At 33.8% G+C, this 72089-nt stretch overlaps 3 protein-coding genes and 1 non-coding gene across 5 annotated transcripts; 2 read left to right on the top strand and 2 right to left on the bottom strand.

Annotated features, from left to right (window-relative positions):
- Nucleotides 1–18474: 18474 nt before the first annotated feature.
- Nucleotides 18475–20314, bottom strand: LOC137829882 (uncharacterized). The gene is made up of 6 exons (XM_068636868.2): nucleotides 20233–20314; nucleotides 19969–20109; nucleotides 19600–19734; nucleotides 19222–19356; nucleotides 18847–18981; nucleotides 18475–18605 (listed from the first exon to the last, which is right to left on the bottom strand). The coding sequence occupies exons 1-6, from the start codon at nucleotides 20288–20290 to the stop codon at nucleotides 18475–18477; spliced, it is 735 nt and encodes a 244-aa protein (XP_068492969.1). The 5' UTR covers nucleotides 20291–20314.
- Nucleotides 20315–49155: 28841 nt separating this feature from the next.
- On the bottom strand, nucleotides 49156–49228 carry TRNAA-AGC (transfer RNA alanine (anticodon AGC)). The gene has a single exon. It is a non-coding gene; the product is annotated as a tRNA-Ala (tRNA).
- Nucleotides 49229–53316: 4088 nt separating this feature from the next.
- Nucleotides 53317–59364, top strand: LOC137827716 (kinesin-like protein KIN-14N). Of its 2 annotated transcripts, XM_068633997.2 has the most exons (17): nucleotides 53317–53670; nucleotides 53810–54064; nucleotides 54242–54386; nucleotides 54470–54579; nucleotides 54689–54808; nucleotides 54933–55115; nucleotides 55614–55823; nucleotides 55908–55982; nucleotides 56405–56551; nucleotides 56627–56765; nucleotides 56871–56980; nucleotides 57281–57442; nucleotides 57565–57764; nucleotides 58117–58198; nucleotides 58300–58404; nucleotides 58486–58590; nucleotides 58916–59364. In XM_068633997.2, the coding sequence occupies exons 1-17, from the start codon at nucleotides 53380–53382 to the stop codon at nucleotides 59093–59095; spliced, it is 2619 nt and encodes an 872-aa protein (XP_068490098.2). In that variant the 5' UTR covers nucleotides 53317–53379; the 3' UTR covers nucleotides 59096–59364. The 2 variants fall into 2 exon arrangements, with proteins under 2 accessions (XP_068490098.2, XP_090153689.1); XM_090297563.1 differs by having other exon boundaries at nucleotides 53418–53670; nucleotides 56627–56980.
- Nucleotides 59365–63793: 4429 nt separating this feature from the next.
- LOC137810912 (thioredoxin-like protein CXXS1) lies at nucleotides 63794–65701 on the top strand. Its single transcript, XM_068612410.2, has 3 exons — nucleotides 63794–64017; nucleotides 64190–64312; nucleotides 65271–65701. Exons 1-3 carry the CDS (start codon nucleotides 63916–63918, stop codon nucleotides 65436–65438), a joined length of 393 nt encoding a protein of 130 aa, XP_068468511.1. The 5' UTR covers nucleotides 63794–63915; the 3' UTR covers nucleotides 65439–65701.
- Nucleotides 65702–72089: the final 6388 nt, after the last annotated feature.

The raw sequence follows: 72089 nt of genomic DNA, 5'->3' as shown, positions 1-72089 counted from the left end.
CACTACCTATAAGAACAATGTCATCAACATATACTACAAGATAGATACATCCAACACTCGAGTGACGATAAAAAACTGAATGATCTCCTTGACTGCGAGTCATACCAAATTGTTGAACAACATTGCTAAATTTTCCAAACCAAGCCCTAGGAGACTGCTTGAGGCCATATAAGGATTTGCGAAGACGACATACCAATCCAGAAGACTCCCCCTGAGCAACAAAACCGGGAGGTTGCTCCATATAAATTTCTTCCTGCAAATCCCCATTAAGAAAAGCATTTTTAACATCCAGTTGATAAAGAGGCCATTGTTGAAGAGCAACCATAGCTATGAATAAGCGAACAGAGGCCATCTTTGCTACTGGAGAAAAAGTATCACCATAGTCTAAACCAAAAATTTGGGTATAGCCCTTAGCCACAAGACGAGCTTTGAGACGATCAATAGTACCATCAGGACCAACTTTGATAGCAAAAATCCACCTGCAACCAACAACAGATTTCTTAGATGGTAAAGGAACAAGTTCCCAAGTTCCATTATTCTGAAGCGCATTCATTTCATCTAGCATGGCCTGACGCCAACCAGGATGAGCTAAGGCATCACCTACAGATTTTGGAATGGATACAGAAGAAATAGACAAAAGGCAGGTATAAAAAGGTTGAGATAGTCTATGGTAACTCAAAGCAGTATAATGTGGAGAGGGATTACGAGTAGAACGTATACCATTACAGATAGAAATAGGAAGATCAGGTTCAACAGTCGAAGGTTCAACTGTAAGAGCCGGAGGGGGATGAGGTGTTGGCACTGGAATAGAGTCTGCTGATGGACGATGAGACGTTTGACGATGACTATACACCTGAAGAGTTGGTGGCGGTGGTGAATCATTAGGTGCACTAGGCACAACAAGAGGAATATTAACTTGATTAGATTAAGAAATTGAAGGAGAAGGACAAGACTTAAAGTAAAGGGAAGATTCACTGAAGGTGACATCTGCTTAAATAAAATAACGGTTTAAAGACGGTGAGAAACATTTATATCCTTTTTGTGATCTAGTGAACCCTAAAAATACACATTTGTGTGACTTAGGAGATAATTTATCAAGACCAGGACTAAAATTATGAACAAAACATGTGGACCCAAAAACTTTGGGAGGTAAATAGTGGAGAGGGTCATGTGGAAATAAAATAGAATGAGGAATTTTTTTATCTAAAACTGAAGATGGCATGCGATTAATGAGATAACATGCACTAAGAATAGCATCACCCCAAAAACGCTGAGGAACATCACCATGGATTAAAATAGTACGAGTTGTTTCAACAAGATGTCTATTCTTGCACTCAACTACCCCATTTTGTTGAGGTGTATAAGCACATGAAGTTTGATGAAGAATACCATGAGAAGCCATAAATTTTTTAAAAGAATGAGAAAGATACTCACGTCCATTATCACTACGCAAAATTCAGATGGAAATTCCAAATTGATTTTTAATTTCATTGTAAAATATTTGAAATATAGAAAACAACTCAGAACGATTTTTCATTAAAAATACCCAAGTACATCTTGAATAATCATTAATAAAAGTAACAGAATACTGAAATCCTAAATTAGACTTAATACGACTTGGTCCCCAAATGTCAGAGTGAACTAAGGCAAAAGGAGATGAAGCACGTTGTGAGACACTACTAGGAAAAGAACTATGAATGTGCTTCCCTAACTAACACGACTCACACGATAAAGTAGACACATTAGACAAACTTGGAACAAGCTGTTGCATCTTCGGAAGACTGGGATGACCCAACCGAGCATGAATGAGAGATGGAGAATCCATAATTGCGCCAACATGTGCAGAGATCTGTAGTTGATAAAGTCCATGAGACTCACATCCAGTGCCAATCATCCGTCCCGAACTCCGGTCCTGTAAAGCAACAGAATCTTTAGTAAAAGAAATAACACAATCAAGGGAATGGGTGAGATGACTAATGGATAATAAGTTAAATGGAGACCCAGGGACATAAAGAACATTATCAATAGATAAAGAAGAAAGAAGATTAATAATACTAACACCATGTGATGGTAACCGAAGGTAAATAACCCGTAGTAGATAGGGAAGAGAAAAAAGATTTATTACCAGTAATGTGATCAGTGGCACCTGAATCTAGAACCCAAGGGCCATAGGAAGTGGAGTGAGTGAGGCCAACAAAAGATGTACCTGAATGTGCAACAGAAGCCGTGGAACTAGGGTTCTGACGATCCTCATACCATTTAAGAAATTCATTGAAAATAGCAAGTTGGCCTGGGGTATCAATTGAAGTATGGTCCATGGTAGAAGGTTGCACAGGGACAATTTGAGCAACCGCAATAGACCTAGGAGGACGACCATGTAAGGCATAACATCTGTCAATTTTGTGGCCAAGTTTGCCACAATGGTCACACTTGTGATGCCCTTTGCCCGGCTTGTGAGGGCAAGTACGATCATTATGCTGAGAGACTAAAGCAGACAAGTCATCAACATGAGACGTTATATCAGTGGTGTGTTTACCTCGCATGCGCAAAAGGGTAGAACAAGTGGAATTAAAATTGGGCACAATAGGAGATCCCAAAATTTGATCACGAACGAGAGAATAATCATCAGGAAGGCCATGTAAACCCAATAACATGAAGAACTTGGATCTTTGTTCTAGTTCTTGAGAAGGAGTATAGGCAGGAGGTAATAACTCATTAAAATCATGAAGAAGAGCATGAAGTTTACCTAGATATTTTGCCATTGTACCATCAAGACGTTTGGGAGCAACAATTGTGAGAAGATTTTGACACACACCATAAAGACATTGAGTATCATTGGTGTATAATAATTTTGCTTATTCCCAAACTTCTGAACATGTCTCATAGGTACGAAAAATTTGTTTTAAAGATGAGTGAATGGTCGATTTGGTAACAATGCATAATTGAGCATCAATTTTCAACCAACGAAAAACCTCATTTTCAACAAGAGTAGTATGAGTAAGATGATCAACATAACCTTGACTCTTAAGTCATAATTTAATATCTGATTCCCAAGTGTCATAATTGGTTCCATCCAATTTGTCAATGAAAAGATGAACATTGACGTAATTAGTATAAATAGATGAATCCGGCATAATGACTGCGGAAGAAGCCACAATGGTAGCGGTAGCAGAAGAAGCCATATTGGCGGTGGAAACGGAAGAAGCCATAGAAGATAAGGATAAATCCAGTCACCGGTTAAACGGCGGCAGCAACAAAGATGAAGGCTCTAGCAGCGATTCCGATAGCGTCTCCAGCGGAGGCTTTGACGAGATTCCGGTGATGGGTCCGGCAAGATTCCGACGAGATTTCGACGTCGACTCCGGCAAGGATTTAGCGGCTGGTCCAACAAGGTAGTGGTAGCTCCGGCGAGATAATGGGGCGGTGGCTGGAAAATTCCAGTGAATAGTGGGTTCACCAATAAAAATTGAACCCTAAATCCTAAACCCTAAACCCTAACCTTATGCTTTAGATACCATATTAAAGGAAAAGAAAGAATAAGGTAAATCCCTTGTGTATATTGAACACATAGGGTTATGTTTATATAGGAAAAGAAACGTATGGGCTAAGCCCATTACATAAATATGAGATATCTAACAATATTTATAATATCTCATAATATTTAGTTATATCTAATAATATCTAACTAATATGTTGTAAATAATTTGGTCCAAATAGTATAATAAGCTAGAGTAGGTCCATATAGCATAAATAGGAGATGTAGTTATCAAATTGGGCCTATGAGAAGTCCTTTAGGGTAGGACGCTAAACCTACCTTCTAGAATGTAAGTGATTGTGCATTGACCAAGGTCAATACCCTAGCCGCACCATATGTCTCCTTTTCCCATCAAACCCTCCTTCTTGTTCTCCAAGGCTCCTCCACTAATAAATAAGAGGTCTTCCCTTTGTATTTCACATGATAAAATTAATAGAAGAAAAGTTACCCTGCACAAATTGTGTGAGGTGTTACTAAGGCTTGCTTCCTCTTAGCATTTAGGTATTTTCTTGTAAGTAATTGATGTTAGAAATAATGGCTTAAACAAGAGGGGGAGTGAATTGTTGATAAAAGTTTTTCGCAAATGATAACTAAGAATGAAGTTCTTTAATGATTTACAGAAAGAAGAATCAGAGAAGACAAAAGAAATAAGCTATTAAAACTGTTATCAATAAAACAATCGATTAAAATTACGATATAACGGGTTGTTTATATTACAGAGATAAAAGCAAGTATAAGCAGTTTATAAAGCATAAATATCAATGGTTGAAATATGAAATAACCGGTTGATTATGATAGCAAATCAAATATCAAACAAATTATAATAGAGAGAGAGATAGAGAGATTCACACAATCAGATTATACTAGTTCACTCAACCATGAGCTACATCCAGTCCTCAGAACAACCTCTGAGTATTCCACTACTAATCAAAACCATATTACAACACACACCACAAAGAGATGACTTTGAATCCCACAAAGCCTATTCACCCTCTTTGCAACAACACACACCTCAAGCCAGAATCACACTGACTTTACAGGATTTTACCAACACTTACAAAGGTTTATCAAAGTACAATTACAGGAAACTAAGCAAGAATAGAAAACACTTGGAATTACAAAACCAGAAGCCCTATGATCAGTTCTTGCACCAGAGCAAAGCTTTAACAACAATCTTGCTAAACTTTGAAAAACATCTTTCAAAAACAAATCTTTAAACTCTTTCTTGATTCCACAACAATGTGTTAAACTTGTATTCCAAAACATTTGAAAGAAGGCTATATTTATAGCTTTTGAAATCTAGTTGTTTAAGGCAACATAACTGAGTCAAATCAGTTTTGTTCTCATTTAAAACAGTTGAAACAGGTTTTCAAAAAACTGTTAGCAAAGAACTCATTTAACCGGTTGAAACCACGATTTAACCGGTTGAATGGGTCTGGTAGTTACATAACCAATTCAAACCTCATTGCCAGCTAAGTGACAAACAACCGATTGTCTCGACAAATCAACCGGTTGTTTTCCCTTTGCATGGAAAAACACTTTGTTTCTTAAAAGTGATTTAATCAAGCTTTGTGTAGGCTTCAAGGACTGCTCTTAACAAAGATTCTAAACAACCTAATTTAAACCCAAACCCAGAAAGAAGCACAGCTTCAGGCTTCATGTGGATTTGATACATCAAAGCTCCCATCTTAAACAATCTCCCCCTATTTGATGGAGACAAATCCTTTGCATGCTTTTAGGAATGTTCTTTGTATAGAATATGTTGAATCCTGCATTCATTGAGCAGACACAGGGTAATCTAATCCAAAACAGATAAGCATCAGAAACTAGTTCTAACTAGGTGATTCCCAGAAGGAACATCAGCCAAATCTGATGAGAAACCAGCACACATACACAAGTGCATAATAGATAAACAATCGGTTATTTCGTAGGAATAACTGGTTGAAATTATGTAAACCATAAATAACAGTTTAACATACTTCAAATTTAAAGCAGTTTATAATAGCAATGTTCAAACCAGAATAAGTGCAAAAACATTACAGAATATTCAAACCAACTTCTCCCCCTATTTGTCTCATCAAATAGACAAATGGTAGGATTAAAAAACAACATAAGGATAAAAAATTTGAAAGCAATGAACTAGAATGAAGGACTATCCTCCCTTTCAAATTGTAGTTCCAAAATCTGTCTCTAGACTTCTTCAATTTGCTCATCCAGTGTTGAAAAGCGTGTATCCATGTTGCTAAACCTTGATTCACACATGTCATAGGGGTTCCTTTGATTGTCAACAAAGGTATCCATACGATTAATCATTAACCTTTCAAAAGGTTACATTGTAGTCATCCTTTCTCCCATGTGATCATTGGTGCCATTGTGATCATCCTCTTGAGTCGCAGATGCTGGTTCATCATGCATTGCTGCCTCCTCAGGCTCATCACCTTCATTTGTTCCACTTGGGCCAGCTTGGTCACCATCCTTGCTTACCCATCTTCCACCAATTTTAGTAAATCCCATCTTACTTAGGGATCCACTATTGATCTCACTGGAGGGCTTGATTACCTCAGCTAGCTCTCCGTCTATATTCATTTAAAAATAATGAAGAAACTTAGAGATCAAAATAGCATAGGGATAATGAAAATCACACAACCTCATGGATTTTTGCATGTCTTCTTTGATTGTGTGAATCCAGTTGATCTTCACTTTGTTCATGATACAGTAGATCAACTGGAGATCTTCTTCAGAGATACTTGAATGATTGCTCCCCCTAGGTGTGAGGTGTTAGAATTATAGGGCTAAACAAAGAGGGTGGGTGAATTGTTTATAAAAGCTTTTCACAAATATTTGATTAAGAATGAATCTTTATCAATCAATCACAGATAAACAACTAAGGAAGACAATTAATCAATGATTCAGAAAACTGTTTCAGAATTTTAATAAATTAAAAATATGTTTAAACTAGTTGTTTATAGCAGCAGTAGAAAATGAATTTACACAAACAGTTATGAGAGTTAAGAGATAGAGAAATTCACACAACAGAAGTTATACTGGTTCACTCACACTTTGAGCTACATCCAGTCTCAGACAACCTCTAAGTTCCACTAGTAATCAAAAACCATATTACAACAACTACACACAAAGAGGTGACTTTGAAACACCACAAAGTCTACTCACCCTCTTTACAAACACCTCCAGACAGACACACTCTGTCTGTACAAGATTTCACACACTATTCAGATAACACAGTACAATTACAATTCTCTAAACTAGAATAGAAAACACCTGGTTTACAGTGCAGAAATTCCTAGGATCAGATCTTATTACCACGACAAAGCTTGAGAGCAATCTTGCAATTTCTTGGAAAGTTTCTTAAATAATGAATCTCAATCTCCTTTTCAAATTCTGTAAAAATTCACATTTTCGTTTTGAAAGAAAGGCTATATTTATAGCACTTGAAATCTAGTTGTTTAAGGCAACAAAATTGAGACAAAACAGATTTGAATTAGTTAAAACAAGTGTTCCAAAAGTTGTTATGAAAACATTCATTTAACCGGTTGAAACCACAATTTAACCAATTGAATGAGTTAGGTAGTTACCTAACAGGTTCAAAAAGCAGTTTTAAAAACCTTAAGCAAGTTAAGCGACAAACAACCGGTTATCTCGACATTTCAATCAGTTGTTTTCTCTTTTGCTTGACAAACTCTTTGTTTCTTTTAAAACTGATTGATCAAGCTTATTCAATTATTTAGGATCTTATTTACAAAGATACTAAACAACTTAATCTAAACCCAAACAAGTCTTCAAGCTCCATTGTGGATTTGGATCAATAAAGCACCCATGCTCAACAATCTTCCCCTATTTGATGGAGACAAATCCTTGGATAGCACTTTAGGAATGTTCTTTGTTTATGATCTTCACAACCTGCATACATGACAAAACACACAATGGAGCAGTTTACAACATTCAAACTTAAATCAGTTAAGTAGTTCAGAAATGAAAGCAGTATTTAAGAACATTACAAACTTCCAAATTTCTCCCCTATTTGTCTCATTAAATAGACAAATGGTAGGATTTAAAAACATTATAAAGAAAATGGAAAGCAAATAAGCTAGAATGAAGAACTATCCTCCCTTTCAAATTTTAGCTCCAAGATCTGTCTCTGGACTTCCTCAATTTGCTCATCCAGTGTGGAAAAGCGTGTGTCCATGTTCTTGAACCTTGACTCACACATATCGTAGAGGTTCCTTTGATTGTTAGCAAAGGTGTCCATACGATTGTTCATTAGCCTCTCAAAAGGTGACATGGTAGTCACTCTTTCACCCATATTGATGTCATTGTGATCATCCTCTTGAGTTTCAGCAGTAGGTTCATCTTGCATTGCTACCTTCTCAGATTCATCACCTTCATTTGTTCCACTTGGGCTAGCTTTGTCACCATCCTTGCTAACCCATCTTCCACCAATCTTAGTAAACCCCATCTTACTAAGGGATCCACTGTTGATTTCACTAGAGGGCTTGATTACCTTAGCTAGCTCTCCTTCTATGTTCACTTCGAAATAATGAAGAAACTAAGAAATCAAAATGGCATAGGGATAATGAAAGTCACATAACCTCATGGCTTTTTGCATGTGTTCTTTGATCGTGTGAATCCAGTTGATCTTCACTTTGTTCATGATACAGTGGATCAAAAGGAGATCTTCTTCAGAGTGGGTTGAATGATCCCCTAGGTGTGAGAATCCATGAAACAATGAAAGCCACAAGCCTTTCATCAAGCTTTAGTCCACCAACTGAAAAAATCCTCACTTTGGAGTGGGGATTCTTGAGACATCCTTTGTATAACTGTATTTTGTTGAACTCTTCAACAACTCCAAGATTTCCTCTATTGATCCTCAGTCTAGAGGATTTTAGTCCAGTCACAGCAAACCATACATCACTTATGATGACCATATATATACCTTTAACATGTGAAGTAAGTGAGTCGCCACTAATTTGAAGGTTAGTGTAAAATACCTTCACCAAATCTGGATATATGTTCCCAGTAGCTCTAGGAATCTTTTTAGTCTTTTCTCCTTGATAATGCTTCTCACAGAATCCAACTTTTGCAATTTCATCCAAGTGAAAGAGACCACTTTTGGTGTGTTCAGATTCTTTCTACTTGTTTCAAGTAGATACTTGTTGATGAGAGTAGCATCACCCGAAAACCATCCTTCAAGTTTTCCAGTGCTCTTAACACCCCTTGATTTCATTCTTTTTGCTAAGGGAGGAGTCCCAGCCATTGCTCAAATCAGAACAAATTTCTGCAAAGATAAACTTTAGGAAGAAATAGGATTGTAATAACAGATTTAATAACCGGTTATTTGAGTGTGAAGCAGCAGCTAAATGCACTTGGTTTTATATCTGCGAAAACCTGGTTAAAGATGGTTGTTTTCAACATAAAAAGTGAATCAAATCTGAACCATAAAGCTGACATAGTCAGTCAAATCAGAAAGGTACAGATTCACATGTGATTTTGACTAAGCATTAAAGGCAGTTTTGATTTTCAAGATTTGAAGGAATCTGATCCATTAATAGCAGATGCAACAAAGTTAAACTATATTCAAACATGCAATTAATACAATTTTGACCATACACGCCACTGGGTTGAACAGACTCACAATCCATAATTCAAAAATTAAGAACAGTTTTGCCCAGTGTTTGTCAGAGAGAAAACAATCGGTTATTTCGAGGAAACAATCGATTGATTTTATGTTCTGATGAAAACAAATAGTTTTTCAATTTCTCATGTTATATACAATCATTATTGCTTACATTGTTCACAAGATATCAATTGTATAAGTGACATATGGAATACAGAGTAATTACAATCAGACATAGAGTATAATGAATTGAATTTAAGATTGATTGTTTAAGCAAAGAAGAGAGATAAGAACTTATTCTGATAAGAACACATGTGCAGATTTGACAAATAGTTCTAAAATCCAAAAGGGCACAGAGACTATCTTTACTCTTGTTGTTTTTCCTTTTAGCAGACATTCTTCAAGCCCAAAAGTAATTCTTGGCTGCTAAGGATACCTACAAGAAAAGATTAAGAAGGAAGATTTGGTCCCCTTATGAATTTGGGTCCAATGATGTTAGTAGCAACCTAGGAACCTTCAAAATCTTAGGAACCCATTTTAAAATACCTTTGGGAAAAAAACTTTCCTAATTTTACAGAATCTAACAAAGTGGCTCTTTTTCATGCAGTAGACACAACAAACAACCGGTTGTTTCAACTTTTTAACCGATTGATTTTTCGTGAGGTTTGAAAAAGATTCTGAAAAGCTATAGATTTTGCTTTGTGGGTTAAAACCCAAACGTGATTTACCAAAAACACATTGTTGAGATGCTAAAACATTCTCAAAAATTGATTTTCCTTTTGAAATATTATCAACAGTTTTCACAAGGTATAAAACTTTCTCTTTAAGGGTTTTACAATTTTTACAACAACTTGAATCACAATTGCAAGAGGAGTTTTTATAAATCAATTCAAGATTTTCAAAATCAGCATTTGTATGACTCAAATCATTTTCCAGAACTGTGATTTTCTCTTTCAACTTGTTGTTTTCACTTTTCAATTGGTTACTTAAAAGAGCTAATCTTTTAGCTTCTTCATGAGTTTCTTGAAAAGCATTAAGAAGTTGAAAATAATTTTCACAATTGCTGGAAGAAGATGTGCTTACTTGGTTTGATCCAGATTCTTCCTTTGTCATGAGACAAACCTCCCTTCTCGATTCTGAAGAGAAAGATTCAGTAGAAGACTCCTCCTTGTCTATCTCAGCACTCCATGGATTCTTGTGATACTTCTCAAGGGTATTTCACATTTCTTTTGCATAACTACATTCTGAAACCTTGAGCAATTCATTAGAATCAAGTGCAGATACAATGATGTCATAGCTACAAAATCAAGATGTTCTCATTCAGAAGAAACATTTTCAGATATAGGCATGAGATGCCTATTTGTAATAACATTCCAGATTTTTCTATCTATAGAATCAACAAAGAATTTCATTCTTATGCACCATAGTTCATAGTTCATACCACAAAAAAAAGGTGGTTTATTTAAACAGGCACATTCCCCAAAAGAAAACTTTTCACCCATTTAAAAGGATTTAGGATCAAAACTTCAATAACTTTCAAGAACCTTGCTCTTGATACCTATTGTTAGAAATGATGGCTTAAACAAGAGGGGGTGAATTGTTGATAAATTATTTTCGCAAATGATAACTAAGAATGAAGTTCTTTAATGATTTATAGAAAGAAGAATCACATAAGCCAAAAGAAATAAGTTATTAAAACTGTTATCAGTAAAACAATCGATTAAAATTACTATATAACTGTACCGCCCTGGTGGTCGGATGTGATGACGTGGCACCCTGCTACAGTGTAGGCGTGTTGACAAGGCGCCAGGTTGGCAAGAAGGGAAGGAAGTCGGGGGGCACGCGTAGTCGCCAGTTGCTAAGCTGGCGTGTTCCGACTTCCAGTTTACCAGAATAGGCGATCGCCAGGTTAAGGATCAAGTCGCCAGATGAAGACCCAGGCGACCAAGCAGTCGGAGATCGCCAGAACAAGCACATCGCCGAAGATGAAGGAGAAGCAGATTATGAAGGCGGCCGGCGAGACCACAGGGAAGGTGTATGAAGGCCCTAACTCGCCAGTTCCAGTAGGGATCGCACTCCTAAGTTAGCTATGCACTGGGCAGTACCATGCATAGGTAACTTAGCCAAAATGAGAGTAGAAGCAGCGCCAAGTCAGGGAGCCTCCAGATGATGGCACGTGTACAGTTGGATGCGAGCCACGTGTCCAAGTCTGTAACTGCCAGGAGAGAGAAAACCACCAGGTATATAAGAGTTCTTAACAGATTTTCTGAGGTACGCACGTTCAGTTCATACACTTTACGCTTGCGAGTGACAGAGCTGTTTGTGAGAGAGAGTTTGCACGGCTCTAGTTCTTAGTATTTGGTGATACCGTCACTGACTTGAGCGTCGGAGTGCGATCGGCCGCAGCGGCGCCGTGTCGTTTCTTTGCAGGTTCTCGAAGTACATCCAGGGAGGAACGAAGGTGATAAGCGGTGCGCACGTCGATCCTTTGACGAGGCATTCTCCAGCGCTCCGGTCAACAGGCAGGATCAATAACCAATTGTTTATATTACAGAGATAAAAGTAAGTATAAGCAGTTTATAAAGCAGAAATACCAACCGGTTGAAATATTAAATAACTGGTTGATTATGACAGCAAATCAAATATCAAACAAATTATAATAGACAGAGATAGAGAGATTCACACAATTAGATTATACTGGTTCACTCAACCCTGAGTTACATCTAATCCTCAGAACAACCTCTAAGTATTCCACTAGTAATCAAAACCAGATTACAACACACACCACAAAGAGGTGACTTTGAATCCCACAAAGCCTACTCACCCTCTTTGCAACAACACACACCTCAAGCCAGAACCACACTGACTTTACAATATTTTACCAACACTTACAAAGGTTTATCAAAGTACAATTACAAGAAACTAAGTAAGAATAGAAAACACCTGGAATTACAAAACCAGAAGCCCTATGTCATTTCTTGCACCAAAGCGAAGCTTTAACAGCAATCTTGCTAAACTTTGAAAAAAATCTTTCAAAATTAAATCATTAAACTCTTTCTTGATTCCACAACAATGTGTTAAACTTGTATTCTAAAACATTTGAAAGAAGGCTATATTTATAGCTTTTGAAATCTAGTTGTTTAAGGCAACATAACTGAGTCAAATCAGTTTTGTTCTCATTTAAAACAGTTGAAACAAGTTTTCAAAAAACTGTTAGCAAAGCACTCATTTAACCGGTTGAATCCACGATTTAACCGGTTGAATGGGTCAGGTAGTTACATAACCAATTCAAAAAGTAGTTTCAAAACCTCATTGTCAGCTAAGTGACAAACAACCGATTGTCTCGACAAATCAACAGGTTGTTTTCCCTTTGCATGGAAAAACACTTTGTTTCTTAAAACTGATTTAATCAAGCTTTGTGTAGGCTTCAAGGACTGATCATAACAAAGATTCTAAACAACCTAATCTAAACCCAAACCCAAAAAGTAGCACAGCTTCAAGCTTCGTGTGGATTTGATGCATCGAAGCTCACATCTTCTACAATTGAGAGCTCTCAAGTGGCGGCTAACAATGCTTATCTTGGAGGCCAATCACACTCCAAGTGGCGTGTTCCAATTCTCAAATCCATCACATAAGTTTTCTCCTTCCTTCATCTCTTCTTCCATTTGTCATTTCGCTTTTAGTCTTGTGTTATGTTCTTGTTTTGTTTCATTCTTCCATTCGACAATTCTTATTTGGCTTTCCTTTTCATGTTCTTTAATTCCGCACCTATTGGCATCATATTCACCTTGTAATTGTCTTTTCCTTTTGCTCTTGAGAAGTGAAACTTCACACTTACTTAACCACTTGGTTAAGTTCGTGTTCAATGGGGATCTTCTTAGAGTTCTCACCATATACTTCCTTAAAATCTCCATCTATGTAATGTGTCGCACCATAAAATGAACAATCCTAAAATCAACTCACATCATATTTCCTTCAATCTTGTTGAAGATAAGCTTTTATGTCTCCAAATCCATGAAGATTGGTTAAAGACTTTGTTGTTGCTTATGTGTGTGGGTTCTGGGTAGTTTGAATTTGTAATCCACTCTTAGTTAGGATCCAAAGTTGGTTTAAATCAAATTCCTTAGAAAAAGAGTGTTTTCCAAAGAAGTGGAAAAACAACCTGTTGTTTTATCGTTTCAATCGGTTGTTTGCAGCAGGTTTTAACAAAGCTTAAAATTGGTTGACCTTACTGTCAAACAATTTCAATTGTTTATGTCAACATTTCAACCGATTGTTTTTTAAAAATCCTTAACAAAATTTATTAAATTTGGTAAATCTATTTTAATTTATTCAAAACTGATTTGCTTCATGCATTAAATGTTTTTAATATCCTTTTGGAGTTTAAATAATCTATTTTACGCTCCTAGTAGTTAAGATATTAAATTAAATCCTTCAAATCAGTTTTCTCCAAGATTTGCTTAAAGCTTTGAATTTTTTTAAGAGTGGAAGAGGATTTCTTTGTAACTTTTGAATTCAATATGTATCAGGTGTCATCATTCATTTTCTCTCTTGAATATTGTAATTCTGTGTAAACATGTTTTGTGCAGATCCAAAGGGAGTCCTGTGATCTATGGTGTGTTGTTGGCCAAAGGAGGTGTGTGTTCTTGAAGAATTCAAGATCACCTATTTGTTGTGTGGTTTGTAATCAAGGTTATTGCTTAGTGGAATACTAGTGGTTTCTGGGGACTGGATGTAGCTCTTGGATAAGAGTGGACCAGTATAAATTTGTTGTGTGATTCTTTTTATCCTTAATCTCATTCAAATTTGTTTTGGTTTATTTTTATTAATTGCTGATAAAAATGACCGGTTGAATCGCATAAACAACCGGTTGATTTTTTGAAAACACAATAAAACAAATTTCTTTCTTGGCTAACTGGGTTTCTTTCTCTTTGATTCTTCATTGGCTTTCTCTATACATTCAATATTTGCGAAAATCTTTTATAAACAATTCACCCCCCATCTTGTTTAAGGCTTTAAATTCTAACAATCGGCTTCAAGAGCTAGGTTTTTGAAAGTCATTCAAGTTTTGATACAAAAATATTTTTTCATGGTTGATAAACTACCTTTTGGGGAGGGTGCATCTATTGATAGACCATCTCTATTCTGTGGTGTAAATTACCAGTGGTGGAAAGTAAGGATGAAGATATTTTGTTGAATCAATTGATAAGGGAATTTGGGATGCAATTAAAATTGGTCCTTTTGTTCCTATGCTTGAAAATGATAAAGTGATTTCTGAAAAACCTTGATCCAAATGGACTGAGCATGAAAGAAAAATGGCTCAATATAATTGTATTGCAAAGAATATTATTACATCTTCCTTAAGTTCTGCTAAGTTTTTCAGGGTGTCACAATGTGAATCAGCAAAGGAAAAGTGGGATACTCTAGAAGTCACTCATGAAGGAACAAATGACGTGAAAAGATCAAGGAAGCATGCTCTCAGACAAGAATATAAGATGTTTAGGATGCAGAAAGGGGAGACAATTGTTGAAGTACAAAAGAGGTTTACCCATATTATCAACCACCTCATGAGTCTTAGGAAGATGTTTGAAAAAGTGGAACTCAAGATCAAAATCCTCAAGTGCCTAGACAGATCTTGGCAGCCCAAGGTCACAGCTATATCTGAGTCTAAGGATTTAACATCTTTGAAAAATAACTGATTGAAAAGTCGAAACAACCAGTTGTTTCATGCTTCTACTGTATGAAAGAGGGCCACTCTGTCAAATTCTGCAAAGTTAGGAAGTTTTTTCTTCCCAAAGGTATTCTAAAATGGGTTCCTAAGAATTCTAAGGATTCTAAATATCCAATTAATGCCAATGGACCCAAATTTGTAAGGAGACCAAATCTTGCTACTTGATATTGTTTATGTGCAGGCATTCCTATAGACCAAGAATCACTGAATTAAAGGATCAAGTCACAAAGGGAATTATCAAAGTTGGATTTTGGAGTACAACTCTTAATTGCACACTGCTCTTGAGAGTCTTGTGGAATTTATTCTTGACTCATGTACAATGGTTCTTTAATTGGAAACATTCTCAAAAGCTATGAACTTATTTCTTTAATTTTTTTCATTTAGTTCATTTTTATTTTTATTTTTTGTTAAATAAACTCTCCTTTTAATCTTTATAAAAAAACATTTATGTGTAGCATACTGAATTTTCATCTCTGTCAAAGCTTTTGATTTTTGAAAAATCCAAATTTTTGTCACAAAAAAACAATCGATTGTTTTAACGAAACAACCGATTGTTTCATCCTTGGCAACATTTCATTAAAGCTATTTTAAATCTCTGTGCATTGTTTCTGTTATTGATTCCTTCTCAAAGTTATTATGAGTCCAAATTTCTTATATTATGGCCTTGAATTTCATCATAAATAGGAATATATTACATATCTTCTTGAAAATTTAAGAAATTCAATGACTAGTCAAATATGCATGTGATGGTTTAGTGCATTCTGTTTGAGGGTTGACATGTGCCAGTATTCTCTTTGCAGAAATTCTTTTTGCTTTGAAAAACAATCCCTTAAAGCCAATTTTGTTGACTGCTTTTACAACTTATATAAATGTTCCTGTTTAATTTGTTTTCCTTCACAAAATCAACCCATTATTCTCCCTGCTCTCATTCTGAAATTGTTGTCCTCTTTTACTTCTTAGAAATTTCCTCCTTGCTTCATGGATTCAACACCTCCTTCATCCGAAATAATTAAGACCCATGGAGTCAAAAGGGGTGGGTGCCTAGAAAGTCGATTTTCTGGAGAAGGAGCAAAAACGCATGTGAAAGGAGTTGATTTGGAGATTACACATGAAGTTTGGACTGCCTTTACTGGACTGAAGTATGTTGGGTGAGGATAAAAAAAGGGAACATTGGAGTGGTTGAGGAATTCAACAAAATGCAATTCTATAGAAGTTGTATGAAGAATCCACAATCCAAAGTGAGAAACTTTTCAGTGGGTGTCTTGAAACTAAATGAAAGGCTTATTGCTTTCATTGTTACATGGATGTTGACACCAAGAGAAAGCAATCATTCTGTGCTGACAGAGGAAGATCTTGTTTTCATTTATTGCATCATGAACAAGATCAAGATAAACTGGATCCACATCATCAAATAACATATGCTAAAATCAATAAGGTTAAGTGATTACCATGCATATGCTGTCCTTATTTCTAAATTTTTGCATTACCTTTAAGTTGATCTCGAGGAGGAGCAATCTGAAGTGGTCAAGACAACACACAACGTCAACAATGGCTCCCTTAGCAAGATGGGTTTCACCAAAATTGGTGGAAAGTGGGTTGGCAAAGATGGTGATCAAGTTGGTTCTTCAAGCGGAGCTCATGTTGCAAATGAGAATGAAGAACAAGCTGATAATGTTGCTGATGATGATGATATTGGTGTTGTTGGTGCCTATGATATTGGTGTAAGTGATGGAGGAAACATGGGACAACGCATAACAACCATGTCGCCATTTGAAAGATTCATGGTGAGCAGAATGGACAACTTTGCAAATGAACAAAGGAGTCATCATTAGTTCTATCTGGCAAGATTTCAGAATCTGGATGAACAGATTGAGGTTGTTCAAAATCAACTCTTTAAGCTTCAATTGGGAAAGAGCATTGAAGATCTTTAATGCTTTCTTTCTTATTCTGTTTCATCTTGCTAAACAATTTTTTATGTTGCTTTTATACCTTCTTCTACTTTATTTGTGAAGACAAATAGGGGGAGAATTATATGGTTTGTATGCTGCTACATATCTGTTTTAATCCCGATTTAAACTAGTTTAGTATGCTGCTGTAAAAACTTTGATTATGCACCTCATTCACACTAATTTTGCTGGTTTTTTCAAAGAAAATCACATGTGAAAACTAGTTCATTGGTGCAAGTGAAAGCTGCATATGATTGCTCTCTGTTACATGCACATTTATTGTTATGCAGTTGCTTTCAAATTCAAACAGAACAACACAAGCAAACCAGGGATTTGCCTTCATCAAATAGGGAGAGATTGTTTAAGATAGGCTTTGATGTCTCCAAATCCATTAAGATTGGTTGAATCCTTTGTTGTTGCTTATATGTATGGGTTCTGGGTAGTTTGAATTTGTAATCCACTCTTAGCTAGGATACAAAGTTGGTTTAAATCAAATTCCTTTGAAAAAGAGTATTTTCCAAAGAAGTGGAAAAACAACTTGTTTTATCGTTTCAATCGGTTGTTTTACACTTAGTGTTTTGAAAAAAGGTTTTAACAAAGCTTGAAATTGGTTGACCTTGTTGTCAAACCAATTCAATCGGTTATTTCGACATTTCAGCCGATTGTATTTTGAAAATCGTTAACAAAATTTGTTAACTTTGGTAAATCTGTTTTAATTTATTCAAAATTGATTTGGCTCATGCATTAAATGTTTTTAACAGTCTTTAGGAGTTTAAATAATTTGTTTTATGTCCTAGCAGTTAAGATATCATATTAAATCTTTGAAATTAGTTTTCACCAAGATTTGCTTCAAGTTTTGAATATTTGTAAGAGTGGAATAGGATTGCTTTGTAACTTTTGAATTCAATTTGTATCAGGTGTGATCATTCTTTTTCTCTCTTTAATATTGTAATTTTGTGTAAACGTGTTCTGTGCAGATCTAGAGGGTGTTCAGTGATTTGTGGTGTGTTGTTTGTCGAAGGAGGTGTGTGTTCTTGAAGAGTTCAAGATCAACTCTTTGGTGTGTAGTTTGTAATCAAGGTTATTGATTGCTTAGTGGAAAACCAGTGGTTTCTTGGGACTGGATGTAGCTCTTGGATAAGAGTGAACCAGTATAAATCTGTTGTGTGATTTTTTCTATCCTTAATCTCATTCAAATCTGTTTTGGTTTGTTTTTATTAATTGCTGATAAAAACAACCGGTTGAATCACATGAAAAACTAAATTCAAAAAACAATTAAAACTATTGTAATTATTGGAATGTTTGAAAACATTATCTAAGATAATCAATTATTTGCAAACACTCAACAACACTAATATTTTATTAGGATAATCCATCATTCCTAAGTATTATTATGTTTAGAAATTTAGAATACTACAATATAAATTTATGTTAGCTATAAATCACTAACAAAACTGAAATTCGAAAAGGTAATTTATCAAAGACAGAAAAAGAAAAAGTACCTTCCAAATGCATTTTTATTGATAAATTTGTGAGAGTTAGTGACACAAGCATTTGCTTTTACCATCGACTAGATCACAATATTGTTTATCACATGGTGGAGCACAAATAAATGGACAATCAAACGCAGTTATAGCTTCCCTAGTATGGTTGTTCTGCACTTACAAACTTCATCAACACAAATGGCTGAATCTTTACATAAACTTAACTTTCCCTTGCAATCATCATTCTTCTGACATTTATCCTCATCTAATGCAAACCCTACAAAACACACATCCCAATATTACAATATAAATTCGTGTTAGATATAGAACAGTAACAAAACCTAAATTAAAAAATATGATTTATCAAATGAAAAAAAAAAGTAACTTCCAAATGCATTTATATTGATAAGTTGGTGAGAGTTAAAGACACAAGCATTTGCATAGACCATCGGTTGGATCACAATATTGTTTATCACATGGTGGACCACAAACAAATGGACAATCATACACATTTATACCTTTTGTTGGCTTCCCTAGTATGGTCGTCCTGCACTTGCAAACTTCATCAACACAAATGACTGAATCTTTACATAAACTTAACTTTCCCTTGCAATCATCATTCTCCTGACATTTATCCTCATCTAATGCAAACCCTACAAAACACATATCCTAGTATTAGAATATAAATTTGTATTACCTATAAATCACTATCTAAACCTAAATTAAAATATGTGATTTATCAAATGAAAAAGGAAAAAGTAATTTCCAAATGCATTTTTATTGAGAAATTAGTGAGTTAATGACACAAGAATTTTTATAGACCATCAGTTGGATCACAATACTCTTTATCACACGGTGGAGCCCAAACAAAGGACAATCATACCCACTTATACCTTTTGTTAGCTTCCCTGGTATGGTTGTTCTGCACTTACAAACTTCATCAACACAAATTGTTGAATCTTTACATAAACTTAACTTTCCCATGCAATCATCATTCTGCTGACATTTATCCTCATCTAATACAAACCCTACAAAATACATATCCGAATATTTGAATATAAATTCGTATTAGCTATAAATCACTAACTAAACCTAAATTAAAAAATGTGATTTAGCACATGAAAAATAGAAAAAATAATTACCAAATGCATTTTTATTGAAATATTGGTGAGAGATAATGACACAAGCATTTTTGTATACCATCAGTTGGATCACAATACTTTTTGTGACATGGTGGAGCATAAAATATCGAAAATTTTGCGTACTTATACCTTTTGTTAGCTTCCCTTGTATGGTCGTCCTGCACTTACAAATTTCATCAACACAAATGGCTGAATCTTTACATAAACTTAACTTTCCCTTGCAATCATCATTCTCCGTACATTTATCCTCGTCTAATGCAAACCCTACAAAACACTCATCCCAATATTACAATATAAATTCATGCTAGCTATAAATCATTAACAATACCTAAATTCAAAAAGGTGATTTATCAAATAAAAAAAAAAGTAACATCCAAATGCATTTTTATTGATAAATTTGAGAGAAATAATAATACAAGCATTTGCATAAACCATCAGTTGGATCATAATATTGTTTATCACATGGTGGAGCACAAACAAATCGACAATCATACGTACTTATAGCTTTTGTTGGCTTTCCTAATATGGTCGTCCTGCACTTACAAACTTCATCAACACAAATAGCTGAATCTTTACATAAACTTAACTTTCCCTTGCAATCATCATTCTCCTGACATTTATCCTCATTTAATACAAACCCTACAAAACACACATCCCAATATTACCGTATATATTTATGTTAGCTATAAAAAATTTAAATCACTAACAAAACCTAAATTCAAAGATATGATTTATCAAATGGAAAGAAAAAAAGCAACTTACCATTGCAAGCTATAAAAGTAAAAACAAGTGCTACCAAAGCAACCTTCACTAGAGCCATCTTTTGCCTTCTTTTACTTTTACTCACTCTTCAGTATTTCTTTCTTCTCCTTCAAGATTTAAGTCATACACATATTTATAGTACTATATTAGTGTTAAAATAGAGAATGAGAAATATAAAATAGTAATAAAATGAATTAAATGTGTTACTTAATTAGATTATTAGTCCGTACAATTTTTCTTTTTATATAACACTCTTGTCTTCCATTCAAGTATTTGATCATTTAAAATATATTAATTAATTTTTAAATATTCATTTAATAAATATAATGTGGTTTATATTATTAATGATATTACTAAAAATAAGAATATTAATATTATTAACAGTAATATAAAAAACAATTAATAATATTAATAATCTTATTATTAATCATATGAATACAGATATTAATAACAGTAATAAAAATTAATAATAATATTTATAATATTAAACAATATTAATAACATAATTAATAGGATTAAAAATATTAATAATAACATTAATAATAATAATAATATTAATAATAACATTATTAATAATAATAATAATATTAATAATAATATCAATTATAATACAAATAATGTTAAGAATAATAAAATAATTGTAATATTATTAATAATAATATAAGTAATATTTATAATAATAAAATTGTCATGATATTATTAATAATAATGATAACAATAACGTTATTATTAATATTGTTGTTAATCATACTAATGTTATTCATATTGTTAAATATTATAAATATTATAAATTATTATTATTATTATTATTATTAATATTCGTATTCGTATGATTATTAATAGTATTACTAATATTATTAAATTTTATTAATATTACTATTAATAATATTAATATTATTATTTTTAGTAATACTATTAATATTATAAAAAATATTATTAATTTTATTATTGTTATATTAGTATTAACATTAGTGTTATTATTAATAATATCATGATTGTACTAGACAGAATGTTCTATGCTTAGTGATCGGAGCACGGTGCATGAGTATGGGTAGGTCAGCTAGGTTGTTGGGTCTATAAAGTGGGTCATGAGTTTGGCCAACCATGTCAATAAGTCCATTGGAGTTTAATTAAAATAAATTTTTTATACGCTAATATAAGGTTAGTATACGTAGGGGTTAAGTCACGTAAATATCTTTTAATCTAAGTGGGTGTGTTTTAAGGCACGCAGTGCTTAAGTTGCATGCATAGTGAAAGATAACGTTGCACCATAAGTAAGGGTGCCCACATAAATAGAGTGTTTCCCTGTTGTTAACACCTACAATGATGCCCTGTTGGCAAGTGGTTTTTTTTTTGTTATTTTATACTCTCATTAGAGATAAGATTTTTTCTATTGTAGCACCTTGAGAGAAGGTGCCCATAAACAGAGTGTTTTTCTACTACGTATGCTTTCGGTTGAGATTAGATTCTCATGAGAGAAATTTGTTAGAAGAGATAAGCTATAAAAGGGGCTTGATACCCTATGTAAAGGTACGTTGTTTATGAGACTGAAACTGAATACACTCTTCAATTTTAGTAAGCTCATACTGAGTTGATTGTCGGAGTGTGATCAACAGGTAGGGCCCCCTTTGTTTCAACGGAGCCACGTTCTAGTGCAACAAGATGTAAAACAGATTTCAGATGAGACAAACCGGAGCTAGAGCTTGTCAGCAGAGTCAACCGGCGAGAACATTTGTTGCTCACCGTGGGGCCCGATAAAACTTGATCTCATCCACAATTGTGTTTGAGTTTTCCAGCGGTATGAGGAACACTAGGCAAGGACCTGCGGGATCTGAGAGCTCTCCAAGAACAGCTCATAAACACCGTGAGAGCTCTCTAAGAAGCCAACAAGCAGTACAAGCGAGAGCAGGAGCAGATCCAACAAGAAGCCAAAGTCGAGCAGGAAAGGTTAATGGCAAAGGCTAAAGCCAAGCAGGAAAAGCTAATTGCAGAAGCTCGAGCTGAGCAAGTGCTTAGGAAAGATCAACTTATGGCAGAGATAGATGCTTCGCGAGCAAATAGTGGGGAATTGCACAAGGCCAACGAGGAGTTGCGCAAGAGTCTACAACAACTTGATCAACCCTCCAAAAGGGAACGAGGTTTGAATGCACCCTTGAGAGCTCGTCCCAAGCCATTCTCGCAGACGATCATGGATGCGCTTATGCCACCACATTACATCATGCCTAAGATCATTTTCACGGGAGTAGAAGACCATGAAAGCCATCTTATGGCGTTCAATGCCCAGATGATTATTTCTCGGGGATTAGATGCTATCCATTGCAAGATGTTCATGGGTACATTCACAATTACTGCCCTGCAGTGGTTTGGTGGGCTTCCTGTTGGCCACATCACCTCCTTCGACCAATTTTCTGAGTTGTTCAGGGAACAGTTCTCTATCAACCAGACCAAACCATCGATTTTATATGATCTCTTCAGTGTGAAACAGAGATAAAGAGAGTCTCTAAAAAACTATTTAAAAAGGTTTTGGGCGATTATGGTGAAGCTCCAAACCCATGACGAGGTCGTGATGGTCAACGCCTTCGAACAGGGAGTCATGGCAGGACCATTTAGCGACTCACTGATCAGGAATTCGGTAGAGACATTTGCCCGAAATACAATGACGGGTTGTCGCCCATATCAACTCTGAGGGTCAACGAAACCTCGATCGAGAAGAGGACGGACTCGAAGCACGCACCATACCCAACCAAGAAGAACGTGCTTGAAGCCAAGGCCCAAGAAGATTTGACAATTCGACCCAAGTTCTAAAAGTTTGATAGGAATCGGAGGCCACGAAAGGAGGTCTGGTGCGAATTCCACAAGGGATTTGGGTACGACGTTAAGCATTGTATAGCTCTTGGTTACCAATTGGCATGTTTGGTGAAGGATGGATTCTTGAAGGAATATCTTGAGGAGGACCAGGAAGGGTCGAAGGAAGAGGTTGCTCCCAGGGACCAAGCATGAGGCACCGGTCCATGGAGAGCTTAACACCATCTCAGGAGAGATTCTCTAAAGGAGGGTTCATTGCCTCCAAGCGTAAGAGATATACAAGAGAAGTGATAACCGTGGAGGTGAGGAGACCTGACCATCCACCAAAGCCTGCCCTCTGCTTTACGAGCCCTGACTTGGAGGACGTGGTCCCTCATGAGGATGATCTAGTGGTGATATCTGTTGCCACCATTGGAAGAAAGGTACACCCAGTTCTCATTGACAAAGGGAGCTCAGCTGATGTGAGTTTTTGGTCAACATTCATAAATTTGCAATTGTCTCCCGACCAGTTAAAGTCGTATGATGGTTGCTTGTTTGGCTTTGCGAGAGATCAGGTGGAAGTGCGTGGATACGACGAGTTAAGGATGACTTTTCCATATGGCACCTCAACTCGGACGATTAACGTCAAGTACATTGTAGTTAATGCCTCTTCAACTTATAATTTGCTTTTGGGGAGACTTTATTTGAACAGGCTAGGTGCGGTGTCATCTCTTGATGGAGAAGTGATCACCATCAAGTCTGATCAAAAGACGACAAGGAAGTGCTAGAAGAGTAGCTTGAAAAGAAAAGGCGGAACATACTAAATCACAGTTCAGGCGGGAGAGCTAAAGGAGATTGTGCAAGCTGACGTCATCAGTGAGAGGCGACTTAGACCTACTGGTGAGGTTCAGGAAAAGCAAATAAGAGGCAAGAAGTTCAAGGTCGGCACATCGATATGTCTAGAGTTGCAGGACAAGATAGCTAAGGTGATATCAAAGCACATGGATGCTTTCACTTGGTCATCCGTAGACATGCCTGGGATAAACCCAGATTTTTTATGCCATAGGCTCACTATGGATGAGAAGGTCAGGCCGGTAGTCCATAGAAGGATAAAGTTCAATAAAGAAAGGAGCCTAATCATTAGAAAAGAGACGTAGAAGCTTTTGAATATTGGATACATAAGGGAAATCCAATATCCTGAGTGGTTGGCAAAAGTGGTGTTGGTATAAAAGGCTAATGGGAAGTGGAGGATGTGCGTCGACTTCACTGACCTGAACAAGGCCTATCCCAAGGACTCTTATCCACTTCCAAGTATAGATTCTTTGGTGGACAATGCCTAAGTTTGTCGACTGTTGAGTTTCCTGAATGCATTCTCATGGTACAACCAGATCCGTATGCATCCTAAGGATGAGAACAAGACTGCCTTCATGGCCAAGTTCTCTAGCTACTGTTATAAGGTCATGCCCTTTGGCCTTAAGAATCCTGGTGCCACTTACCAAAGGTTGATGGACAAAATTCTTGCCCCAATGATTGGGCAAAATGTGCAGACATATGTGGACGACATGGTCGTCACATCAGAAGAAAAGGATAGTGAAGTACAACAAGAAGTTGAACCCATAAAAGTGTGTGTTTCGAGTGGGAGCAGGGAAGTTCCTTGGGTTTTTGCTCACTGAAAGGGGTATAGAAGCGAACCCTGACAAGTGGGCGACAATCATAGGAATGAGGAGTCCTGTTAGTGTGAAAGAAGTCCAACAGTTGATTGGACGTATGACTTCCCTGTCTCTATTTATGTCAGCTAGTGGAGATAAGGGGTATCCATATTTTCAATGATTGAAGAAAAATAAGCAGGTTGAAGGAGTACTTGGCCAACCCACTTGTTCTTTGTAAGTCGTTGTCAGGTACTCCCATTCATCTTTATTTTGTGGTCACAGATCGAGCAATCAGCTCGGTCATTATGCAAGAGCGAGATAGGGTCCAGAAGCCAGTCTACTTTGTGAGCAAGGTGTTGCAAGGGCCAGAAACGCAGTACCAAGCCATTGAGAAGGCCACTTTGGTGGTGGTATTCACAGCTTGGGGACTCTACCACTACTTCCATAGTTTTACTGTGATAGTGATGACTGATCTGCCCATCCGCAAGGTCCTTCAGAAGCCCGACATAGCAGGATGGATGGTCCGTTAGGCAGTTGAGTTGTTCGAGTTTGATGTGCATTATGAACCTCGAGGACCTATCAAAGCCAAGTGTATGCTGATTTTATGGTAGAGCTGTCATTTAAGGTTCCACATCCTAATCCTAATGACTTCTAGTGGGTTCTTTCAGTGGACGAATCCTCTAACCAACAAGGGAATGGAGTTGGGATCATTCCAGAAGGGCCGAGTGGGTTGTTAATCGAGCAAGCCCTGAGGTTCGCCTTCAAAGCCAGCAACAACCAAGCTGAGTACAAAGCCTTGATAGCAGGAATGTTGTTACCAAAGGATTTGAGTGCTCGAAGTTTGTTAGTGAAGAGTGACTAGTTGTTGGTTACAGGGCAGGTCACGGGTGAGTACCAAGCTAAGGATTTGCAGATAGCCTTGTACCTCAAGTATGTTATTTTTCTGAAAGTAGCTTTCTCCACGTTTGAGCTAGTGCATAACAGAACTCCCGAGCAGACTTGCTGTCCAAACTAGGAAATTCGGGGAAGGGAGTTTGGCAAAGGTCACTCATTCATGACACCTTGAAGTCACCTAGGACCACTACAAGGGGCTAGCCAAGGTCAGTCGCGTGGAGATCTTGGGGGTGAGCTCATAACAAGGGAGGAGGCACCGGTTGTTGACATAAGAGACCTTAAAAGTGCCAAGGATAACCACCTATGACTTGTTGGAAGATAAGTCTCTAGAGGTCCTACAGGTCGACACGGTGGAGACTTGGATAACTCCATACAAATGCTACCTAGATGATGGTGTTCTCCCTACAAAACCTATAGAGGCAAAGACGATTAAGAGGAATGCGAGAAAGTACACCCTTGTAGATGGCAAGTTATTCTGTCATGGTTATACCCACCCCATCCTCACTTATGTAGATCAGTGTACCAGCATCATGGGGGAGCTCCATGAAGGCATTTGTGGGCGTCATGTCGGAAGAAGAGCTCTCTCATTGAAGGTCATCCGAGCTGGGTATTATTGGTTGACTATGAAGGAGGATTGTGTGAGGCATGTGCAATGATGCGAGCAGTGTCAGAAGCATGTTGATTGGCATCACGCACCAGCTGAGCAGTTGCGTTCAACCTATAGCCCATGGTATTTCCATACTTGGGGGATAGACATCTTGGGTCCTTTCCCTTTGGCAATTCATCAAATGAAGTATCTCGTAGTAGCCATTGAATACTTCACGAAGTGGATTGAAGCCGAGCCAATCGCGCAAATAACTGCTCACAAGGTGCAGCATTTTGTGTGGAAGAACATTATATGCCATTTTGGGATCCTTAGACACTTGGTGTATGACAACAGAACCTAGTTCGCAAGTCAAAAGTTACGCAAGCTATGCACAAAGCTCGGCATCAAACAGATATTTGTCTGGGTGGAACACCCTCAGACGAATGGCCAGGTTGAGTCTGCCAACAGTGTCTTACTCAGTGGGTTGAAGAGGAGATTGGAGAAGACCAAGGGAACTTGGTCGGAAGAAGTTCCTCGAACTTTATGGGCCTATCACACTACTCCTCGGTTAACAACTAAGGAGACGCCCTTCAGTTTGGTACATGGGTCAGACGCCATGATACCAGTTGAGATCCAAGAGAGCTCTCCTTGGTTCCAGAACTTCGTTATTGAAGAGTCTAACGAAGGGAGGAAGGTGAACCTGGATTTGCTAGACGAAGTGTGTGAAAAAGCTCGCCTTAATTATGGGGCTTTGAATAGAAGGGTTGAGCTGAGGCAAAAGACCAAGTTGAAACCTCGTCAGTTCAGGGTTGCCGACTTGGTGATGCAGAAGGCTCACCCATATCAGCTACAGAATAAGTTGTCTCCAAAGTGGACTGAACCATTTCGCGTAATTGAGGTGCTTGGAAACGGAGCTTATAGGCTTGAAACCCTCGAGGGGGAGCTACACCTCGACCATGGAATGGGGGGAATCTCAAATTTTATTTCAATTAAGATATTTTGTTAACGCTTTCTTTCGTAACGATGTAATGTTTAAGGCCACACCCTTTTTCCCTTACGAGGGTTTTTTAACTAGGCCACCCAATGAAAAAAATTTCTTGAAAAATGGTGCATTAGATCTATTTATTTGTTAGCACACGATAAGACGACCTACCTCGATAAGATTATCCGAGTAGGCGTTATGTGTATAATTGATTGATTAATGCCAAGTAAGGCAACTTGTTTCGGTGGGATTATCCGAGCAGACGCTTTGTGTGCGAATTATTTATCCATGATTCAGATAAGGCGACCTTTTCTTGGTAAGATTCCAAGTTCAGACGCTCTGAAGTTCAAATGGCCATAAATAAGATTATTTGGCTTGAAACAGGTAAGACGACCTTTCTCTGTGAGATTATCTGAGCAGGCGCTCTGTGTAAAGATTGATCATCTATAGGCAGGTAATACAACCTAGATTAGTGTCGGTATGACTACCCGAGCTCGGGCACTCTTTAGATGAATATTGAGACTAAGATTGTTTAAGAGGTCGGGTTAGTACATCGAGAGGACGATCACCCGTGTTCGAGCGCTCTGTGGAATGATTAAGTAATGAGTGCTGAAGGTGGTCGTTTGTGCTAAAATGGGGTTGACTTGGTGTGTATATGAGCACCCGGGTTAGATGCTCCAAGAAGATAGATGAATCATTCTTAGTGCAGGAAGAGAAGCCCAAACGTAGAAAGGTGCAGTTCTCCGAGTAGGTGAAACCATGCCTAGCAAGGTCAAGGTATATGACCCCTACCCAAGTATATGAACAGCAGCCATGTGTGTCAAAAGCCTCTTTGCGGCCAGACGATATGGTTCACCAAAAGGTTAGTTCCTTGAGAACACGGTGATTTTTTATGCTTGATTTATGCATCGAGTCTATTGTCATTTTAGCTTAAAGGGTTAGCATAAGTTTTAGATTGGTATGTTATCAATAGATGTTAAACTTATGTTAATCACATTTCACTAAGTTAAATAACGAAGTATACATTGGCTATGCTAGTCCAAATTTACTAAGTAAATAGCTATATTAGTAAAGAAAGTTGCAATTAACATGCATCAATAAAAAGTGCTTATAAAATAAAAGGCGCAATATTGTTCAAAGTGTTATGGGTCACATGAAAAGTGGAGAGTAAGGCTACTTCTCCACAAGTTGCCCATTGACCATGGTTTTAACCAGGCTAAGTTGGGAGAAATCAATGTTGGGGTGAAATGTTGAAGCTTGTTCTATGGCCGCCTCGAATCCCCTAAGGAAGGCTTGGGCGGCGTCTTGTTTGCACCCTTCAGTCTCCTTGGCGAATTCTTCCTTAAGGTTGGCAATCTCGACGAAGAACCTCCTTTTTTCTACTGTTGCCTCTTGAGCTTGGTTGGCAGCAGTTTTGATCGTTTCAACCAAGAGTCACTCAGAAGACTTGGAGCGTTGGAGTTCCTGTCACAGCTCTTCCACCTCTTTGTGTAAATTGGCAGTCTCTTGAGCTCTTAAGTTTTATGTTGCTACCCTCTATGCTATCTCCGAAGCGGCCAGGTATCTGCTGGTAAGGGCTTCCAAACTGCCTTATGGCTTCACGAATCAGGTAACCTTCATCATGGGCCATAAGCTGCTTTTTCTTCTCGTTGGGCAGCAGGGCCTCCTCAAGGTAGAAAGAAGCATCCAAGTTGGGGTCCCATAAGTACGACTTCTTTGAGCTTTCCGCCTCGCCTTCTTGGATGACCACCGTGTCCCGAGGTGGGATTTGGCCTCCAAAAGGAACAACATGAATTGAGGGAGCTCACCCAATCGAGTAAGAGTGCTCGGTAGGGGCAGCCAGTGTTTTCCTTTTCCTGGTGAAGACCATCCCTGAGGTGGTTTCTTTATCGTCAAATGGAGATTGGGCGGGGGCTTTCAGTTTTAAGGATTCCTTGGGCACGTTGGCAGCTGCCTTCATCCTCTTGGCCATCTCTTCCAGATCTTTCCTAGTGAATTTGGACATCATTCTCCTTGCAAAGAAAAGCAAGCAAATGGTTAGCACAAATATAGAGGTTTGTCTTATAAGGAGCAGGGAATGGGAAGTACCAATGTAAGTCTTTAAGACTTTGGGGGAGAACTCTTTGACTAGAAGGAAGGTAGTATCAAAGATAACTTTAAGGCTAATGAGAAACTTGCAGACATTTTAATCTAGAGGCGACAGATCTTCCAAGCGTCGAGCACCTTGGAAACGTGGTTTTTCGGTCCAATACAAGGGGAACCTGTTCATAAAGGTTAGATACCTCTTGTTACAACGAAATTTAAGAAATTTTCCCTTGAAGTTTTTGTAAGAAGATTGGAAGAGTGTTAGCAAGGCTCTTCCGGATATGCCATTGAAAAAGATCCAAAGTTGGCGGCCTAGGCGTTTGGCCTCAGAGAAGTAAAGGAAGACCTCCACCGTTGGCGAAATGTCAAACTGGGAGCAAAGAATTGAAAAGCCACGTATGAATGCCCAACTATTTGGGTGTAGCTGGGCAGGAGCCACATTCAGCTCGGTCAATAGTTCTTTTTGGAAAATGGAAAGGGGAAGGCGCAAAAGAACTTTTTTGAAAACTGTGGCATAAAAGAAACAAAAAGGACCCTCTGGGTTCGAGGATTCATCGCAACAAACCAGCTCATCCACCCTACAAGGAACTATTCTCAGTCTATCGTCCTCTTTACCAAAGTGACATTTGCTTTTCCTAAGGATTATGATAAGTTCATGGGAGGTATAACCTGAGGTTTCATGTAAGAGGTTTGAGGTCCCCAAGGGTATAGGGTTTTGTAGTCCATCTAAAAATGCAAACACAAGCAGAATACAAAACAAATTCAGACCAGGAAAAGCAAGTAAGTCACATTCAGAAATGAAGATACGTACTGGATTCAAGCAATGCAACCAGAAAATATAGCAGTCATCATGGGCAGGAAAGAGTGAATCTAGAGGAACCCTAACTCATGCAATATGATCATTGTAATTTCAAATGCTCTAATCAGGTAGGGATGCGAATGCAAAGTCATTAATTCATGAAAAGAAGTACCTTGTTGCAGTAAGCGGTCGAACACGATGAAGAATTCTCATTATTCTTTTTGAAGCATTGAAAATATGAATACCCCATATCTCCACTAGTTGACAAGAATCGAGACAGGGCTCCTCATCCCTAAGATTGCATCACATTTTTCGGGGTTCACCTTTGTCCCCCTTTCAGTGAGCAAAAACCCAAGGAACTTCCCTGCTTCCACCTCGAACACACACTTCTCTAGGTTCAGCTTCCAATTGTACATAGCTATTGTTGTTAATAGCTCTTCTAAATAAGCAATTCGCGGATGAACAAGCGAAGCATCTATGTGTTTCGATATCACCTCGGCTATCTTATCCTGCAACTCTTGACATATAGACGTGTCGACCTTGAACTTCTTCCATCCTATTTCCTTTTCCTGAACCTGACCAGCAGGTACAAGTCGCCTCTCACTGATGACTCCAACTTGCCCAATCTCCTCTGGCTCTCCCGCCTGAATAGTGATTGAGTATGTTCCCCTTTTTACTTTTCAAGTTACTCTCGTAGTTGTGGTGGATGGTCGAGTCTCCTTACCTCCAAAGTTATCACTGCTCTCGTGTATTGCTTACGCTTAGAAGCAGAGCTCCCTCCTCCAGAAAATCCCTCGAGATGGTGTTCAGCTCCCCATGGACCGGTATCACATGTGTTTGGTCCCAGGGAGCAACCTTTTACTTTGACTCTTCTTGGTCCTCCTCAAGCTATTCCTTCAAGAATCCGCCCTTCACCAAGGCCGCTAACTGCTAACCAAGTGTTATACATCGCTTAACGTTTTTTTCAAATCCCATATGGAATTCACACCAGACCTCCTTTCGTGTCCCCAAATTTCTGTAAGACTTCTGAGGAAACCTCAGTTTTTCCACAACCCCTTGGCATGCTTAGCAATTCCTTGTAAGATATTCGGAATTTGGGTTGAAATGCCAAGCCCACTCGGCCCTTCTAGAATGACCCCACTTCGTAATCAACTTGGTTGTTGTTGGTTAGAGGAAACATCACCGAAAGGACCCACTAGAAGTCATTAGGATCAGGTTGGGGACCCTCATATGTCATCTCTACCATGAAATAAGTATACACCTCTATACAAACCAACAGATGACTAAGGACACAACAAGCACTTCCCAAAAGGGTCACTCATCTCAAGATACAAAGTCATGCCCCACCAAGCCTCAAGAAAGAATCAGCAAAAGAAGAAGAAGCTATAAACCAAAATATCATAAGTTCTTCCTGGTCATTTTAAATGATTACAAATATGTAAAAAATTGGGCTCGCTTTGAGGGTCCAAATAGCAAATATAGGCTAGAATAAGGTCCTTTAGCATAATAGGGGGTGTGGGTGGCATTTTATCTAGTTCCTAGCCCATTTGAAGGCATTTTGACTTAGTTTCTAGAAGGACAAGCCTAGGATAAGGGATTGACTTAGTCAAACCCTAAGGCTGCCCATTTTTTCCCTTTTCCCATCCTACCCATTTAGCTTGTTCTCTAACGCTCCTTCACCTATAAATAGGAGGCCTACCTAGTGTATTTTACAATTTGAAATTATAGTAAAGAAATTATGCACAATTTTTGTGTGAGTAGTGAGTGAGTGAGTCTCCTCCAAATTGGTCTTATCTTGGGTTCATGATCCTCTCAAGTGGTGGCCTCATCCTACTTATCTTGGTGGTTCCATCCCATCAAGTGGTGTGATACATCATTGCTCCACCATCCATAAGTTCTTCTTTCATCATCTCTTCCATTAATCCAATCCTTTTCATGTTTGTATCTTCCTTGTCCTTTAATAGTTTCCTTATGTCTATTCGGTTTTGTTTTTCTTGTTTTTATTTCCTTATGTGATTCTGCCCTTTATCTTGTCATCATCATCACCATTTAATTTTGTTTCCTTTTTGCCTTTGTGAAATGAACATTCACATCTACTTAACCACTTGGTTAAGTTAATGTCCAGTGGGGATTTTCCTTAGGTTGTCACCTCTAATTGTCTAAAATCCAAATCTAACTAAAGTGTCACCATAAAAATGATCAATCATAAAATCAACTCACATCATATGGTTATCAGAGCTTAGGTTCTTATGCTTAATTTGTTGATTTGATTTGGCACTTTACAATTTCTTTACATTCTAGCACCTTTAATTCTTGTCTTTAAATTCAAGTACCTTTACTTTCCTGTCTTTAAATTCAAGTACCTTTACTTTCTTGTCTTTAAATTCAAGTACCTTACATTCTTGTCCTTATTTTATTGCTTTTTATTTTCCAGCCCTTCATTTCTTGCACAATTTTTTTTCGGCCATTTTTAATATTCATAGCATTTTTCGTTTTGAATATGTTTCTTGTTATGTCTTTTGTTGATCTTGCCATTTACTTTGAGTCTTATGTTCATTAGTGTTCTAGGAGTTCTTGTTTTGATTCTACTTACTTGCTTTTAATTTTGAAGTTTAAAAGTAATTAGAAACTTGTTTTTAGTAGAAGTAGATTTAAAGTTCCAAACACATGATTTCAAGTGTTCAATTATATTGAATCCAACCAAAAAAAATTGTGAAAATTGAATGTTCTTGGAAATTTTGCATGATAGAAGCTATGGTCATTTCTTTCCATAAAACAAAACTTGTATGAAAAAAAAAAAAACAACAAAGAGATATTGAAAACGCATCTTTGGCTATCACTTAGCAAAGCAAATCATTTTTCCAAAATATGGATTCAACTTGATTGACAAATTGTTTTCAACCTTGTGGAATTTTTTATCCTTTTGCTTTAACAAGTTCTAAAGAAAAAGTTTCTTAGTTAAAATTTTAGTAAGTTTCTTAAAGTCTTCTTTTGTGTCTTTTTCTTGTTTGTCTTCCTTTTCAAGTGTTGTCATAATCTCTTTTCCAACTTTGTTTTAGTCTTTCTTGTTTGAGCTATTCTTGTTTGTCTTTTATTTACATTTCCTTCAAGGTTTGGTGGTGATTTTCCATTGAGATCAAGTGTTGAAGGCTTTGACCTTTTTCACTTGAGAGTTTTTCATCCACAAGAGAGACCTTGGCTAAGGGAAGAATTTTCTTCTTTGAGTGCTTGGAGTGATCTTGATACAAGTGGCTCAACTTTGATTTTTTTTTTCTTTCTAACTTGTTTTCACTAATTGTTTGTTCCTTTGTGCAAAAGTTATGGGTCATTTGTCTTTAGGTGAATCTTCAAAACCGCAATCATATCACAAAGCCCACCTTTTGGGAGAACTTGTCGAGGTTAAGAAGCGACTTGTCCACAAAGACGAGAAAATAAGTCAACTAGCGAAAAGATTGTAAAGACTAGAAGAAGCTCAAGCGAGGCAAAATCAAAAAGAAGAGGAAGAATGGAGATTGAACAATTTTGACAAACGACACCATCAACACCAACCACAACCACAACATTCTTTTGATTTTGTAAAGTTACCTAGTTTTAGTGTGTCCAATTACCCTACTTTGTATTTATAATGGGAAGCTAAAGTTGAACATCTCTTTAATGTGTCTATGCCAACCAATGGTGGCAACAAACTGTAATGGAGATTGGGCTAAATAAAAGGCCAATCGTGGTCTCTTGTAATGATTTGAAAGCATGTATGCGCACGCGGTTTGTTCCTCCTTCTTATATGAAGGAACTCTTGTTGAAGCTCCAACGGCTTCATCAAGGACCTAGGACGGTAGATGAATATTTTAAAGATCTAGAAACTACTTTGACTAAGATAAATATGCATGATAGTCAAGAGTCAAAGATCACTACATTTGTGAGTGGTTTAAGGAGATAAATTAAAGATGTTGTAGAATTATATGAGTACTCTTCTTTAAAAGAAAGTGGTTCACCTAGCCATCAAGGTGGAATCACAACTTTTGAAGAAAACAACTTTCAAAAATACTCATAATGATGGCTTCTACAAATCTTCATGGAAGGATACAAACAAAAATTCTACAAAAAACTTCTTCTTTCAAATTTTCAAAAGAAACCACTTCTCACCAAAAAGTTTCTAAACACAATTCTTCTACCTCTAACCTTAAGTCACCAACCAAAACTTCAAGAACAAAATGTTTTAAATGTTTAGGTTTTGGGCACATAGCTGCCAATTGTCCAAATAAAAGAACCATAATATTACAAGAGGTACATCAAGACCAAATTAAAACAAACACCAAGAGTGAAAATGAAAGAAAAAATGAAGGACAAGATAACACGGGTATCATCACTTCACCTCAAAGGTGTTTTTCTTCCTTGTCTTTTTCATTACCTAAACATTCTAAATACTTGACATATATGATTAAGAAGTTTAGGGATGATATTCAAAAACCTCCTAAAGCTTATCACCTTCTAAGAGGATTCTCCAAAAATCATTTCATTCCCAAATATTCTTTCCAAACATGGCTTGTAGCTAGAATTCAACCATGTAATTGTTGAACCAAGTGTGTTCAAGCTTTGAAGAATCCAAACCCTTTGAAGAATGATGGAAGGCTGGTTGTGCTTGTTGTTGTTGAGCTGTCTTTTAGATAGGATATGGGGTAGATTTCATATGTAATCCACTCTTGATTGAATCCAAAGCATAAGCACTCTCACTCATTTTAAAAGAAAAGTGTTTTTTAAACTAAGTGAAAAACAACCTGTTGTTTTGTCGAAAAAACCGATTGTTTTATACTTAGATGTTTTTAGAAAAGGTTGAAAACTATTTTTATGGTTGACTTGCTGTCAAAACCAAAACAACCAATTGATTCATTGAAACAACCGATTGTTTGTTTTGGTACCATAATAGAAAACTGTTTTGTGCTTTGATTTGAGCATTAAATGTTTTTCTAACTGTTTACGCTCCAGTTTTTAATGCTTTGACCAATCTTTAAATGGAATGAATAGTTTGTTAAGATTTGATAACAAACAACAACTGTGAATATAAAACAGTAAAACAGATTTGGGTTTTACAACAACACAAGTTTTGAGATTTTGAAAATTTGAGATTGCTTAGAGATTGAGTTTGATCAAAGAGTGTGAGATAGGATTTTCTCTTGTATTGATTTCAGATTCGTTATGTAACAAGTGTAATCCTTTGTATCTGTTGAAAGAAACTTTCTGCGTCTTGCTGAGAAGTGTTGTGTGTTCTTGAGGGGATCAAGATCAGCATTCTTAGTGTTGTTGTGTTGACCAAGAGAAGTGTGTGTCTTGAGGGGATCAAGGTCACTTCTTTGGTTGTGTTGTAAGTGATCTAGGTTTGATTGCTTAGTGGATTTCCTCAGTGGTTTTTGAGAAGACTGGATGTAGCTCTGGGTTTAGAGTGAACCAGTATAAACCTCTGTGTGCATTCTCTCTATCCTTAATCTCTTAAAATTCAGCTTTGATATTTGGAAACTTGTATAAACAACCGATTGTTTCTGCGAAACAACCGATTGTTTTTCTGGTGCTGTTGTTTTTGCTTTGTGTTTTGGCAAATTGATTTCCTTATCAATTGTTTCTCGAAGTAATTTCATTCTTGGCTTAAAAGTTTGCGCAAACCCTCTTTAAACCATTCACCCCCCCCCCCCTCTAGTTTAAAGCCATTCATTCTAACAGTAATCTCCCTAAGCTTAATGAACATAAGTGTGCTTCACACCTACCATATACAAATCATGTGAACAAACTCACTATGTTATTTGCAGGAGTTCTAAATTCGAGGACGACTTCTTTCAAAACTAGGGAGCATGATACAAATCAACAGATGACTAAGGACACAACAAGCACTTCTCAAAAGAGTCAGTGCTCTCAAGATACAAAGTCAGGCCCCACCAAGCCTCAAGAAAGAATCAGCAAAAGAAGAAGAAGCTATAAACCAAAATATCATAAGTTTTTCTTGCTAGTCTTTTTAAATGATTACAAATATGTTGTAAATAATTAGGTTCGCTTTAGGTGTCCAAATAGCAAATATAGGCTAGAATAAGGTACATTTAGCATAATAAGGGGTGTGGGTGGCATTTTAGCTAGTTCCTAGCCCATTTGAAGGCATTTTGACTTAGTTTCTAGAAGGACAAGCCTAAGATAAGGGATTGACTTAGTCAAACCCTAAGGCTGCCCATTTTCCCCTTTTCCCATCCTACCCCTTTAGTTTGTTCTCGAAGGCTCCTTCACCTATAAATAGGAGGCCTACCTAGTGTATTTTACAGTTTGAAATTATAGTAAAGAAATTATGCACAATTTTTGTGTGAGTAGTGAGTGAGTGAGTCTCCTCCAAATTGGTCTTATCTTGGGTTCATGATGCTCTCAAGTGACGACCTCATCCCACTTAACTTGGTGGTTCCATCCCATCAAGTGGCGTCATACACCATTGCTCCACCATCCATAAGTGCTTCTTTCATCATCTCTTCCATTAATCCAATCCTTTACATGTTTGTATCTTCCTTGTCCTTTAATAGTTTCCATATGTTTATTCGGTTTTGTGCTTCTTGTTCTTGTTTCCTTATGTGATTCTGCATTATCTTGTCATCATCATCACCAGTTAAATGTGGTTTCCTTTTGCCTTTGTGAAATGAACATTCACATCTACTTAACCATTTGGTTAAGTTCATGTTCAATGGGAATTTTCCTTAGGTTGTCACCTCTAATTGTCTAAAATCCAAATCTAACAAAGTGTCACCATAAAAATGATCAATCATAAAATCAACTCACATCACACATGTCCCTTGATAAGCCTCCGGGGTTCATACAACACATCAAACTCGGACAACTCAACTGCTCAACGAATCATCCGACCTGCTATGTTGAGCTTCTGAAGGACCTTGCAGATGGTCAAATCAGTCATCACAATCACAGTAAATCTCTGGAAATAGTGGCGGGCCATCGAGCTGTGAATACCACTGCCAAAGTTGCCTTTTCAATGGCTTGGTACTGCGTTTCTGGCCCCTACAACACCTTGCTCACAAAGTAGACCGGCTTCTAGACCCTATCTTATTCTTGCACAATGACCGAGTGTATTGCTCGATCCGTGACCACAAACTAAAGATGAATGGGAGTACCTGGCTGCGGCTTCCAAAGGACAAAAGGACTGGCCAAGTATTCCTTCAACCTGATGAAGGCTTCTTCACACTCACGTGTCCACACAAACCGGTTATTCTTTTTAAAGCACTGCAAATATGGATACCCCTTATCTTCACTAGCTTACAAGAATCGATACAGGGCAATAATACGTCCAGTTAACTCCTAGACTTCGTTTACGTTGACAAGGCTCCTCATCCCTATGATTGCAGCACATTTGTCGGGGTTCGCTTCTATCCCCCTTTCAGTGAGCAAAAACCCCGGGAACTTCCCTACTTCCATCCTGAACACACACTTCTTTGGGTTTAGCTTCAAATTGTACTTAGCTATTGTTGTGAATAGCTCCTCTAAATCAGCAATGTTTTGATCTTTTTCTTCTGATGTGACGATCATATCGTCTACATACGCCTGCACGTTTCGACCAATCATTGGGGCGAGAATCTTGTCCATCAACCTCTGGTAAGTGGCATCAGCATTCTTGAGGTCGTAAGGCATGACCTTATAACAGTAGTTGGCAAACTCGGCCATAAAAGCAGTCTTGCTCTTGTCTCTAGGGTGCATACGAGTTTTTTTGTACCCCGAGAACGCACCCAGGAAGCTTAATAGTCCACAACCCAAGGCATTATCCACCAAGGAATCTATACTTGGGATTGGGAAAGAATCCTTGGGACAAGCTTGTTCAGGTTGGTAAAGTCGATGCACATCCTCCACTTCTCATTGGCCTTTTGCACCACAATGTTACAAGAAGTAAATCAAGACCAAGATAAAACAAAAGCCAAAAACGAAAATGAAAAAGAAGAGGAAATTAAAGTGGGTCTCATCTTGTTGACTCCTAAGAAAATCACTGCAGCACCTAGGTATACTTCTTCCTTCTCTTTTTCATTCCCAAATAAATCTAAATACTTGACATCTTTGTTAAAGAAGTTTAGGGGTGATCTTCAAAAACCTCCTAAAGGTTATCCACTTCTAAGAGGATTTTCACAAGCAAATCATCTCTTCCCTAAACATTCTCTATAACCATGGCCTGTATCTAGAATTCACCCATGTGAACTCCCCAAGCTTCATGAACATAAGTTTCTTTCACATCCTAAACTTAGAAATATCTTCTCTGAGAACAAACTAACTATGTTATTTGTAGGAGTTCTAAATTCGTGGACAAATTCTTTCCAATCTAGGGGGCATGATACAAACCAAAGCAAACAGCGGATGACTAAGGACAAATCAAGCACCTCACAAAAAGGTCAGTCATCTTAGTATACAAAGTCGAGCCCCACCAAACCTCGAGCAAGCATCAGTGGAAGAAGAAGCTATAAACCAGAATATCAGAAGTTCTTCCTTCTGGTCTTTTCCACAAGAGAAAAGTTATGTAAATAAATTGGGCTCACTTTAGGGGTCCAATTAGCAAAGATAGGCTAAAATAAGGTTCCTTTAGCATAATAGGGGGTGTAGGTAGCATTTTAGCTTGTTCCTAGCCCTTTTGAAAGGCATTTTGACCAAGTTTCTAGAAGGACAAGCCTAGGATGCGGGTTTGACTAAGTCAAACCCTAAGGCTGTCCATTTTTTCCCTTTTCCCATCCTACCCCTTTAGCTTGTTCTCCAAGGCTCCTTCACCTATAAATAAGAGGCCTACCTAGTGTATTTTACAAGTTGAAATTAATAGAAGAAGAGTTACTCTACACAAATTGTGTGAGGTGTTAGTGAGGTTTGAATTCCTCTTAGCATTTAGGTCTTATCTTGTGAGTATTGAGAGCTCTCAAGTGGCGGCTATCTTCTCTAATCATGGAGGCTAATCACACTCCAAGTGGCGTGTTCCACTTCTCAAATTCATCACATAAGCTTTCTCCTTCCTTCATCTATTCTGCCATTGTCATTCCATTTTTACTCTTTGTATCATGTTCTTGGTTGGTTTTCCTTGTTTCCATTCGGCAATTATATTTGTTTTCTTTTCCTTGTTCTTTAATTTTGCACCTTCTAGCATCACTTTCCCATTTTTTCCCTTTTCCCATCCTACCCCTTTTGCTTGTTTTCCAAGGCTCCTTCACCTATAAATAGGAGGTCTACCCATTGTATTTTACAAGTTGAATTTGAATAAAGTAAAGAAACTCTACACAAGTTGTGTGAGCTCTTAGTGAGGCTTATGTCCTCTTAGGTTTGAGGTCTTATCTTGAGTGATTGGGAAGCTCTCAACTGGCGGTCAACACATTCATCTTGGAGCACATCACCCTCCAAGTGGCGTGACATTTCTCACCCACCATCATAAGTTTTCTCCATTCCATTTATGTTTTTGTCTCTTTGTTTCTCTTCTTTGTTGCTCTTGGGCTTCGCTCATAATTACGAGTATGGTGCATCATTTAGGAGGCCATGACCACAATTGATGTTTACCTTGTCCTCATTTCAATTCTGCAATTGCATTTCATCCTCACTATATCTTGTTTTTCATCTATTTGCCTCTGTGAAGTGAACATTCACACTTACTTAACCACTTAGTTAAGTTTTTGTCCAGTGGGAATCTTTCTTAGGTCCTCACCCTTAATTGTTAAAATCTCAATCTCAAGTAAAAGTGTCACCATAAATGAAAATATCTAAAAATCAACTCACATCAATTGGGATGATCACCTCCACAAAAATCACACCTGATTGATTGATTTTGACTCTGATATAATTGCACGACTTGTATTTGTAGGGCAAATTTAGCCATTTGTGCAATTAAAGTGATGTGAATGCAATAACAAGAATACATGATTCTTTGACATTCTTAGGAGCAACTTGAGTTGGTCATGAAATGGCACTTTACTTAGAATTGGATCAATGTTCTAATTCAAGAACTCACCAAGACTTTGCACCAACCAAAACTCATATGGAAGTCCATATATTGTCAAATGGAATCAAACACAAAGAATGGAAGAACACAAAATAGAAACCGAACAGAAAATGGAAAGAATGCTACTGCACCGAACAGAAATTGCAAAGCAAAGCTGGAAACACAAATCTAATCGGTACAAATGAAAGGAAACATCAAAGAATGCTAAACTACCGATTGGAATTGAAGGAAAATGAAAGAAGAACACTTATAGAAAGGAGCTTGCTGGATTTTGAGACTTGGATAAGCCATTCACGCCACTTGGAGCCTTGATCCAAGATAAGTGAAGGAGTGCCGCCACTTGAAGCTCACCATTGCTCACAAGATAAGGCAAAGGAAGAAGAAGACTCAAGACTCACAATTTCTCTCTAAATTTGAGTATAGTCTCTCTACTATAAAATTCCAATCTGAATTTTACAAAGGCAAGCACCTTATTTATAGCCTAAGAGGTGCTGAAAAATGGGTGGGAAAATTCAAATGAAACTCATTTGAAATTCCCACAAAAAACAAGTCACATGGGAGGTGTGACCTTTTTCTACTATGACACCTCCTAAAAACTACACCTACACCCCCCTACTAAGTCACATGGACAATGTGACTCTTTCTAATACATTCACACCTATTTATTTAATATCCACACCTCCTACAAGAGTCATTCAAATTATGCTCTTTTATTTAATGTTTGGCCTTGCCCCTCATGGTTTGGACTTGGGCTTCTTGGGCTTGGGCTTGGGCTTGGGCTTGGGCTTGGGCTTGGGCCTCATCTTTTGCAAAGACTAATAAGAAGAACTTTAAATGCTTTGGCCCTTGTCCATTTTGGTTCTCATCATAAAGTCTCAATTTGTTGTGTAAGAACTTTATTCTGAGCCAAGAGAGCATCTGAAGTATTCAACTCCAACAACCCTTTCTTTTGAATACCTTGTCTATCATGTTAGGCTTGATAATCAGTTGATGCCAATGCATCAATAATCCTTGTCGCTTGTTCTACATCAACAACCATCATTGTGTCGCCAGCTACAGCATCTAGGAGCATCTTAGTGTTAGATTTGAGACCACTAGGAAATATGCTCAGTTGAGCAGTATCTTCAAACCCATGATTTAGGCCTTTTCTCAGTATCACTTTAAATCTCTCCCATGTCTCACAAAAAGCTTCATTTGCTCCTTGTCTGAATATTGAAATTTCACACTTTGCTTTTATGTAGCGAAAGATTGGAAAAAATCTTTGCAGAAAATTTTCATCTACATCTTTCCAACTAGTGAGCCTCTGATTTGGATGTGATTTGAGTCATTCCTTAGCCTTTCCTACCAATGAAAAAGGAAACAAACACATATAAACATTTTCAATATCAACTTATTGAAAGCCCATTGTTCCCACCAATTCGTAAAATGTAGCCAAATGTGTATATGGATCCTCATGATCCAATATATGTGAATTAATGGGTACTAATGAGACGAAGGAAAATAGGTTTCATCTCCAAGGCCCTAGTGGTAGTAGCTATTGCAATACTAGAAAAGTGTCTTGACCATTGGTGCATGGCATAATCTACAAGTGACCTCTTGGGAGGTGGTGTTTGCTCTTCTGTCATATTGCTTTCCTCCTGAAAAATATTAATGGGAAAAGAAAAAAGTGGTTTGAGGAATCCTCCCTAGTGTCTCCTTGCCTTTCTTTTACCTTTGTCTTTCTGTTTCTTTTAGCTGCCCTTTTAACTATCTCCTTGAAATAATAATTGGTCTTTGGGAATTTGACCTCTCAATATCATATAACACAACTAAATATAGGGTTAGTACAAGGATTCACTAGCAATACTAGAATAATTTTTTTATTTAAAATTGCAAAACAAAAACGAATAAAATAAATTCAAATTAAATTTAAAATAAAATAAAATAAAATAAATATGAAATTAAAACAAAAATAAATAACAGCAGGTTTGCAAATTTAAAATAGAATCAAATATGCAATAAAACAAAATAAAATAAAATAAAATTATAAATAGTTAACAAATATAAACACAATAAACACATATAAACAAAAATTAAGAACTATTAACAAAAAATAAGAAACAGTTAGAATATTGACAATATTTAAGAATTTATACAAAAACTTGATGACTCTTTTACGACAAGTGCACCACGTTGTCGGAAGTAATAATGTGTCCCTAAGGAAAAATATCAAACCCACAAGGAACAGTTGAATAATCAAGAAATATATTCACTAAATAAAAACAGAATAATAAAAGTTTATTTGGATTAGTTATAATGGCAATGATTAACAAGAAAACAATTCAAAGAGTTTGTTGATTCAATTGGAAAAATAAGGATTGAGTTTCATCTTTCTTATTCTTTTGTATTTTGATTAGCATGACAATGTTGTGCCCTTTGATTGATATTCATGCTCGTATAAAAATCATTTATATTGATTTCTCACATATAAAATTATTAAGGTGCTTCCTAAATATCGATTTCTCGCATATTTATAAAAATAACTTATCATTAAGATCAGACGTTGATAGCAATTAACATTTCAAATCTATTCCAAGCATTCAAATATATTTAACATTTGGGTCAGAACCTTAAAAATACTTTCCAGTCAAATTTAAGATTCGAGATCATGGTAAACAAAGCATTACAATCAAAACAATAATACCAATCATCAATCAAGAACATAATATTGTGTTTAGATATCACCTCAATACATAAGAGTTTGAACAGATTACTCTCAATCCCAAAGGATAGAATTAGCCACTCATGATGACTATTACAAGCAGGGAGATCAAGAAAAGAAGATCCAGGATGTTTCTCTTTGATGACTGCCTCCTCTAATGTTTCTAACAACTCTTATTCCACCAAATTGGGTTACAATTCACTCAATGGGGTTTTCCTCTCAATCTTGCACACTACAGTTGTGCCTCAAGTCTCCTATTTAACCTAAATTGTTTGGGCTTAAGTGGATTCTCACTCAAGCGAGATTGAGCTCGCTTGAGGGAGTAAAACGTCGAAATTGACTAGTGATATTGGAGCAATCTCGCTCAAGCGAGAATAGGCTCTCTTGAGCGAGATGCTTTGATGCTGAGTTGGGCTTTTGTGAGCTTTTGTGAGCTTTTGTGTCGGGGCCTTCCAACTTTCCTTTTTTAGCTTATATTATTCTCCTTTTGCCCAATCAACTCCATTCTCTCCTACAATCCTGAAATTAACACAAAATTTGGGAATAAATCGTTCTTATTCAAATAAAATTCACAAAATATGTAGAAAGGTATAAATTCATAAATTAGGGGTTATTTTATACTTATTTTAGCATTTAATACTCATAAGTGTTTATATTTTAATATGGAATATTACTAAAATTTGGAACTTATCGAGGGGTCAAGGGAAAAGTGTCTCTAAGTTCTTTGAAAATTACTCATAAAGGTAAGTGAAGCTCAAACCATTCCGGGTAGGACCTGGATAAACCCTATCCTCTAAATCATAAACACTAACTAACTTTTCAACAAAGCGGAGAGAGGTGAAATTAGAAGCGTACTATTGCACCTCACCAAAAACCCAGAGATAGTTATCATTAGGAATGGGGGAAAACTTATCCTTATGTTTCCTAGAGGTTTTTCTCAAGGCCATCTTTTGTTTAGACTTCCTCTCCTCTGGTTCCCATATAACAATGGCGGTTGAATGAGGGTTTACATAAATTCCCTCCAAACGGTTAGATACAGTCTGACTCGAGGAAGACTCACTATCTAAGGGAACAACATCTTGAGGGGAAGGAATAGGATTATCAGCAACAAGGGAAAAGGAAGGTATAGATGAAGAAGTCGTGATAACGTACCTAATGTGAGAAAGAAAAGAGCTTGCAGAGGAAGAAACCCTTCATAGAGGAATGGTCGTGAGAGGAAGAGGCGGAGTAAAGGAGAAGCGCAAATGACTAAGGAAAAAGGTAAAACTATGAGCGCGAAAAAAAGTGTCAACTCAAAAGGTTTCAAAAGATGATTTCGACATGGGAAAATTAAGGAGAAACTAAAGAGACGTAACATTAACTTCCACAATAATGATGCACTGTCATAGTAGAAAAAACCTCTGATATTCAATATTTCAAAAATTAAGTCGTTTAGGCAGGAATTAATACAACCCAGCTAGATAAGCATATGACCAAGGACGCAACAGAAACTTCACAATTAGGTCATTCATCTCAGCATACAAGACCAGGCCCCATCATTCCTTAAGGGAGCCTCAGCAAAAGAATAACCAGACATTAACCTAAATATCATATGTTCTTTCTTCTAGTTTTTTCATAAGACAAGTTATGTAAATAAATTAGGCTCACTTTAGGCATCCAAATAGAAAAGTAAGCTAGAAGAGGGTGTACTTAGTAAATTGGGCTTGTGTCAGCTCACCTTAACCTAGCTTCTAGAAACTCACCCATGTGCTCACCTTTTACCTAGATTCTAAAAGACTCCCTCATGTGCTCACATTTAACCTAGTTTCTAGAAGTTTGTAGTCTTTTACACTCATACCCTTCCTCTCTTCCTCCTCAAGGCACTCATATCTATAAATAGGACGTCTCCCCTCTTGTAAATCACAATTAAATTTTAAAATAGAAAATAAACTTTGCATGAGTGTTTAGTGAGACTTAAGTGCTCTCCTTTGTAGGTCTTATCTTGAGTGTTTGTGCAGTTCAAGTGGCAGCTCTTCACCACTAATCTTGGAGTAGCCCATCCAAGTGGCTTGATTCTTTTCCCTTTTCCTTAAGCTTTCTTTCTCCCTTCATCTTTTCTCTTTTGTTCTCTTCTTATTGCGCCAACTTTAATTCCTCTTTTTATATTCTCATGCTATTCTTTTAATTTTGGTTTTCACCTTTCTATTTTTCATCTTGTGTTCATTTATTTTTCGCAAGTTATCATCATCATCTTCACCATATTTGTGTTTTCCTCTTTGCCCTTTAGAAGTGAACCTTCACACTTACTTAACCACTTGGTTAAGTTCGTGTCCAGTGGGAATCTTCTTTGGGTTTATCACCATAATTGCTAATCTCAAAATTAAATAAAAGTGAAACCTCTACAATGTGCCATTCTAAAATCAACTCACATCAGGAATGGCCTACCCAGCCTGTTAAGAGAATCATCTCTCCCGATAACCACTTAGGTTACGAGCATCAAATGCGAGCTTGGATATTTGTCAACTCGTTCATTCCTCAATAATTTCCCACCAAAGTGTCACCTCGGCTTCCATGTTGGGGGGACTTGTGTACTTACCCATCATAAAGTCAAGAATACCTACAACTCGAGGCGATTGTGCATATTCCATAATCGAGCTCTAATTACCATCAATGACAATTATGAATAAAACGGCCTACTCAAAAAGGTTTTATTGTTGAGCGACTATTTGAGTCATAAATGGTCATCATACGGTCAACCCAAGGGTCGCCATAAAAAATATCTATAAATACAAACTCTCCCAAAAGTACAATCTATCATAATATATACTTTTAACTCACATACTTTGTGCACATATTACCATCATTGTGTTCTTAATTACTTAAGCATTGAATAAGTTTTTTCAGGTGGACCTTCCCTTTATCTAGAAACCAGTAGAAGACAGATTTGGGAACAAATACAAAGATCCTTGTCAAAACATCCTTTGAGCATGTTTCCGGTAAGAACACAACATAAATTAAATGCTTCTAATTTAATATTTCTCAATATACACTACAAGAAAAAAAGGGTTTTAACGGAAGTTAATATAACTTTACGAATTGATTTAATTAACAGAGACTTTTTTAATCTTCGTTAAATTTCAAAGGTTTATTTTAAAACATCAGCAAAATAATAGAGGTTTCTTTAACCTTTGTTAAATTACAAAGGTCTATTTTAAAACCTCAGCAAAATAACAGGGTTATTTTTAACCTTCATTAAATTCCAAAGGTTTATTCTAAAACCTCACCAAAATAATAGAGGTTTTTTTAACCTTCGTTAAATTCCAAAGATTTATTTTAAAACCTCAACAAAATAATGAAGATTTTTTTAACCTTTGTTAAATTCCAAAGATTTATTCTAAAACCTCAGCAAATTAACAAAAGTCCTTTTAACCTTTGTTATGTTTCAAAGGTTTATTCTAAAATTTCAACAAAATAACGTAGGTTGTTTAAACCTTCATTAAATTCCAAAGATTTATTGTAGAATCTCGATAAAACACTCCAGATTTTTAAACTTCAATAAATATATATAATTAAATCTATTTATAAATAAATAATTAAAAACTACATAGTTTTAATATATTTTATAACTAATTTCTCTAAAATTTTGAAAGTGTAACTTTACATTACAAATAAGTTTTCTAAAGTTTCAAAAATTTATTTTAAAATCTCAGCAAAATAACCTTGAATAATAAGTATTTCAACAATTAATCTTGGATAACGAGTATTTCAACAATGTTTGCATATTTGTTATGATTGATGGTAGTTGGTTTATACAATTCCTAGGTTTTTTTTACGAGTTCATACTTCGAAGACTTATTTTGTTTTAGCTTTTGATGTACGTATATTTTATGTGCAAGTTTTAGTTATAATTGTTAATATTTAATTCTCATAATTTTGAAATATTTTAAATTAAGGCCTTTATTTTAAAATCATCTAATAATTAATTCACTGTGAAAGTGAGAAGTAATAAAGTTAATTTATTCTCACAATATGTTCTTGCAATCTTTAGTCAAAAACACACATGACTTTGAAGTCCACATCTAATAGATAATGCAATTATTTAGGATATATAAAGCAAGGATAAATATCAGTTGTTGTCGAGCTAAGTAATAGTGGCTTGTGACCTAAGTTGGGCAGTAAGGTGATGGAAGAAGCAATATTTTAGTAAGAAGAAGATAGTGTCTTATTTAGTATTCCTTCTCCTTATATATAATAAACATAAGTCTGGCTGAATTGTGATTCCTTGCTAGGACTGTCGGTGGCGGCCATTGAGCCTATGCTGGAGAGTCGTGTGTCTACAGTGAAAGAGAGAAGACAGGAAGATGGTTAGAGATGGTGAAAAATGGGGTTGGAGGTTATTTCAAACGACAAGTCATTTTATCAAAATTTTGAAACTCATGGTATTTTACAAATCCCAAAGATAGTTTAGCGGGACAAATTGTAACCCTTAGTAAATGACTTAATAGAGATTTTAACCTTAAATAATGCAAAAAAAAAAAATCTCGTTAAACTATTTTTTCTTATTATGATATTTGCCTAAAAAAATAATGAAAGAACCATAAAATTTTGTATCAATATAAAACTATATAACGAGGATTCCATGTTTAATCATAAGTTAACATAATAACACCAATATAAACAATCTATCATTTCCCCTCTTATTATAAAATAAAATAAAATTTATTAGGAAATTGTTATTGCTATTTTTCGACAACGATTTTCGCCAATTGTCAAAAAAACATTATTAATTACATATTTTTCACTAGTAAATAATTGTCGGAATTTTCTGAACAAAAAGCACTTGAGTAATGGTAATAGTTCATAACCGAAGTCCATGTAAATGTTGGCAACATGACTAATGGAGGAACGTAGAATCATTGGAGACAAGATAATGACAGAGGCCCCATGGATGGAAGAAAATTGTTGTTGCAATTAAAGATTTACATGTGAGAACAGTTTCACACAATCATAACTGAAAACAAAATGCAATGAACAAAGTGCGTTCTTGTCATTTAAACAACACATTGCTCACCAAAACTATAATCACATGCTTGCTAATCTCAATTATAATAGGCCCCTTTTTTTTATTTGTTGGATTCTCTTGAATGTAAGCCTCATGACAATTTCAAAAAATAATAATTCTAAAACTTTATAAGCATCAAAACAAACAAGATTATTATGCATCACATCATAAATCAAGAGCAATTTAATCCAATCAGTTGAAATAGTAATTAGATGCACATATTATAGGATGATCTATGTAAAGATAGATTTGTATTTGATTCTTATGTTAACCCTTACAAGTGGGATTTTTAGGTATGACAACTATATTTACTAGTTAACCTATTTGAATTTTACAATTTATTATAATAATTATAACTATTTTAATATATTTGATATTCTCATATAATTTAGGAGTTAAGATTAAAGATAATTTAAATGATTTTTTTTAATTATATTATCTTTTAAAGATAAAACAAATCTTAAAATAAACAATATATTAAATATGATAATTGACTGGCTTGAAATAATAACCAAATATAACTTAATATCTAAATTCATCTTTAAAAATAATTATATTAGAACGTAGGTCTCTAATTAAAAAATTTATGTAAATAAGTATCGAAAAATTCATTTTTTTTACCTTCAAGTCATTTATGTATATTTAATATTTCGTAAGAAGATAAATTTTTTATATTTAATGCAAAATAGCATGTAATTTTTTTTAAAATTATTTCGATAAAAAATTTAATTAAAAACTAATTAATATCCACATTTTTCAAGAATTCAATTTAAATATTTAAATTCATTTTGAAAACATTATAACTTATTTACAACATTATCTCATAAAACTTAACAACATTATATAATTATCGTATATTATACATATTAAATCGTTTTTTTTTGTTTTTTTAGAAACTATATTATTATCGATTTACAATCATTTACTTACCCTATATTATTACAATAATTCACCCTATATTTGTTTTGTTGTTTCAACATATGGGCATAGGTAATGGAACATTCTCATCCAACTCAAACTCGTGCCTCCATCTCTACACTAATTATTATTATTCTTACTCATTCTCTACATCCACATGCCATCCCCTACTACAAAACAAACCAACCATTATCTTCTTTGATTGATTTATTTATATATCAACCTTATACAAAGATACAATATAATAACAACCAGACAATAAAATTAAAAAAATAATAATTAAAATATGGAAACAGTCAAATAAAAAAATTTCACCGGCATATCACTTCACATGGGTTTGTGCTCCAAGGTCATGATTAAATTAAGAGTTTAATGCAACATTACTTATCTATAATTTTGATCATTTTTATGTAATATATAATCAAATGTTATTACTTGTTTTAGTTTAAAAAAAATATTAAAAAAGTTCTTATATTATATAATAAGTTAGAAAAAATGGAGATGCGGGGTATCGATCCCCGTACCTCTCGCATGCTAAGCGAGCGCTCTACCATCTGAGCTACATCCCCTACATATTTATAATGCATAAATATATAATGTGTAGTTTATATTATTTGCTTCAACAAAAAATAAACCTAGAAAGTCTCATTTAGAATGAAAAAAAAACACAGCTAACATATGGTAGTGACATTTAATATTTTTTTCATAGTTTTGTGCCAACTATTTACATACATACGTTGATAACTATTTCTTTCAAACTTAAATATGAAAAGTATTTACGTTTGACTGATCCAATTATAAATAAATGTTATCTAATTTGATCTGTTTAATGATATTATTTTAAAAATATATTGAAGTGCAGATTTTAACATCACTATTGATAAATATGATTAAGGATATTTTACAAAAATATGTAATATTTTTAATTGGTATGTAGTTAAATATTTATACTTGAGTCTGGAACGAATAACGCCTTATATTTTCTCGGGGACTTGAAAAATGATAACTATTTTATTAAGATCAGAAAAACTATTAATTTTTTAATTTAAAAAAAGTTTAAATGATAAGTATAAAGAAACCAAACGAATATTCTCTTTTAGTTTTCTTGCTAATATTTTATTACAAATATTTCAAATAAGTATTTATTAAATTAAAAATTACATAATGATTCCCTATGACATGATTTCAAATGATTAATCTAATCAAAATTCAAATACGTAACGGTTATTAACGAAAACAAGTGTAACGGTTCGCTTAGTACTCGCCAAATTATTATTTTTTTCGTTAAGTCACTTCCTCGGGATTTTCAGGCACATCAAATAGGATAATTAAAAAACAATTGAGAACTGTTTTCATTTCCAAGACGGTGGATAAATAAACTAAATTTTCTTTGTCACTTACTATTGGAAACAACGTGTTTGTCTAAGGCCATAAAAAACACCTTTATGTTTTCATCTCAATTCATTAGTCTCTCTCATTTGTCAGCATTATTAAACTAAAAAGAATAAGTTAGTCATATTCACTAACTAATAAGTGAATTTTAAATTTAATTTAAGTTTATTAAGTTAGTGTATTAAGAAGTGAATTTAAGTTTAATTTAATTTTATTAAACTAATTTATAAAGTAAAATTTTACATTCACTTATATATTATATCTTTCAGTGTCCAGACTATATATTTATGAGTGGTCGGATAAGTCCAACAAAACTCTCCTTAAAATAAATTCAAAATATTTTGATACCATAACTAATCGATGTAGAATCTTTAACCTAATGTGCAATTCATCTTTAAAAATAATATAATTAAGAAGAATTGGTCAACTCCAACCATTATGAAAGAACTAAAAATTAAATTGTGTTTGAAATTAAGAAACCCTTCTTATTTGTATATTACGACACATTTGTGTGAAACACACCCAAGTGACCATGACAAGAATTGTAATTGGTAAATTCATAGTTTTCATGTCAATAACTTACTAACTTTGTGATTCTTACATACTTAACCAACAATAATTGAGAAGCTAATAATTAATGTTTGGATAAATTCTCACAAACAAAAATCAAGTTTTTTTCTTTCAAATTTAAAAGCATCATATTTTGATAACCATTACCTCTTATTTAAAATTTTAAGATAATGAATTTGTATGTTTTCTTTCTTATATTTTATTTAATTTTTTTATTTATTTAAGATGATGATATTTAAACTAATGATTTCTCAACCAAAATTTATTTAATGATGTTTGTATAATTTTTAGACATTAGAGAGCAAGTAATTAACATGGTAGACTTAATGCTAAGAAAAGAGTAAAGGGTGTGTGATTGATCCCTTGGAACTTTAGCTGACACTGAATTGCTACCTTTAAAGGGCAAGATCTGAGCATCATGTGAGATTGTGACATAAAAAATGCTGAACTTTATTCTACTTAACATTAACATGGAAAATAATGAGTTGAACACTGTCAATAAGCAGTGCATGGAGAAGAAGATGAGTCAATTCCATAAGCATAGCTGAAGAAGAAGCCTGATAAAGGGGTCAGAGGAAAAGGACAAAGAATGTTGCTGAGTACCAAGAAGTGAATGGAAACACCAACTACTTATAGCATGTGAGGTGGTATGTGATGTGCTTTCACTGTATATTCCATTCTAGTACTAAGCTGGCACAGAAAGTTGGGTACAAATTTTTCTTGGAAAATTAAAGGCAAAATTCTTTGCCTCAATCTAAAGCAACAGAGAAAATAGTTGTTTAGTTCTAAGCAGGTTGGCAAACGTTTTGGATTTGGATGAAGTAATGTTGGATTCTTGTGTAGCAAGAGGAGGAATAATAAAAAAAAAATCTTATTTTATTTTGTAAGAGATATTAAAGTGGAAATCTTAGAGATTTGGGAATAACACATAATTTTGGGGATCTATCTAATTTTTTTACTGAACATTTTTATCTAAATTCACAAACATAGCATAATCATGCTTAAAGATTGCATTACTAAAAGAATATCCTTGAAGATAGCTAGGGAAGTTTGATTAAAATGAAATATTCGGCAACCATTGTCTTGTGTATTGGCTTAAGTTTATTTGTAAAAGTCTTCCTTCTTATTTTCAAAATATTAATGGCATATGTGAAGAAAAAAAACAAACTCACTTGGTTTTTTAGGCTATCACAATTTTTTTTTATTGTCAATTTTAAGCAAACAACACTTGAATCTCTAAATTTTATCAATTTTCAATGAAATTTAAATAAATATTATGAAAACTAATTTAGGGTGTAATGTAGTTTGGCAAATCGTAATATCATTTTGTACGAATTGATGCTCTAATTTAAGGAAGCACATAGTTCAATAATTACATGTTAAAGCATTCATTTCTTATCCTTTAAGGTAACTTTGATTCCACCAAACTATCAATTTTGTACATCACCCCCATACATATCATATATACAATGAAGTATAAATAATCGTTTTGTTAGCATTTTTTATACTATTTCATCACTATGCTAGGTATAAAACTATGAAAAATGTTTTATATATAGTTTATACACTTATTCGGGTATTTTATAACTACACAGCATTTGCAATTTGCTCTTTGTTATTTTAAGAAGTAGATGCAACAACTCAAAACTATATAATTAGTATCTAAGTTCCATTTGAATCTCACGCCTAAGTGGTTGCTAACTAATATTCCATAATTAGATATCTTGTCAAATTGATGTTTATGATATTAGTGAATAGAAGTAAAGCAAAAATATATTAGTAAAAGAGAGAAAGGGAATAAATTCTCTATAAAGGATCGGTATTTATTTCTTTAATGTTATTTTATCTATAATTTGTCCCATAAATAGAGATCGGTATTTATTTTTTTAATGTTATTTTATCTATAATTTGTCCCATAATTTTTTTTTTATCTCATTTTATTAGAGTGTTTATATTTAAAAACATTACTTCTAAAATTATTATCCTTAATACGCAATTGAAAATTGGGAGGATTAAGTGAGGAAGTAACCGAGACTTAGAGAATGAGTCTTCATCTTTAAAATTTATTATCGATTCTTACTAATGACACCAATTAGGCCAATTACTACATTCAAGGTATTGTTAGTTTTTTAAGCTCAAAACCAATTTCTATCTTTAAAACATATCCAAAAAATTAGAAAAAAAAAGTAATTAAATTATCTTTTTTTGACTTCTATGCGAGATTATTTATCATATCGAAATAATAATAATAAAAAAAAAATCGGACTAAGACAAAGTTTGATATTTTCAATTTCAATATTTTTAAAGCTTCAATAAATTTTATAATGATGAATATTATGATTGTGATTCTTGTGAAGATAAAAGGCAATAATAATCAGAAAGGAGACTAAACTACTTATATACAAGAAGCTTACTACAAGTGAACCCGATAGAACAAAGTTCAAATTTAATAAATATCCTCAAATTATTATTATATAAAACATGCTACCATCCTTTGGAACTTGCTCACACAACTTCTTGAAATAACCAAAATGTACATTCTGATACACCTATATAAACTCATCTGAATATGCACAACAAGAAATGAGTCTATTTTAGAACAAAATTCAAAACTGAAAATTTTCTGTAATCAGAGAGTTTATGCTAATTTTGATCGTTCAAAAGAAGACGGTGAAATCTAAACTAACTCGAACTCACTCATCACAGTACCAAACAAATGTAATCTATCATCATCTAAAGCAGAAGCATTAAGAAACACATGATAAAAGTTTCACTTTGTTTCATATTTTTTCTTTTACTTTCTTCTCTCGCACTCTTTCATTTCTCTCTCTTCTTTGTGTTTGTGGATCAACAATCTTCCTGCCTGCTAAAGCAAGAGTTTTTGATATATTTGTATTTGTTATCTTTCAAAACAATCCATGGCCCCACACTAGTCACACTCTCTCTCACATATACCTCTCTAACTAAGTGCTTGTGCTTCAAAATGGTCACCAAATACCAGAACCGGCCTCCACTATCACTCACATCCACACCTCCACCTCCTTCAAAGGTACCCTTTTTCTTCTTCGCATTTCTTTAATCGTATTTCCAATCTCCACCTCAGTTTAAATCATGGGTTGCTCTTGTTCTTCAATTTCGTTGCATCACCATGCTTAAAAATATTGTCTTTTTTCATGCTGAGGTTTCAGAATTTTGAGGGTGATGTGCTCCTTATAGACAACATAGAGCAAAGAGTTGGAGCTGAGAAAATGGTGGGCACTCCAATTAATGGAAGAACAAGGCAAGCTTTCACAGTTGTCAATGGCGGTGGCCACGATCTTGGCCCCAGTAGCGCTCCTCCAAGCAATGCTGGATCGGATTATGGTGCCATAGAGTTCACAAGAGAGGACGTGGAAGCATTGCTAAATGAGAGAGCCAAGAGGAAGGACAGATTTAATTATAAGGTCTATTGAAATTTGGAATTTTAATTGTCGTCTGTGTTGCTTGTTCTGATATTTGGATTTGTGATCAAGTGTGAAGGGTCAATGGCTTTAAGTGTTGTTTGATTTACATGGTACAAAGTGGTACTTCAATTATTGTTTGATTACTCATATATTAATGTCAAACTCTTATATTTTTAGGAAAGATGTGAAAACATGGTTGATTACATAAAAAGGCTTAAGGTTTGTATCAGATGGTTCCAAGACCTGGAAATGTACTACTCACTAGAGCATGAAAAGTTAAAGAATTCGCTGGAATTGACCCAGCAAAAATGCATAGAAATTGGTAAGATTAGTTTTCAATTTTCTCCCCATTCAATTATGAAACACCCTTGTTGATTTTGACAATTCAAATGCTTTGAATCATAGAGTTGCTGCTTAAAATCAAGGAGGAAGAATTAAATTCAATCATTACGGAAATGAGAAGGAATTGCACTTCTTTGCAAGAAAAACTGATAAAGGAAGAAACGGAAAAAACGGTAAGAGAGATGTTTTGGTGAATTGGATTTTAAAAACTTGAAAACAAAAATAGTGAAAGGAAATCTTTAGCATAAACTCTAAACTTTTTATTATCTTTGTAAATGCAAGGCTGCAGTGGAATCTCTTACTAAAGAGAGAGAGGCTAGGCTTGACATTGAGAGGTCACATAGTACTCTGTCAGAGGACCTTGGAAGAGCCCAACGAGAAATCCAAAGTGCAAATCAGAAGGTAAAACAACAACTCTAAATTCCGATTCAATGAATTTTTTCGTTACTTTCTACTTCTCATTTTCTTTTTCAATCATTGTGTGAATTATGCTGATAAATAAATGCCAATCTGTGAATTTCTGCAGATAGCATCGCTAAATGAAATGTATAAGCGGTTACAGGATTACATAACAAGCTTGCAACAGTACAATGGAAAACTTCATTCTGAGCTTTCATCAGTTGAAGATGAGCTTAAACGCGTAGAGAAAGAGAAGGCTAATGTAGTGGAGAACATCACCATGTTAAGGGGTCAACTTACTGTATCAGTTGTGAGTTTCATTTCACACGAAACTGTTTCAATTAAGAATTTAAGTAAACTACATATACACACACATACATATATACACACACGCGTACATTTACACACACGCATACATATAACTTTCTATCTTTGTAGAAACATTAAAAAGCCTTGTGATGAGCACTAAAATGTGGATGTAGCAATATTTGCAGATATGAATAGATGATTGGGGAGAATATTACGATTTATTCGTTTTTTAGTGTCAATTGGGGAAGATTAGATGAATCCTTGTATACTATATTGATTAACATAATGTACATTTGCTTAGTTCATTGCAGAGCTTTAAGAGCTGATGTAATATTTTATTTATATTAATTTTAGGCATTGGATTTATCATAACTATCTTTCACGAAATTTTCGATAACCATAGTTATTGAACTTGATTTTCTGTCTTTTTAGTTCTATCTTAGTTTCTTACTTGTCATGCTACTGATATATTACCCAGTTTTCTTGGTTCTTTTCTTAGTCTTCTCAAGAAGAGGCCATAAAACAGAAGGATGTCTTGACTACAGAAGTTTCTTCTCTTAGGGGAGAGTTGCAGCAAGTAAGAGATGAGAGAGATCGGCAATTATCTCAAGTACAAACTTTAAGTTCTGAATTACAGAAAATTAAAGAATCTACAAAACTGTCCTCCACTGAATTGGACAGCTTAACATTAAAAGCGAATGACCTGGAGGTTGGTGCTTATACCCCATTTATTTAATCAAATAGGAAGTCATTTGTTATTTTTGAGTCATGAGAAGATGAGTTTCCTGCCCAGGTAAAATGTGCTTTGAAAAATAATCAGATAAAGGCATTGGAAGAACGGCTAGCAAATGCTGAGAAGAAACTGGAGGTAATCAAGACTTTTTTTTTCAAAGGTGTATATATAAGTATTTGGTGTAAAGCCATTTGATATATTCTTAAATATATAGACCAGAATCATTCATTACATAATAGTTTAAGCTTTTAGGAGAGTTGGTCCTTGATATGGTATATTTGAACTTCTTAAAAAAGTGGAATTTAAGTCTAACTCAACCTAACAAATCCAACTTGTAAGGTGAGGTTTGCATTCCTTATATATACTATAATTTTACCTTATACAGAAACTTTATGGTCAAGTCATCAAGAGTTTGATCATCCGTGCCATTATTCTTATATTAAGAAAAATATTAATTTTAATCTAAGGTAGAATGATTTTATTATGCATTGTCCTTGTTTAAGCTCAAGTGATCATGGTGTGTATCAGTCTAATATACTGTGTTTGTTCCTTGTTAGGTGTCTGATATATCTGTATATGAGACAAGGACAGAATTTGAAGGACAACGGAAGTTTGTAAATGAGTTACAAAGACGTTTGGCGGATGCAGAATATAAACTTATAGAAGGGGAGAGGCTTCGGAAAAAATTGCATAATACCATTTTGGTAATTGACTGAATCAAAAAATTTGTGGGTAATAATAAAAAAAAAGTCAACACCTTAATAATCTCCATTTTACAGGAGTTAAAAGGGAACATTCGTGTATTCTGTCGAGTGAGGCCTTTATTAGCTGATGAAAGTTGTAGTACAGAAGGCAAGATTTTCAGTTATCCAACATCAATGGAAACTTCTGGAAGAGCCATTGACCTAGCCCAAAATGGTATATCTGTTGTGATGATGTATTTGAAACTACTTTTATTCTTCTTGGTTGAATTGGATTATGTTGCCAGAATGTCAACTCATGTTGCGCTTTTTTTGTTCTTAGGCCAAAAGCATGCTTTTACATTTGATAAAGTTTTTACACCAGAGGCATCACAAGAAGAAGTTTTTGTAGAAATTTCACAGCTTGTACAAAGTGCTCTCGATGGTTATAAGGTAGTTTTAAAGTTCTTCTGGTGTCTCTTCAATATATGAACCCTCACATAGTTACTAGTCAATTTTGGAAGAACATAATTCTAAAAGCCTTTATTTTTTATTTTCTCTTTTATTTTGTATAGCATATTTACCCTTCTTTGCCTTGTGATTCTATGGTTCTGACTTATCTGTACTGTAGACACATGTGATCTGTTAGATTTGGTGTTGGATGTTGCTTTTCTTGCATACTCGTTTGTAAATCAATATGTATGCTTTTTATACATGCATGTATAGCAATATGATGATATTTTTCCTTTTCAGGTTTGCATATTTGCCTATGGTCAGACAGGTTCAGGGAAAACCTATACAATGATGGGAAGGCCAGGACATCCAGAGGAAAAGGGCTTGATACCTCGTTCATTAGAACAAATATTTCAAACAAAGCAGTCTCAGCAACCTCAAGGATGGAAATATGAAATGCAGGTAAGGTAGAATATTTGCCTTTCTTAATTTCACACATCACTGCAATGAGTATAAATTTTAAACAAGTTGCTGAATTGATGATGATGATGATGATGATAAGGTGTGGCTTGCAAAATTTGCAGGTGTCAATGTTGGAAATATACAATGAAACAATTCGAGATCTGATATCTACAACAACACGCGTGGAAAATGGTACTCCTGGAAAGCAATATACAATCAAACACGATGCAAATGGAAATACACAAGTTTCAGATCTTACACTGGTGGATGTACAAAGTGCTAAAGAGGTTGCATTTCTTTTAAATCAAGCTGCAAATAGCAGGTAACAGATTTACAGAGTTTATTCCATTATGCATTGTTAGGTGTAACAAATTATTTATTATGATTACCTCAACAAGACACAACAAATGAGATTTCCATTTTTTTATTTCGTGACTAAAATCGTATTCCTACACTTCTTGATGTATTAAGAAAATATCATTATATAGCTTTGAATAGGATTAAGAAAATGAGCGGTTGGTTTGTATAACATAATTTGACATAATTTCAGTGCAACAAAATGTTGATTTAGTTTTTCTTAGTAGTCAGGACACAACACAACATAGCACAGCACTTAGCTTTTTTTATGTCCAACTTAACTGTATTGGTGTTTTTTTCTGGTTGTCTCCTTTTAGATCTGTGGGAAAAACCCAGATGAATGAACAATCATCAAGAAGTCATTTTGTATTCACTCTTCGAATATACGGTGTAAATGAGGTATAGATGTTTCTCTTATGACAACCATGTTCTATATATGTCAACCATTGATAGACACACTGACTTGAATCACAATGCAACCTGTTTTGTGTTTCTTCCAGAGCACTGACCAACAAGTACAAGGTGTTCTGAATCTCATTGATCTTGCTGGTAGCGAGCGTCTTTCGAAGAGTGGATCAACTGGGGACCGGTTGAAAGAAACTCAAGTATGTAACACCATGGTGCTTTTCACTTTCTCTTGTGCTCATTTGATTCAAAATGGTTTAAACTCTTTGATTTGTAATCAGGCAATCAACAAAAGTTTATCATCATTGAGTGATGTTATATTCGCCTTAGCCAAGAAGGAGGACCATGTTCCATTCAGAAACTCAAAGCTTACATATCTGCTTCAGGTAATGCATTATAGTTCTTTCACATGCCCTTTTTGAAGAACTTAATCAAAATGTAACAAATGAAAACAGTTCTTACACTGTCATTTAATCATATATCATCATGTATTGGAAGTTTGTTAACTTTTATAATAGCAGTCTTCAAAGTCTTCTCTGGGATGATTTCTGATTGGTTGATAGTATAAATTTTTATATTGAAAGTTAAAAATGTGCATGACAATTAAACTCTTCTAAATTTCAGTCGACAATATTGATGATTTCTTTGTTGCTGACCTTGAATGATTTGATATGATCTAACAATAATGTCTTTAACATGATGGATGAACAGCCATGTCTAGGTGGAGACTCCAAGACACTAATGTTTGTGAACATTTCACCTGATCCTTCTTCAGTTGGTGAGTCACTATGCTCACTCAGGTTTGCATCAAGAGTCAATGCTTGTGAGATTGGAACACCTAGGCGTCAAACTAATGGACGTACCATAGAGTCTCGCTTGAGCTATTTCTAATCTTCAAAGATGTGTATTTTTTTTAACCATTTGTGGCAACCAAGTGCCTGTGTGAGAGAAATACCACAATAAAATGAAAATGAGATTGATTCTAACAGCGGCATATAGCTTGTATAGTGAAGAAAAAAAGTTACTAAGCATGCATTTAGAACCCATTATAGCAGCTCAAATTGTTTTTCTGCTTAATGTTATGTATTTATTTCTAACATTTTTCTTATACAAATTGGAAAGGGAGTTGTTTGACAGTGGAAATGGAATACTAGTTTGATTACAAAGCATATCAAAAGATTTTATTTTATATTCCAAAAGTGAAAAGTAGTAGTAAATAAACTCACTTTCAGTGACTACACCGGTTTACTTTTAGTATTATAACTGGATGTAAAGAAAAATTATCAAACATATTAACACAATGTTCAATGAAAGATAAAAACAGATTTTGAATTTTTTAACTAGAACTCAAACATATCTAAAATAATGCAGTTTCGTTTAGTAGTGTGGGAAAACCAATCAAAGCACTAAAAATAACAAAATTTCACACAAAATAAAAGCTATGTTATCTAAAAAACATTACACAATGCTTAGTTTTTTTTTATTAAAGAACCAGTCTTCAGAGTTCTTCCTAAAAAGCCAAAATTATGTTTTTCACACAAGACTACATTTGATACAAAAACTTTTCTTTTTCTTTTACAATACTAGTGTTATTCTTGTTAGTGTTAGTAGATATTCATCAAAGTCTCCTGTGAAACTAGTAAAAAAATGAAAAAGTTAATATAATAGTTATCACAATAACTCAGTAAGTCTCTTGAACTCTGTGGAAGATTTGGGTAGTTATATGTCACGAAAGAATTTACCAAAAAGATTGTAGGCGAAGATTTGTAGTTTTTGTTAAAAAGATTATAGGAGAACAAATTTAAAAAGATACGGAAGGTTTGTTTTTCCTTCTTTTTGTTAGTTTGTTGTTCCAGATTGTGCATCACATACTGAATGTGGAAGGTCTGGGAGCACCAAATCCAGATGGAGATGCGGTGCATGCTGATAAACAGATCATGTTAAAGCTAATAAATATCTTGCTACTAATCTCATTTGTTGAAATTTTTATTAATATATGATTAAAAATGGTGTCTCTTATGTTGAATAACAAAACACTATTTCTCAATACTTATACACATGATGATACTTTGTTCCTACCGGGTAGGTACTACTTATTTAGTTAAAGACTAAAGACTCAGAAAAATTATTTACCACAAAATCCATTTTCATCCCAAGTACTCAGTTTTCCTCTCTTCTTAATTAGCTACTTAATATACATTTTGTCACCTTTTTCTCAATCTTATCTTCTTTTTCTCTTTTAATTGAATTGTTTACGTGTGTCTAATTTACTCTTCCTTTTAATTGAATTGTTTTTCTTTGACTATATTTTAATTTTGTAATAATTAATCTTTATCCAACAATCTAGTTAACCATCTTCAATAGATCTCCCTTTTCGATTATGAATTTTTCATTCACACTTAATTCTCCCTATTTAAATTCACGGTATTGCGTTTTACCATAGATTAAGAATATCAATAAATATATATATATATATATATATATATATATATATATCTTTTTATACAAAATTACTAAAATAATTTCACTCTCAATAAATACATTACATTTATTCCAATAAATAACATTGAAGTAATTTGCAAACAATCACTATAAAAAAAATTTACCGACAGATTATTACCCATGAATCTGAATCTGTAGATAAATTTAAATCTAAATATATTACCCACGGATCTAAATTCGTAAATAAATTTAGCATTAACTACAAAATATTATCAAAGAATCTGAATCTGTAGATAAATTCATTATTACCCACTAATCTTTATCTCTAGGTAAATTTTACTATGGAAAGTTAGTTTGGTCTTGTTCCATTCCTCCTTCTAAGTCATTTGTGCTTTGGAAGATTCTTCATAGACGACTCCCTAAAGTTATTGAGGCAAAAAAATAGGTGTTGTTATATGTTCTATGTGTATTCTGTGTAGGGAGTAGGACGAAAGCATTAATCATCATTTTTTAACTATTGTGTTGTTACTTTTATTTGGTTTGGTCATTGCTTTATAATGTTTTTTCCATATATCACTAACCTTTTAGGCATGGGCTTGGTTGCATTTCTCAAATTCTTTGGTAGTTCTCTTATCAGGCACATTAGACTTGTTACTTTTATTTGGTTTGGCACATTAGACTTGTTACTTTTATTTGGTTTGGTCATTGCTTTATAATATTTTTTTTCATATATCACTAACCTTTTAGGCATGGGCTTGGTTGCATTTCTCAAATCCCCTGGTAGTTCTCTTATCAGGCACATTAGACTTGTTGTTATTACCTTCTCATTGTGGATGATTTTGCACATGAGAAATAATGCCAAATTTCAACAATGCATTAGTATAGACTTGACTCTTGTTGGTGTGATTTATTAAATCTCTTCTTGGCAAGCGTACCGATAAGCATCAAATTTTATAGCTTTCATTTTGCTAACAAATTGAAATGATTCTAGCATATACATGTTTAACGCTAAAGAGATGTTAGTATAATTGTGGTCAGATGACCTCAAGTCATATCCCAACAAATGCAACAGTGTGATGACTATTTTAAGGCAAGTGTATCATGTCAGAAGAAATAATTTGTTCCTAAGGATGCATATTGAACCCACAAGGAACAATTGAATTCTCAAATAAAATATTCACTAAATAGAAACAAATAATTAAAAGTTTGTAGGATGTTTGTTGTGTATGATTGCAAGAATTGTAAATAAAGCAAAGTAAAGAGTTGTTGATTCAACTGGAAAAAATGGGATTGGGGTTCATCCTTATCACTCTTTTGTATTTTGAAAAGCATAATAATATTCTATCCTTTGATTGATATTGATGCCCATATAAAATTCATTCATATCAATTTCTCGCATATAAAATTATTAAGATAGTCTTCTAAATATCGATTCCTTGCATATTTGTAAAAACTCATTATCCTTACAATTAAATGTTGATAGCAATTAACATTTCAAATCTATTCATATCATTCAAATATGTTAAGCATTATCATTTACGTCAAAAACTTAGAAGTATTTTTTAGTCAAATCTAAGAATCAAAATCATGGTAAACAAGCCTTAAGAATAAAATGACAATACGAATCATCAATCAAGAACATAATATTATATTTAAATATCACCACAATACATAAGAGTTTGAACAAATTACACTCAATCCCAAATGGTAGAATTAGCCACTCATGTTGGTCATTCATTACAAGCATGGAAAGCAAGAAAAAAAAGATCAAGGATATTTCTCCTGAATGGTTGTCTCCTTTAGGGTTTTCTATCACCTTCTATTCTCCCAAATATGTTTAGGGTTGTGTCTCACACCTCATATTTAACCTAGTTGGATTTGGGTTAAGTGACTTCTCACCTCGGCATGATTAGGCTCGCCTAGACGACATTGAGTTTGCTTGGACAAGTTTCTCTGGAAGGCTTCTGACTTAGACAAATTTGGACGAGTGTTGGATAATCAGATATAATTTCATCACACGATATTCTATCAAAGCACAAAGTTCCTTTCTATATACAAAGAAATTTCCAAAGAATTGTTATTTCAAAGACATAGACTATATGAAGATTGAATTACGGATACTTAAATGTGGTTATAATAAATTGGATCAATTATTATATCTATTAAGATATTCCAGCACTTTGTTAGAAGATTATAAATTCGTTACTCGTTAAAGAATTTTATTTATCTATTCTCACGAAATGAAAAACAAATTTTACTTTATGAAAAAATTATTTAAATATTTTTAAGGAGTCTTTCTGAAAAAAAAAACTTTTCGAACATGCTTAAATTGTAATTGCATGAAAGAAAATTTTTTGGTAGTGCTATGACGTGCAAATTAAGTAACAGAATACTTAATTATCTGATAAGCTTAACCATAATCATTAGTTTGAGCAATTAGAGAGATAAGGTTTATTCATGATAATCATCATGAAATAATATGCAACCAAGAAACCAACAAACAAATCATACACGTCAAAAGTAGCATTCACACATCATCAAGTTTGGCTGCGTATTCATCTAATAGAATAACAATTGTTTCAATAAGTTTTCCTGAATATATATATTTTCAATTTAGAGGAATTAAAATATATTTTTAAAAATCTTAAAATATATATATATATATATATATATATTCATTATAATTTTTTATGGGAAACTAATTCATTTTTTTAAAATTTTATTTACTAAACAAACCCAATTAAATTTGTTATTTTTATTTCAAATTCATAAGTGCGATTTGTAATATATTTTATTGGTCAAACATTTCTATTATTAAGTATGTACAATATATATTAACTCTAAATATATATATATATATATATATTGTTTTTATCCTCTAAATTTTTTGTTTCTGTTTATGATTTTTCAAGTAAAAAAATCACTATAAAATTAATATCTTTATATTAAAAAGTGATTTTAAATTTGACTTATCTTGTAAAACTAATTAGAAAAAATGAAATTTGTCTTTATTTATGTAGGGAAAGTGGCTTACTTAGTTCAGGTGTTATCTCCAACAATTTAATTAAAATCTAATCTTTTGTATGTGAGAATCTGTGGAAGTGTGAATCATGTTATATTGGTTATATTCTGTATTATATATAAATCAAAATTCAACAAATATACTCTTCAAGAGAGAGAGAGAGAGAGAAACATCAATGCTGCTATTTTCTCAGAGTATTACATATATATAAATCAACATTTTGAAGAAGCAGCGGCAGAAGAAGGAAATGAAAGGCCAAAAACAGCTAAAAATATCTAAGGTTGTGAAAATTGACTCAAGAAAATCATGGGAACACCACATCACTGATGCTACCAATAAAGGGTTCCCTGTGAGTCTCATTTGTTTCTGGAGATTCATATAGTTATTAATCTGTTTACATTTCTAATCACTACAATTGGTTGGTTAAGGACTCTGCTTCAATTAGCACCAAGGGTGAATGTTCTGATGTGTAGTAAAGGTCTATTCATAGCTCTCTCATGCTTCCTACAACTACTTTGCAGGTTATGGTTCATTTTTCTGCTTATTGGTGCTCACCCTCTATAGCTATGAATCCTTTCTTTCAAGAACTGGCTTCCACCTATCAAAATGTTCTCTTTCTTGATGTGGATGTTGATGAGGTCAAGGTAAATTTTGTGTATAACCTATAGAGGGAAAGCTCTTCCTTCCTGATTTGGTGTTTATATAAAACTATTTACTCCATATGCCACCACATCTCCCAGATTTTCAATTCAACAATTTCCATGTCAGTTCTTGTAATTGGCAGAACATGCAATGCTAACTATTGTCTATAGTGAATATTGTACAGGGTTATTCACAAAAACTATTTCCTAATGCAGAGAATCACTAGAGCCAAATTTCTAATCTATATTCTCCAGAAAAAGAAAAAAAAAACTTGTTAGTTCAATTGAATGCTGTTTATATTCAATTAAGGTTAATAATAATTTATATATAACTTCCTTCTTTAACCATATAAGTGTTTTTTAAAGACAAAAAGTTTCATTAACCAAAGTGATGTGATCTTAACATAAGTGAGGTCGTAACAATGAATAGTGTGACTTTGGTGATGTTTTAAAAAAAGTGACCTATAATAGGTTATATCTTTTGTTATACCTACATGTGGATAGTTTGAAAGGACAAACTCTATGCAGGATTCCTGAGTATCTATCATCTGTATTCATAGTTCTCATAACAGTTTTTGTTTACTGTTGAGTGCATTTTGTTTATCTGAGAAGTTGCCTCCAAGTTGGAAATCAAAGCCTTTGTTTTGATGAGTGGACGAGCTGTGGTGGATGAGACTGTTCAACTTTGAGGTCATGTGTGCTGTGTTTATGTCAGTACACATAATATATTAAAATTAGGTTCCATGCCTTTTAGCTTATAATAATGGCATTATTGGTCATCAACATCTTTAGTGTGACTTTGCTAATGATATCAATTGGTGGCTTATAATATCCTACTTAATTAATTTTTTTGGAGGGTTTGAAGAGACAAATTGTAATGCACAATAATTGTTGAGTGTAAGATAATGTCTTGACCAACTTTTGTGTTGTGCTGCTATGTGAATTGTGTGGCTGTATCTAGGAAGTTGGTTCCAAGATGGAAATCAAAGCCATTCCTACCTTTTTGTTGATGAATGGAGGAGCTCCAGTGGACAAAATTGTGGGTGCAAACCCTGATGAGTTAAGGAAAAGGATGAATTGTTTTATTATTCAGAAAAAATTCCCAAGCCAATGTGATGATGATGCATGAACAGGATGAACAGAGTTTGCCAGAGCTGTGAACAGGAACCATTCCTTGTGTCAGGTTCATCATTTATCATTTGTTACATGTTTGTGTGTCAAGGCAATATTGGTGTATTATATAGATTTGGTGTATTATATAGATTTAAGAAAAAATTGTGAAGAAAGTTTAGGATGTTTGGATTAGAGTATCTTAGGGTGAGTGTGTAAAGAAAGTTTATTGAAATATGTGAGTGATTTGATGATTATAAGAATATTTTTAATTATTTTTAATTGTGTAAATTGTAAGATTACAAATTTATTTTTGTGTATAAAAAAATAAGAAATAAATGATAATTACTTTTGTTATAATACTAATATTTTTTTATTATAAATATATTTATATTTTAAGGTATATAAGTATTTTTTATTAAAATATATTTAATATTTTTATTATTATGAATATATTAAATATTTTTTTGAATACTTCCAATTTACATGGAATAAAATCAAATAAAATTAAATTATTTTTTATTACATATGAAAGGTAAAATTGTAAATTTTTTGAATGCTTATGTAGCTTTCTCTTCTTTCATTCTTGTTTTTTTTATTTTAATTATGCAAAATATTCAAAAGTATTCATCTCTTTCTTTCTGCATCCCTCCTCTTTTATTCATTTCTGGATGCAAACAAGGAGATGACTCTTACATCCGTCTCACAAACAGTAAATCCCCTAATCCAAACCGTGCCTTTAAACAAGGTGATGCAAAGTTTTCGTTTCTTATTATTTGTGTTCAATGCAAATTTTTTAATTTGATATATACATCTCATCTCATGCTTCCAGCCAATTAGTTCAAATTCACACACCTTAAATGGTTGAATCAAGATTAAACTCTAAATCAAAGATATAATTTTGGGAAACTTAAGAATATATTTTTTTAAAATTTTACTGGACACATTATTTTCTTACAAGTGATCAGGACAAAATACATAAAAATTAGGAAGTGTGTTTCATATTTTTCTTGCTGTTTTTTTAATAAATTTTATTAAATAAGAATGTGTTTTAAAAAAAAGTGTGTGTAAAATGTGTTTCTACTATTTTTTTTAATAATAAGATAATTTTGGGATAGAAAGACATGAAAGAACCAACACATAACCAATATCAGTATTTAGGGATGTTCAGAATTGAATCGATAAAAAAAATTCAAAATCGATCTTAATAACCGGTAAATGAAAAAAAATGAATTCTTTTGGATTGTTTTGAATTTTGTTTCTAAGAACCAGCTGGTTCAGTTCGGTTTGCTGATCGATTTTTTAAAACCGACAGAACCTGAAAGAAAATACTTTAATATATTTTTTATATTATTATATCATTCCTAAAAATCATTAAATAAATCAATATTAAAAAATATTATTATATTAAATAAATTATATACTACTTTAAAAAAAATATTAATATTAAAATTAATTTTTATTATTAATAAATTATTTCTAAATTTGTATGTAGTTTTAAAAATTATTTATTAAAAAATAATTTAGATATCAATAAATTTTTTATTTTAAAAATAATATTTAATTTAGTTAATATAATAATTAATTCTTTTTTAGTATTTAATATTAATTTTTATTTAAAAATTGTATAATAATAATAATTTATAATCTCAACCTAAATCTCCTTATAAAATTATTTGGTCTGTTTCACACATTTAATTTATAAGTGTTTTTATTCTTATTCAGGAAGTATTTTATACTTTACTTTAAATTTTTATTGTTTATTTGTTTTTTCTTTATTTTTTCAATTATATTAATTATTATATTTTATACATTTTTAGAACTTGAGTCAATCTCAGCACTAACCAAAGAGAACTTTAATGTTGAATGTGGTGATTAGTTATTCTACTCGAAAGTAATCAATCGTACATGGCAAGAAAATTTATTAAAAAGATATGGCTTTTATTAAAAATAGTGAAAGAAAATACTACAATTAAAGTAAGTGATGATGTTTTATTTTTTATATATTACAATTAAATGAATATTTTATATTGGTCTTTTATATTTTTATGTTCTTTAAGTTGATTTTAAATTTTTACTTGTATTTGTTGGTGTTAAACTACAAAAATATGTTATTTTAACATTTAATAATATTACATATTTAATTTTATGATTTTATTAGTATATCATTTATTAGATTTTGAGTAACATGTTTTTTATTATTATATTTTAATTTAAAAGAGGTGTTAATATAATTAGGATGCTCAATGAAGTTTATGCATGATAATGTATTCAATATTTAAAATGTAATAAGATTTTAAACATTGATGTCGTAAAATTAGCAAAAAAAGTTCGAATTCTTTGTTGTGGTTGTGTTTATGGTAGTAGGATTTGACATTAAAGATAGACAATAAATTTACATATTAAAACCAAATTTTAATAATGGCATTTTTAAAAAATAAGGTTTTAATTATAGTGTAGATGAAAACTCGATTTTGTTAATGAATTTAAAAACCATTCAAATAAAAGCATCACCAACAAATATTGTTTCTTTTGTCCCCTCCATAAATAGTTAAGCCACTAAATAGCTATCTAGTGCCAATTAATCGTCATTAGTGTTATGTCCTAGTGTTCCAATAAGTAAGGCAAAAGGGGACATAGAAGACCTATTCTTCTAAGAAATCTACAAAAACAAATATTATTAGGAGACTAATTTGAAAGGAAACGAAATCAAAAGGCAAAAACACTTTCTTTTAATCAAAATTGTTTCTTTAACAAGTTCGTTATATTCCTTTCTATACTTGCATCACATACTCCAATAACTAATAAGACATCTTTAAATGATCCTGAGTATTAATATAAAATTTTAATTAATCTTAAGATCCTAGTAAACCAAAATGATTCTCTATTAACTAGTATCTTAATTTTCTTTAAAAGACAAAGATTTATTAAGCAAATATAAAAAATCACATATAAAACATGATATAGTTGACCTCCAAAAACATACAACAAGTTTAAGAAGATTAAAAAAATATGAAAGTTCCATTACATTTTATTAATGTGTATTTTATGTAATAAATTTCATAATAAAAAATATAACTAAATACTAGACAATCAGGCATATTTCAATTTTTTTTCATTTTTTGTTTTACTACAAATTGAATAACTGAGGCCTCACCCTTATTAAGATTCATCATTGTGCTCTAGTATAGACAAAGGAGGAGGAATGGTATAAAATCTATTGTTAAATTTCTAAATATACATATTATTTTGATAATTAAGAGAAGTAATAATAATAAAATAATAATAATAAAATAAAAAATTGCAGTTTCCTTGTTAAAAATGTGGTTGAACATAACAATGCATATAAGAATTCTTTGAAATAAAAATTAGAAATTGAGAGAAGAAGTTTAAAGGAATTATAGAAATAAATAGGTGATGATTGAAAAGAAAATTGCAGAAAATTATAATTCATATATTAGAAATAAAGGTATAAGAACTCTTTTATATATATATATATATATATATATATATATATATATATATATATATTTTATTTTTATTATAATTGTTTTATATTATTGTTAGAATTTAAAAAAAAAAAGATTTGCAATTTTTTTGAAGGAGAAAGGTATTTTAACAGCATTGAATGTTCTAATACTGATGTGAAATGTAAGGGAATACTTTTTCTTTTTATTATTTTGGTCATAATTGTGTTATATGTGACTTAGAATTAGACAAAAGAAAAGTGTTACTTTTTTGGAAGGAGATGTATTTTGATAACATGTGTTAACTCCGTATTAAATTATCGATGTCAAATATGACGAAATACTTATTTTAGTTAATCTAAGAGAAATTTTGGGGTTGATGTTCTGTGGTATCTTAAGAAAAATATGATTCAAAACATTAGAAAAATAAATTTATAATGATGTTGGATAAATTAAAGAAAAGAAATGCAATTTTTATAAATATTTAGTTACTGAGATTGATATTTAGTTAATAATAATATTTTTAAATTTGTTCATATGGTTATTTTGATTTGATGGTGTAAAAAAATTCCTTAAATAAAGTGAACAAATTCTGAATTTGATATACTAAATACTATATATGGCCGAATGAATTAAGATTTGATTTATTAGGTATGGCATATATTTTAAGTAATATTATTGGAGGACTTTAGAAAAAACAGTGTAGTAATGGATATTAGGAAAAAAAAATGTTAATGGTTTAGTTTTAGAATGAAATTCTTTGGGCAAATTGATTTGGTGGATAATTCAACTATTTTATTTATATAGTTTTAATTATTATTATTATTTTTGCTAAAAATTATAATTCTTTTTGGTAGATTTAGTTTACTATAGGCATGATATTTTTAAAATATATAGTAAATTTTATTATTATATGTGTAAATTTTTGCTTTTTTTATTTTTTATAATAAATTAATTATATTTATTTTAAATTAATAAAATTAATTATGTTGATTTAAAAAAATTAATTATGTTAGATGTTTAATTCTCATTTCTTTTTATAAAGAAAATAAAATCTTGTCAATAGCAAAAAGTCATTATTTATTATAATTAAAAATTATTGTATTTTATTATTTGTTTGCTTATTGTAAATTTATTATTATTTTAATATGATCAAATTTTTGGTGTTGTAAATTTAGAAATTGTGGTTGCAATTAAATTATTATTTTGTTTTTGCAATTTGGCATTCCATCAGAGTGAACGGAAACTGTCTGTGAAGAAGATTCTCTTTCTTCTTTACTACTAATAACATTACTAGATTGAATAGGAAAGTCTAAAGTTTTTCTCGCTTGCAATCAAGGTTCTCTCCTTTTTAACTATTTAGGTATGCCTATTTTTTTTTTTTTCATTCTTAAAGGTAGAGATATCTTCAGTCATTGGCTGATAAAATTAAGCTAAAATTGGCTTCTTGGATGAGTAAGACTCTTAGTATGATGGACAAATTTCAGGTGGTGATTATGGTTATCTTTGATTTCCTTGCTTATAGCTTCAATGTTTACAAATGACCCTCCTTTTTAATTAAACAAGTTAAAAAATGGGTTTGAAATTTCATATGGATTGGTGACTTTGAGAAGGAAGGTATCTCTACTCTTAGCTGGCACAAAATTTGTTCTTCTCTTGAGAGTGGTGGTTTGAAAGTTTTTAATCTTCAAGTGGAGAATAATGCTTATCTTTTAAACATTGATTGGAACTTTGCTTACAACAATAAGCCTTGTTGCTTAAAGCCACATTTCTTAAATCTAAATATCAGAAATTTCTTAGATATAAATCTTCTTCCATTTGGATTGGTATAAGAGATTTGTATGACCTGGTTCTTAAACACATTTCTTGAACTATTGGCTCGGGTAAGGATATCAACTTTTGGAATGATATGTACTCTTCAAAAAGTTTGTCTATTATTACATGTATGTCGTATAAAGTTAGAGCATCCCTAGTTTCTAAAGTCTCGCAAGCTTGGGATGGCAGTACTTGGATCCCCTCCTTTAATGTCCTTCATATATCACTTCTAGACGACTTCTTTCAAACATTGGTTCTCCTTGTGGTTGGGGTAAACTCATTTGGTCTTCCTCCATTCTTCCTGCCAAGACTTAGGTTCTTTGGAAAAAATTTCATGGTAAGGTTACCTACTGACAGAGACATCCAGAATAAAGGTTTTCATCTTTTCTCCATGTGCTCTTTATGCGATAAGCAGAAATAATCTATTCAACATTTGTTTTTTGAATGTTCCTTTGCTATGTATATTTGGGGTTAGATTCAATAAATCTTTTCCAATGCTAATTTTCACTCTACGAATGATCTTTATCAAATCTGATGGGAGTCCTTTGGTTAAATTGGTGAATTTGATTGCGGTTACTTTATCTATTTGGATGATCTGGCATATGAGAAATAATATTAGATTTAAGCAGAAGATTAATCTTCATTGGGCCATTAAGTCTATTAAGGACCTCATTTCTTTGGCTGATAAAACTTTTACTAAATCCATGAAGAATGATATCCTTGACTTTTCTATGTTAAAATTCTAAGTGATTAACACTCGGAGTAGCAAACCTCTTCAAACTTTTAAAGTTGTTTAGAAGTTTCCTTTTGTTGGTTGGATCAATATTAACATTGATGGGGCTCTCCTAGTCTTGCTTCTTGTGCATGTATCTTTTGTGGTAGTATAGGAGAATTCATTTGTGGTTTTTTTTTGTTTTTCTTGGTCTCCAGTTTGAATTAGATGTTGAATTCATGAGTGTTATTCTTGCTCTAGAAGAAGCACATAAATTTGGTTACAAATTTTTATGGTTAGAGAGTGATTCTCCCCTTGAAAAAGTATTTGTATTAGCCAATAGTGACTTGTTATCAAACAAAACTCGTACGGGTTAGATAGGATTGGCTATGAGCTGAAAGCATACTCTTGTATCTTGTAGCGATAGTCAGCTAGTGGAACTCAATTAATTGTTTGAGAATTTGTCGTAATTTGCATTATTAGACGAACCAATATAAAAACATCTTAAACAATTTCTTCCCTTTATTTTTTTTATTTTAGTATATTGCATGTTATATCTGTTGCACTAAGTTAAAGAAGGAGAAGTTCTACAAATCCAATTTGTGAAAATCTTTATTAGTTCATCTAACTTAGAAAGTCTACTATCTATCAATGCTGGCTTATTGAGACGATATTT

The sequence above is a fragment of the Phaseolus vulgaris genome, chromosome 11 (genome assembly GCF_051622355.1).
Source record: "Phaseolus vulgaris cultivar YP4 chromosome 11, ASM5162235v1, whole genome shotgun sequence".
Lineage (NCBI taxonomy): Eukaryota > Viridiplantae > Streptophyta > Magnoliopsida > Fabales > Fabaceae > Phaseolus > Phaseolus vulgaris.
Note: the sequence above shows the minus strand (reverse complement) of the source record. Positions and strands in the feature narration are given on the sequence as shown.

Bases quoted from the DNA above. Each gene is read 5' to 3' on its own strand.
- LOC137827716 (XM_068633997.2), top strand. From the start codon at position 53,380: ATGATAAAAGTTTCACTTTGTTTCATATTTTTTCTTTTACTTTCTTCT. The intron at 55,983-56,404 runs GTAATCAAGACT...GTTCCTTGTTAG, and splicing joins ATGCTGAGAAGAAACTGGAG to GTGTCTGATATATCTGTATA. The intron at 56,981-57,280 runs GTAGTTTTAAAG...TTTCCTTTTCAG, and splicing joins GTGCTCTCGATGGTTATAAG to GTTTGCATATTTGCCTATGG.
- LOC137810912 (XM_068612410.2), top strand. From the start codon at position 63,916: ATGAAAGGCCAAAAACAGCTAAAAATATCTAAGGTTGTGAAAATTGAC. The intron at 64,018-64,189 runs GTGAGTCTCATT...ACTACTTTGCAG, and splicing joins CTACCAATAAAGGGTTCCCT to GTTATGGTTCATTTTTCTGC. The intron at 64,313-65,270 runs GTAAATTTTGTG...GGCTGTATCTAG, and splicing joins TGGATGTTGATGAGGTCAAG to GAAGTTGGTTCCAAGATGGA.
- LOC137829882 (XM_068636868.2), bottom strand. From the start codon at position 20,290: ATGGCTCTAGTGAAGGTTGCTTTGGTAGCACTTGTTTTTACTTTTATA. The intron at 18,982-19,221 runs GTATAAGTGGGT...TGTGTTTTGTAG, and splicing joins ACCAGGGAAGCTAACAAAAG to GGTTTGCATTAGATGAGGAT. The intron at 18,606-18,846 runs GTATAAATGTGT...TGTGTTTTGTAG, and splicing joins ACTAGGGAAGCCAACAAAAG to GGTTTGCATTAGATGAGGAT.